A 72,089-nucleotide genomic window follows, 5' to 3' on the forward strand; every position below is an offset into this window, starting at 1 on the left:
TCTCTCTTCCTTTGTCTCCGAGCTAACATGAGCCGATATCATCAGCTCCTGCCGTGTTCCCTCTGCAAAGAAGCCAGCTAGCTAGCTCAGCCAGCAGCACCCTTCCTGATGCCGAAGTCGCTTCAGCAACGCACAGAAGTAACGCAGTTGGACTCTCTCTGACCAGGGGCTCGCCAGAGCTCGTGCCTCGAGCACTAGCACTGCGTTACACATTGGCACTCTCTTGTTTATTCAATTTTAACAAGAAAAACCCCTCTTCTCCCCTCTGTGTAGTTCATTCGTGTGCCCCTTAGGCAAGTCTGACCATGAAGCACCATTCTTGCAGCATGGCCCCTGAAAGGCAGTGGGTTTCTCTGCTCCTTTTTCAGGACAAAGCACCAGGATATGACAGCATTTTCATGAATCAGATTACAGCCCCAGCAAAGGATATGCAGAATAAGACCTCCATCTGAAGAGAACAATTGGAAACACTTTATTTTGTTTAAAATATGTTAAAGAAAAGTCAGCATTAGAAAAATGTGGGATCTTATAAAAGTAACTTTACGAAGAAAAAAGTTCCCTTTAGCAGTATACTTTCTCTAAGCAAATTAGCATACAAATTAAAACAGCAGCAACAAAATATTACTGAAATTATTGAAACTTCTCCAGTGGCAGTGCCTCTGGGACAACATATTTAAGAAGGGAAGAAAAATTGTGAGACAATAGCAGCTGGGAGAGCAGGGTGAGAATATGTGAGAGGAACAACTCTGCAGACACCCAGGTCAGTGCAGAAGGAGGGGCAGGAGGTGCTCCAGGTGCCAGAGCTGAGATTCCCCTGCAGCCTGTGGTGCAGCCCACGGTGAGGCAGCTGTGTACCTGCAGCCCCTGGAGGAGCCCATTCCGAAGCAGGCTGCGCCTGAAGGACTGACTTTGTGGAAAGGGACCCATGTTGGAGCAGGGGAAGAGTCCTCCCCTGAGGAAGAAGGAGTAGTAGAGACATGTGGATACTAAAAAGCTAGGAGCAGAGGAATTTTCCAGCTGCTGCAGCATCCTGTGAAGTTTTTCTTTCTCATGCAAGCTAGCTGAGAAACAGTTTGAGGCTTTTGTAAACCAAGATTTTATCTCACAGCTGCAAACTTGTTTTCCAAGTATTGTTATGGTGTGGATACAATATTGCTGCTAGCAAGAATTTTCTTGCTTCTTTCTAAGCCATGAGATACTTTTCTCTCTCACGAAGAGATTAGCAGAAGTTCTGTAAACTATGAACACCTGCGACCTTGTAGAACTATGTTTATGGTACAGTAGAAAAATATTTTGACAATGGATGTTTAGGATTTCTAGCCAATCCACCCAGGGGGTGGCTGATCCTTTGTCCAATTAGACTATGAAGAAAAAAGTCTATAAAAGAGTTTGTAAAATAATTAAATAAATCAATCTTGCTGCACAATTCCTGCCTGTTGGATCTCTCCTCTCCTCCCTACGGCTGCGGGATACAGTAATATTATGCTACACTGGAAAAAATATTTTGAATGGGTGTTATAGCGTTCCACCAATCACTCTGAGAGGTGGATGGTCAAGCGGCCAATGGTGTCATGCCACCATTGCAAACAAAGCTATATAAACTGATTTATATAATTAAATATGGGCCATTTTAGCCACTTATCCTGAAACTGGACTCGTGTCATTCTTTGCCATTCTTGGTACAACAGCGACAGAGACAATGTGTGAACTGACTGCAGCCCTATTCCCTGTCCCCTTGCACTGCTGAGGGGGAGGAGGTAAAGAATTTGGGTGTAAAGTTAGGCCCAGAAAGAAAGGAGGGGTTGGGGGAAGGTGTTTTAAGATTTAGTTTTTATTTTCTTGCTATCCTACTTTGATTTGATTGATAGTAAATTAAGCTAGTTTCCCCAAGTTGAGCTGTTTTGCCTGTGATGGTATTCGGTGAGTGATCTCCCTGTGCCCTTATCTCCACCCATGAGCCTTTCATTATATTTTCTCTCCCTTGTCCAGTTGAGGAGTGGAGTGATAGTGTCTTGGTGGGTACCTGTTCAGCCAGAGTCAACCCATAACACCTTTAAGACCCAGCTGTGCTGGAAGAGCACCAGAATTATAAAACTTAGCACATATGGGTGTGGAGAGTCCATGCATGTTCACAGCAAGCTGGCAACGTGTGGTGGCTCAGCCTCCATTTCCCACAACAATCCATTGGCAGAATCTGACAAGGACCAGCCTGGGATGCTAGGCTGAGGCAGAGCCACCTCCAGGGGCCAGATCTTCACCCGAGCAGGGGACATAGCCAGCCACCACTGGTGCCATGGTTCCACCGCTGTACCTGAAAACTGTCTCCCTCCAGCCTCAGCTCTGCAGTGCCTCACTGCCTCTTTCACCCTTCCAGCAGGCTAACTCTGGGCAGAGGAGGCCTGCCTGGGATCATGGGCCTCAGCACCACTGCAGCCCCTGCCAACCACCCACCATCACTCATCTCCTCATGAGATGGAGCTGGGCCTCTCTGCCTCACCATGTCCCCTGCTTGCCCAACTCCCAACACCCTGGCTGAGAGGGCTGGCAGTCCAGGCTAGGCAGCCACTGCAGCAATCTGTTATGAAACCTTGGACAGCTCTGGTGGCAATGGGCTGCAATCCCATGACCGGCTAGCACCTGCCAGGCACAGCCCCCTGCACACCACTTACACCCTCCGGCTCATTGTACCCCCATGTTAGAGACCCTCACCCTAGGATCTACATGCTGCACCCCCCTTTCTACTTTCAGATTATTAATGGCACAAATTATTTCCTTAACAGGCCACCAAGCTCTCAAAGGAATTGGAAAGACAAGTCCCAGAAGAGACATTTATAGATGTCAAGGTTCCAGTTAGGGAAAAAAGTCTGAGTGAGCTGTGAGAGCATTACTCACACTGCATGCAAAGCTGTGGCCAGGATGCAAACACAGGCATGATCCCATAGTTAGGTCCAGCCAATGGCTGAAGCTTTATGAGATCTGAGCTAGTGAGCTCCAGCTTCTGTTGTACCTGCCTGAGCTGCCAAGTGTTTAACAAGCTACAAATTATTTGTATTTTCATTGTAAACAGGTTGCTTTAATTTTAAAATTATTTTCTAGAAGCAAACACTACAGTTTAAGAAGGAAGTTGTTAGAAATAACACAAAAAAATTTTAGCTGCATGTTACATTTTCAAAATAGTCCCTTATAGAACAGATACCTCAGTCCTTAAAAGTAAGCAACCAAATTAAATATCTATTTAAATGTTTCCTCTTTCAAAATAATACTGAGTTACAGAATGTAAGAGACAACCATATGCTGCACCACTAGCTAATTAAAAATTTCACTGCAGGCATGAAACAGCAGAAGCTGCAAGATCCTCCTCTAGTGACCATCTCACACAGGACTGACATTCAATTCCATCGTCATAAGCCTGCAGCTGAAATAGGCTTTTGCAGCTGTTTTCAAAAAACGCAGCTAATCCTTTCTTATATTGTGTGAATAACTCATCAGATCTCAAACTAGTGATCGGCTCCCTTTCCTCTCCCTGCCCTTCTTTCAGAAGTAGCTTGTGGCCTCTCATAAATATTGCATATTGTTCCGGTTTGGCCAAATTTAGAAATATATACTCTGAGAGAAGGCACAACCACCCCTCCCCCACCAGGTCCGGGAAAAATAAATTTTCCTCAAAGAAAAATGAAGGAGATAAAACTATTTATTTACCAAACACAAGGGAAAAGGAAAATAATGCTAAATAATAAAATCTCTCGCTGTGGAGAAAAAACCTGGGAAAAGTGTTAGAGTCCTCCCTTTGGTCTCCTCGGAGCTGGGGCTTGGCCCAGGGCCAGGCCCTCTGTGCCCAGTAGAAAGTCCTCCTGATGTGCTTGGAGGTTGAAGCAGTCCAGTAGAAAAGGGAGAAAAATCTGAAATTCCAGGGAAGGAAAAAACAAAGTTCAACTCTCAGTCTCTCTCCAGAGAAAAAGAAACTGAACAACTGGCCAAAAGCTGACTGGAAAGCAGCAAGCTGGGTGCTTTCTCCCTCCCCTGCCACAGCTGGGGAAAAAAATCAAAAAAAGTTGCTGTCTCTGTGTGACCTTGACCAAGCTGCAAACTGCTTTGAAAAAGTTTTGCTCAGTTTTTCCTTCCCCCTCTCAGGCTCAGTTTAGAGGCATAAAAAGGCACAAAGTTAATTTCTGGGCATAGGGCAAGGACATGGGATACACATCATAAAGTCACCCCAAGACATATATAAATCCACAAGTCTCAATTTAATGTTCCCTTTTTAATTTGTATCCAGATATTACCGCAGTCCTGGTTCCTACGGTATATCGCCGTGTCCCGCAGCCATAGGGAGGTGGAGGAGAGAAGATCCAGCAGGCAGGAATTGTGCAGCAAGATTGATTTATTTAATTATTTTACAAACTCTTTTATAGACTTTTTTCTTCATAGTCTAATTGGACAAAGGACCACCCACCCCTTGGGGGTGATTGGCCAAAATCCTAAAACATCCATTGTCAAAATATTTTTCTACTATACCATAAACAAGACTTTTCAAGGTTGCAGGTGGCTTGGTTGTTCACATTCCCTGCTACCTCTTCTGTGAGAGAGAAAAATCTCTCACGGACGTAGAAAATAGCAAGAAAATCCTCGCTAGCAGCATTTTTGTACCTACAATTCCCCCTTTTTGTTTTATAAGATAACAACTCTACTATTAATCCTAAATAGAAATCTACATCAGTTATTAATTCTAAATATGTCCTTAAGGCTTTAACTATCTGACTCCATAACAAGAAATTTAAAGTTCAGTCTCTGCTTGTGGAAGGACCATCCCAGTCTCTGCTTGTAGAAGGACCATCTGCCTGATGGTCGACATCTTGGTCATCATCAGAAGAGTCATTAGGCTGATGATCTACATTGTGGTCACCATTCGGATGGTTGGCGTTCTGGTCATCATTTGGAGGTTGCCTGTTCTGCCTCTGGTGCCGTAGGTCAGGGCGAACGCATTTTGAAGGTAGCCACCGTACCCCAGTATCTGTGGAAACACAAGCATACCCACAACCCCAAATGATAAGCTCATGCGGGGCTTCCCACTGGTTAGTGAGTAAATTCCGTACCCAGACTTTTGCCTGGGGCAGTTGTGTCTCGCCTGCAGACTGCTGTTGCAATTATTAAAGGATTCGGGGCATGGATCATTGATAGAATTATGGGATCTATAGAAAAACTGTACAAGCAATAGGCCTGTACAAGCAAAAGGCCTGCAAGCAAAGGTTTGGGTGAGAAACTGCCTGCATGAGAAAGCACTGGTGTGAGAAACAAGCCTGGGAATAAAGAGGGAGTTTTGAAACGATGCAGCTGTCCTGATAAGATGTGCTAACCAGGGAACAGGAGGGGTGAACACCGAATTCTTTTAATCATAACATGACTATGGAAGCTTGCCAATGTAAGTCCAATTATGTAGAAATAGAAATGTGCTGTGATAAGCTTTAAGCCACTTAGGAGTTAACAAGCTGGTATACTATATAAGTGCCTTTGGATTGCTAATAAAGCGGAGTTTTGCGCTTATCAACCACATTGGTTTTGGACTGCCTCTCTCCCCCCTCCGGGATCCCCGGGCTCTCGTCCTTTTACAATTCCAACAGACTGCAATGAGAGAAAATGATTCAGAATAACAGGATTATTTGAATTTTGTGGTACTGTAAGGTGATTAATTGTATACAAAGCTTTTGCGAGTCAGCCTCAGCAAACAAATTCAAAGGTTTCTGTGAGAATCATTGAAAAGCCATAATAACAGCTCTTAATTCAACTAACTGAGCAGAGTCTGACTCGGATGGGTGTGTTAATCAACCACTGAAAAGGCAGTGTAGGACACTGTGCACCCTTACGCGCAGTGACCCCTGCTAAAAATGTGTCCTAATCCGTATGCCCCAAGCTGCCAACACATCCCGTCCCCAAAGGTTGAGTGGCAGCAACATAAGGCCTAATTGTAGCTGTGTGCCCCTCTGAGTCCTTCACCACCACAGGCCGTTCGCTTAAATAGCTCTGTGTGGTTCCTCCTAATCCTGCGATGGCCGATCCCACTGGGGCTAAAGGCCATGAGGGAGGCCACGCAGAGAAGGAGATGATAGTTACATCAGCACCCGTATCAATCAAACCTCGAAGCTGAATCCGGGGCGGATGGGCGTTCGGCAGGATCAGGGTACATGTCATCTGTGGCCTTTGGTCAGAAATGTCTGCAGTCCAGAAGGCCTGCTGAAGTCCCGTAGATCCACTGCCGTTATCTTCATGAGTTTGTTGTTCTATCCTGGGGACACAAGACTTAAAAGGCACTAATTTAGCAAGGCAGGTCTTTTCAGGAATAGCGACAGGGGGTTTTTGCGTGGAGACCATAGCGCAAATCTGACCTTTAAAGTCAGCATCAATAACTCCTGAGTGCACTAAGATTCCTTGATGGGCAACATCAGGTTTTCCCATCAGCATCGCACTGGATCCCTGGGCTAAGGGTCCATATGCATCCAAGGGAACCTTATAAATACCGCTAGAGTCTAAGACAACTGGGGCTGCAGTGTGGACGTCAAAACTGTCTGATCCGTGGGTGCCGTCTGATACCTGGGTGCCGTCTGATCCCTGGGTGCCGTCTCTAGGGTGGCTGAGTAGGCCTGTGCCTGTACCTGTACCACTCTCTGGGGGAGTGACTGCATCGGAGAGCAATTCCCCCTCCTTGCACCCCGGCGGAAGTTTCCCGACAAAGGCCGATCGTCGGCATGAGTCCGGGATCTACAGTAGCCCGTGCAATGCCCTGGCCTGCCACACCTCTTGCACTGGGGGATCGGTGTGTTTTCTTTTTGGCTCAGCTTAGGCCGCTTCCGTTTTTTCGCCTGCTTTGGTTGCTTTGGTTCACGACCAGAAGATGCGTGAACAGGCCGCAGGAACGCAGCCAAAGCAGACCTTTTCTGGTTCCCAGATCCCACCTTAGCGCAGGCTTCAACCATGTCTGTTACCTCAGGATCCCCTGGTAAAGCATCTATGATTTTTCGGCACTCCTCGTTTGCGTTATCTCTCACTAACTGCCTTAACAACAACTGCCTTAACCCATCATCCTCAATCGGCTTCTCGAGAGAAGCAGCGACTTTCTCTGCAAAGGAGAGGAATGACTCTGATTTCCCTTGAACTATTTCAGTATATCGCTTCCTGGGCGCAGGCAACTCTATGGTTTTCAACAGGGCAGCCATGCCGACCTGTTGAGCTTGCTGCAGGACGCTAGAGGACAAGTTACCCTGTAGACTGGGATCAGAGAACGGACCAGTCCCCATCAAAGCATCCATTCCCGCTGTCCGTCTAGGATCCGCAGCAGGGAGCTGCATATTCCCTAATGCAGTCTTGCCGGCCAGCTTTCTCCAGGTTTTCTCAAAAACTGTAAATTGTACAGGTTGAAATAGAATTTGACCTGTCTGATATCAAATGGAGCAAGTAAATCTGTATTTATCAACCTTATTATCTGCATAACCTCAGCAGAACCTAGCCCATATTGTGCCACCTTGGATTGGAGGTCCTGGGCAACTTTCCAAGCAATTACCTCATGCTTGTCATGCTCCCCTGAATCTGGGAGAGCCTTATACACTGGGAAAGCTTGGATCTCCCCTTTTGGGGAAGCACTACCATCCTGAACTTCTGGCACAGCCTGTGGGTGAAATGTAACAGCTCCCCGGTTACCCCCAGAATCCTCAGATCTATTTGGCATTCCAAGGGTTTCTAATAACCTCCAGTCACCCTCCTCCAATGCTCGCATCTTACCTGACTCTAAGAAGCAACTGTAGTTGGTCGGACGCACTGTTACCGTGCAGTCCTAAAAGGTCCAGGGGCGAGACCAGCGCAGCCTTTTTCTTCGCCGCGTGGCTACATCCGCCTGACGACCTGGGGCCAGAACCTCATCTGCGTCACTTCCTGACGAGGAATCATCCGGCAAAGGCAACTTTGAGGCGCTGGGTGTGAACAGAAATGGACGGAGAGGGGCACTTTGGCTAAGTTCGCTAGAGGCAGAACAGACAGTACAGACTGCAGTTGGCTGCGCTGCAGTTCGGACAGCAGCCTCTTTACGGGATGCTGTCTCAGCCGGTCCTGATCGAACCGGTACTGAAGCTGCTGCCGCCATCTCTGGGGCTACAGCCGTGCCCGGCACCGCACTTGTCTCTTGCACAGCAGCCGCGTTCAGCGTGGTCGCCTCTTCCACTGCTGTTTCTCTCTCCCCGGCCGTGCTCGACGCCATCGCTGGCCCGCGCTCTGCGGCCGCGTTCGGCGCCGCCGCCCCCGCCTGCCGCTCTGCAGCCGCCGCCGCTTCCGGGTTTTCCCGCGGCAGCGCTGCTTCCGGGTTCGCTGCCGGCCGCACCGTTTCCTGGTTCGGAGCCGTGGGCGGCGCGGGCGGCGCGGCCGGCGTGGGCGGCACAGGCTCAGCGCACCCTGCACGGCTCGGGTATCCACTGCTCTAGCAAGCTGAGCAGGTCCTCCATCCTTTGGGATAGGTTCGGTAACTCTGTCAGCAAAGGCAGATGCTGTATTAAAAGGTCGATGGCTCGGTTCTGCAACTGCACAGAACAGTCCAGCGCCAAGGAGGGCAGCGGACCACAGCCAGGCAGTCTAGGAGCAGGCACGCCCAGCGCTACGCCCGCTAAGGAGTTAGATACAGGTGCATACGCAACCGAGCTAGGAGCCGCTCTGGGCGCCCAAGTTGCTAAGCCGCTGATTTGCGGCCCTGGATAAGCCGTGGCCGCCGTCAAGCCAAGCGGCAAGGCAGGCTGTGCGCCCTCCCGCTGCCCCGACCCCCCCGCGCGGGGTCCCTGGGGGCTGCGAAGTCCTGCAATTGTGCAGGGTGAGCCAGCGCAGGCTCTGCCTGTGGAGCCAGGGGGGGTTTTCTGAATCCACCATCATTTGCCCCGGAAGCCCAGTCAGCGGGGCCCCCCTCGGACATTCCTCCATCACTCATCACCGAAATAGGCAAGCCAGCCCTGCTATCACAGTCAAGGGCTGTCAGCAGAATAAATAACGAACGCCAGGTTTTATATAATTCTAACGCTGCTGGGTCCCCAGTCGGGAGCTCCTGTCGGACAGCACAGCCGAGTTCCTGCCAGAAGGCAACGTCCATGGCAGTATCTCTATCCATGGAAATCCCTTTTAAAGTAGCCCAGTCTAATAATTCCCGAACTGAGTTTTCAGGAATGGAGGTGTGCAATATGCTAAACACACCTTTCCAGACCAGTACCACAGCGTCGGTTTGTGAGCCGCTGTTTGCCATTTCTCAGTCCTGTCGGACTTCCCGGTCCCGGGGGGAAAGGGAAGAGCGTACCTCTAGAGGAATTCAGCTTGGCTTGCAGCGTGCAGGACATGTCAGAGAGTGCAGATCACGTCGGGCAGAACCAAATATTACCGCAGGCCTGGGCCCTAAGTATATCACCGTGTCCCGCAGCCATAGGGAGGTGGTGGAGAGAAGATCCAGCAGGCAGGAATTGTGCAGCAAAATTGATTTAATTAATTATTTCACACACTCTTTTATAGACTTTTTTCTTCATAGTCTAATTGGACAAAGGACCAGCCACCCCTTGGGGGTGATTGGCCAAAATCCTAAAACATCCATTGTCAAAATATTTTTCTACTATACCATAAACAAGACTTTTCAAGGTTGCAGGTGGCTTGGTTGTTTACATTCCCTGCTACCTCTTCTGTGAGAGAGAAAAATCTCTCACGGACTTAGAAAATAGCAAGAAAATCCTCGCTAGCAGCATTTTTGTACCTACATCCAGACACACCTCACAGATTTTTGTTCATTCCAGCTTTTCCATTTCTCACTGCCTAGACCCCACTGCTTTAGCCAATTAGTTTCATTCAGCATAAATTCAAGCATTCACCTCATGTCACAAGGCCCACTGCAGGCCCCAGGCAACAAGTTGTGGGGATCTGTTAATCCATTGCTTTTCCTATTCCACATGTTCCCCCTGTTCCCTGTCCTAACCCTGGCCACTCCCTCGGTTTCTCCCTATTTGCTCCTGTACCCCAACCCTGCCCAGGGACCACACTTGGGCCCCTGACAAAACCACCCTGCACCCAGACCACGGCGTATCTGCCACTGAGGGCACTGGGACAAGATGTGATTAAAGCCATCTTAAACCCTCATGAGAGACCCTTCTCGCCTCCTTTGCCATCCACTGCGTTGTAACGCTGCTAGCTGCCGTAGGCAGATCGCGGGGCTGTCCGAAATGGAATCTGGGATGCGACTAGTCGCATGGCCTTAGGAAACCCTCAGTGAGCTCTCAGGGAGCAGCAGCCTGCTAGGCAGAGTCTAGCGGTTACAACAAATGGCACCCAATGTGAGGCAATATGTGCCCTGGAGAGCCTAGTCGCCTTTGGGAAGTCATTTCCCTGACTAAAGGGACAGCCGGTAGCTTCTGGAGAAGAGTAGCGCTTTTGATAGAGGTCGGCTGGCAGTGATGGACTAAACCGAATGCTTTTTGTTTATTCTCTGTTCTGGAAAGCCCTGAAGAGGAGACTGGTAGGCCTGGTAAAAAGAGTGGGAGACTCTTTGTTGCTGGTAAGCCTCAGAAGGGAGCCGGGAATGTCCTGGTTCAGGGGGTCATTTTTCTTTTTAGTTTAATCCTTTTGCCTTGGTATGGGTGGAGGGTTGGGGGTGGGTTCTTGTCTAGGTGAAGGAGGTCATGCCTCATGGAAGCTTCAGCAAGAAAAAAAACCACCATCCCTAACAAGAGAAGATACAAGTTAGTGCCCCTAGTTTTGGGAGTTAATTTTAGCAGTGCGTGAGGGGTCTTTGCGCGCGAGAGGACTAACCTTTCTTTTGTTTCACTCAGTCATCTGTGTTATAAACATATATTGTAATATTGGCTTCTCGCAAGTATTAAGGTAGATATTATATAATGTTAGAAATGCTTTTGCTGTGTGGATGTAGTTTTCTTTCTTTTTAGCAAGAATTTAGCAAGTGTGAGCGAGTAAGATAACTTCCAAGCAAACAGAGGATGAGGCCCAAGAGCAGCTAATCAACACTGCCCGGAGAAGAAAGGGGCCCAAAGCGGCTAATCACCACTCTGCCCGGGGGGCAAAGAGGCCCAAAACTGCTATCAACCCTTACTATCTGGGGAATTAAGAGGCCCACTCAACTATCAACTCTCACCTAGTGAGCCCAGGCCCAAGAATTAAAAGAAATAAAACCGCAAGGCAGAAGAATACGCATGCTCTAAATGGTGGAACCAAGGGGAGGCCATGCAGAACAGCTCCTGTAAAAGTTTGAATATGCATAAAGAACAGACAGTAAAAATGGTATAAAAAGGACTATCCTTGAGCACCAGGTCTGCTCTTGGCGGAATGCCAAGGCACCTGGCCATTACCTCTTTATTTTATGTGTCTCTTATTGTCTTTATATTAAACTTTTTAAATTCTCACAGGAGAGTGAACCTCATTTTTCATAATTGGGGACTCATCCAGGATCTACACCTCGCCTCTGAAAAGCGTGAGGGGATTCAGAGCAAGGGTAAGGCACCTACCGCCCAGTTTTCAGTGGATCCCTGCTCCGTATCCTCTGGCGTGGATCGGTGGCAGCAGGGCGACACCCGAAGGACAAGAAAGACACAAAAATAAAGCAAATGAAAGAGAGAGTTCTCAATAAAAACCCGACGGACACTGGAAAAGAAACCGGACTGGTAAGTATTGTCCAAACAAAAAGGGGGTGGTTACAGGAGATGAATGCATGTGAATGAGATGCGGACTGGTTCCCCCAAGATCTGCGAAGCAAGTGCGGTAGTCTCTGAGAGCTGCAGTTCCAACTTGTTCGTGAGAACAGCAGCCAGCGAGGAGACGAAGCGAGAGATAAAAAGAGTGAAAGAATCTCCCCGGGTGACTGGGACGGGGTCCCAGGGAAGGGGTTAGAAAGTGGGAGCCACCCCCCCATATGCTGGGTTGAGGAAAAATCCAAGAGCACCCAGGGTCTAAAGAGAATTTGGGGTTAGATGCTAGCAATGCTGGGTTGAGGGAAATCCAAGAACACCCAGAATCCTAAGGATTATTTCATACCCATGGGTGGATACTAACAAGTGACTTGAAAAAGGTACCTTATTATTCTGTTGTGAGTAAGAATAAGTGAACAAAAATAAAAAAAAAAAAAAAAATAATAAGAGTGAATGTGTGAATGAAAAACTGTAATTAGAAGTAACTTTGTTTTTGGGGGAGGTGGGCTATAATAAATCTTTTTTTTTTTTTGTACTATGAAAGGGTGAGTGTTGCAGCGGGGATTACTGTAACAAGCATATATCAAACCAGGAGTCCCGTGGAAAAGAAGTATATATGGACAGATTTGTGGTAGATGTTTAGAGATGTTTATTTCTCCAGCCGCATGGCCGGGGCTGTCCTCAGGAACTCTGCAGTCACGGGACCCCAGGGTCCTTGGCCACACCGGGGAACACAAAACAACCAATGGGAAATGAGGCTGACCAGGGGCAGGGAAACCTCGTGCCTCCCGCCCAGGGCCCATCTCCCAGGGCTACATGGCAGGGAGGGAGACCCCAACAGGTGAGTAGTATTTTATAGCAGTGAAGTTGGTGTTTTAAAGGAGTGAGTTGGTATTTCAAAGGGGGGGATAAATTGATATTTTGAAAAGAGTAAGTTGGAATAGAGAACCCCTGGAAAAATGGGACAACAATTTAGTAAATTAAGTTCAAAGGATAAAAGGGTACCAGAGGATATACCCCAAGAGAGCCCCCCGGGAGTCAAACTAGAAAATTGGGAAACTGATCCTTGTACAAAAGGAAAAGATAAAGTAAAAATGATTCAATTCTGCATGAAAGAGTAAGTAAAAAAGGAAATCAGCCCTGATCATGTGTACTGGCCAAAATATGGGTCTGACGAGGCATGGATTTGCCAGGCTTTAAATGTGTTTGTGAATTCAAAAGAGCCATCTAACTCTGAGGAGGGAGAATATGCTTCTTGCTGGACAGGAGTTACAAAACCTCTGGGAACCAAAGTCTTTAAAATATCAGAAACCCCAGAAGAGAAGCAAACAGAAGAGAAAAAAGGGTGGGACCCCTTAGAAATATTACCACCGCCACTGGTGCCGGGGGCGGCCCTCCCCCCGGCTCCGGGGTTTCCTCCGCCAGCCATCCCTTCCCCCGCACTGGGGGCCTTTCCCCCGACAGCCCTCCCGCCCCAATGGAGCTGGGGGGGGGCTGCCTGCCCCCACCCATGCCAGGGATCCCACCCTTCCCATATATCTCGGGAATCCCCGCACCCGCAATTGAATCAAGAGAAACGTCACATGTCCCGACTTCAGCCCCCACCCCTCCTGCCTTAAGAAACCTGGCTTCAGTGCCAGACCCTGCCTCCACCCCTTGCACTCCGGAATACTCGGCTTCAGTGCCAGACCCCATCCCCACCCTCTGCACTTCAGAATATTCGGCTTCAGCGCCAGACTCTGAATCTGCCTCTCCTCCCCAGGAGAGTTCGGTGCTTTCTTCCCAAATAAACCCTCTTCTTAACGAAGGAGCACCATACCAGAATACAAGAGGTGCCATTAAGGCTCAGAGGCAGCCCAACAATCCCTCCATTGCTAAACAAACAGAGGGAAGCCGAGAAATTCATTTATTACCATTAAGAGAAGTGCCTATGGGAGGAGGGGGAACTGGTTTTGTGAATGCCCCTCTAACCTCTACAGAGGTTAGGAATTTCAAAAAGGAAATTAAAGGATTATTAGAAGACCCCATAGGTACAGATGAACAGTTGGACCAGTTCTTAGGTCCCAACATTTTCACTTGGGAAGAAATGAAATCAATAATGAAAATAATATTCTCCCAAGAGGAAAGAGAGATGATTAGAATTGCTGGAATAAAAATTTGGGAAAGGGAAAACCAACAAGGTCCACCTGGGGATCAGAAAATGCCCATTACACCTCCTGACTGGAACCAAAATGATGAAGCTGGGAGGGGACATATGAATGATTATCGTAATTTGATAATCAAGGGAATAAAAGAGGGGGCACCCCGAGGACAAAATGACAGAAAAGCCTTTGAGGGACAGAAAGGGAAGGAGGAAACCCCGACTGAGTGGCTGGAGAGGCTCCGAAAGAATACGAAACAATACTCTGGGATAGACCCGGAGTCCCTAGCAGGGCAAGCCCTGCTAAGAGTTAACTTTGTCACTCATGCCTGGCCGGATATTTGGAAAAAACTGGAAAAAATAGAAGACTGGTACGAAAAACCATTACAAGATCTAGTAAGGGAAGCTCAGAAGATATATGTTCGGAGGGATGAAGAAAAAGCCAAAGTGGAAGCAAGGATCATGATAGCCACTATGTGGGAGACTACCTTCCAAAAAAATCTAAATCAAAAGCCCTCAGGTACTACTCCTAAACACTCAGGGTCCAGAAATGGGGGAAGGGAGAAAAAAAAAACTTCAGCACGGTCAAAATTCCAGGAACAACCCAGGGATGCCTGTTTCTATTGCAAGGAAGAAGGGCATTATAAAAGAGAATGCCCCCACCTGAGGAGGTGTTGGGGTTTTAGTTTAGTCCTAGTTTTTTTCCTGTTAAAGGAATTTTTTTCCATATGCATATTGCTAGGGGACAAATGGCTGTACTTAAGAGAAGACAAAAGACCTGGCTACTCTTTTGTTTTCACCTGGGTGTGGGGTCAGTTCGCTCTCAGCATTCTCGGGGAGAGGAGCCTGGTTCTTTTCGGCTGTTTTTCTTTCTGCAGAGAAAGATCCCAGGACCCGCGGCCCACCTTCCCTGTCCCGCTGGAGGCCGGGCTGTGGCTGCCCTGCCCCGCCGCTGATTGGAGCCTTCGCTGCCTTGTAGCCGTGCTCGACCTGCCTGGACCTCCGGGGGGTTCCCCACTTGGATACATCGCGTCTGCCACCCGGGATCTGTGCTCATCCCTGCCGCTTCAGCTTGCTGCTCCAGCCTGCCATTCCAGCCTGCCGCTCCAGCCTGCTGTTCCCGAGGGTCCGGCCGGACACCGGGGCCAGCCGTCTGGGGTTTGTGAAGCCTTTGTTCCATCCTTCCCCGGGACGCCAGGCCACCGCTGCCACGTGCTCCCTGAGCTCGCTCCGGTGCGCCCCCTGCAGCCGCGGGGGAACCAGCGCACCTGCCCTGCTCACCGGGAGCCGCCAGCGCCCCTGCCGGCTGCAAGTGGAACTGCACCCAAGGGGAAAGGGCCTGACAGCTGAGAAGGCTGGGACTGGGTTTGTGATTGTTTGCTGTTACTGCCATAGTTATTGTTGTTTGTTTGACTGGTTATATATAGAATAGCAAAGAACTGTTATTCCTATTTTCCCACATCCTTGCCTAAAAGCCCTTGATTTCAAAATTATAATAACTCGGAGGGAAAGGGGTTACATCTGCCATTCCAAGGGAGGCTTCTGCCTTCCTTAGCAGACACCTGTCTTTCAAACCAAGACAGGAGGGATCTGAAAATATTTCAAGAGACACATACAGAAGAAAAATAGGGAAGTCATGGGCTCTATTTTTGGGGGGATAAATACCATCTGGAGCCTTTGATAACTTTAAAAGTAGGCCCCCAAGAGGAGGTATTAGAATTTATAGTTGACACTGGGGCAGAAAGGACTTGTGTGATAAATATTCCAAAAGGGTGTGATGTAAGTAATGATATGGTAAAAGTAACGGGAGCAAAGGGGGAAGGATCTAAGGTCCCTGTCATTAAAGATGTGGTCATTGAAGGAGAAACAAAAATAGGGATAGGGGATGCTTTACTAGTTCCTGGGGCTGGCAGCAATTTATTGGGAAGGGATTTACAAATCCACCTGGGGATTGGAGTCGTACCAGAGGAAGGGAAAATGATGGCCAAAGTGTTAAAACTTAGCCAAGAAAATGAGGAAAAGACTAACAGAAAGGTTTGGGCTGGGGAAGGGAATAGGGGTGGACTAGATATTGACCCCATAAGGGTCACAATTGAAAGAGAAGAATGTCCCGTTCGTGTACGTCAGTACCCTATATCTTTAGAAGAGAGAAAAGGCTTAAAACCAGTAATAGAAGAATTAATAAAGGATGGGACACTGGAACCTTGTAAATCCCCTCATAATACCCCTATTCTCCCAGAAAAGAAATCTGATGGAAATTATAGATTAGTGCAAGATTTAAGAGAAGTAAACAAAAGAACATGGGCCTGCTACCCTATGGTTCCTAATCCTTACACTCTTTTAAGCAAAATTCCACCTCAACATCAGTGGTTTAGTGTGGTGGATCTTAAAGATGCCTTTTGGGCCTGCCCACTGGCAGAGGAAAGCCAGAATATTTTCGCCTTTGAATGGGAAGATCCAAACACGGGGAAAAAGAACCAATTAAGATGGACTAAACTAACTGCCACAGGGGTATTCTGAGGCCCCAAATTTATTTGAGCAAGCCTTGGGAGAAATACTACAAACCTTCCCCACTCCCCCAGTGTCCTGGGTTGCAGTGTATTCTATTACCATCCTCAGGAGCTGTTGAAATCAGGTGGGGCAGTGTTTCCTTGCCTCCTCCCCCCAGACTATCTTTCTGTTAATTGCCCATCATTGTCCTGCCGCCTGACTCAGAGATAACTCCCTCCGGACTATCTTCTGTTAATGAGCCTAATCAACACTTTGCCTCATGACTCATTACCCCATTGTGAGATGCTCCACCCAGAGGGAGGAACCAAGCATCCCATCGTGGATATAATCTGGGACTCTGACCACCAGAGACAACCCTTCCCACTGTATTTCCAGAGGACAGGAGCTACACAGCCACCATTGGACTTTCTGAGGAAGAGCAGACTCTTTTACTACAGGATCACTGCTTCAGAGGATTGCAGCCACCATTCTACCAGACTGCTACCACCACCCTGCCTAACAGGGTGTCAGGTTGTACCTTGACTCTGTCAGTTTGACAGTGTTTTCTTTAACTTTTTTTTTCCTTTTCTTTAATTTCCATTAGATTGTTATTCTGACTTGGTGCCTCCCACTGGTTTGTTTTCAAACTAGTACACCCAGGAATACAAATTATCCAATATGTGGATGACCTTCTAATATCAGAAGAAGTTGAAATTAAAGTTAAAGAAGCTACTATAAAACTTCTAAATTTTCTTGGGGAAAAGGGACTAAAGGCATCAAAAGGGAAATTACAGTTTGTGGAATCAGAAGTAAAATATCTCGGCCACCTGATAAGCAAAGTTAGCCGAAAACTAAGTCCTGAAAGAATTCCAGGGATTTTATCCCTCCCTCCTCCCTCTTCAAAGAAGGAGGTTAGGAGACTGCTAGGGCTACTGGGATATTGCAGACTATGGATTGAAGGATATACACAAGCAGTAAAATTTTTATATGAAAAATTAACAGGAGGAGACAATATACAATGGACCACAAATGATGATGATAAATTAGAAAAACTGAAGTTGAAACTAGCCTCGGTACCAGCCCTGAGCTTACCCTCACTAGAAAAGCCCTTTTATTTGTATGTGAATGCAGAAAATGGAGTAGCTCATGGTGTATTAGTCCAGGAATGGGGAGGGGTGAGAAGACCAATAGCTTATTTATCTAAACTATTGGACCCAGTAAGCCCTGGCTGGCCAGTATGCATTCAAGCCATAGCAGCTACTGCTATTTTGGTGGAGGAGAGCCGTAAGGTCACCTTTGGAAGTAAACTGATTGCATACACACCCCATGCGGTCCGAAATGTGCTAAATCAAAAAGCTGAAAAATGGTTAACAGACTCCAGGATATTAAAATATGAAGCAATCCTAATTGACAGTGACAATTTAACTATAGAAATGAGCAAAAGCCTCAATCCGGCCCAATTCCTGTATGGGGAACCAAAAGATGACCTGGCACATGATTGCTTGGAAATTATTCAATACCAAACAAAGGTTTGGGAGGATCTAGCAGAACAAGCCCTCTTGGAAGGGGAAAGAATATATGTGGATGGTTCATCCAGATGCTTGCAAGGAAAAAGAATGTCAGGATATGCCTTAGTCAATGAGATAAATATGCAGACCATTGAAAAATGAAAACTACCATCAAATATGTCGGCGCAATCTTGTGAATTATACGCCCTAAAAAGAGCACTGGAGCATTTAGCACACAAAAAGGGGACCATCTATACTGATTCAAAGTATGCCTTTGGGGTAATACATACCTTTGGAAAGATCTGGGAAAAAAGAGGTTTACTAAATTCAAAGGGGAAGGAACTGGTACATGAAGGCCTGATTTCAGAAGTTTTAGAGGCATTAAAACTGCCTGAAGAAATAGCCGTAGTGCATATCAAAGGACACCAAAAGGGGATGACCCCAGAAATAAGAGGGAATAATCTGGCAGATCAAGAAGCCAAAGATGCAGCAGAAAATGGGACTAAACGAATTCTGTTAATCTTGACCCCAGACAGGGAAGAATTGGAAATCCCTAAATTTAGTGAAGAAGAAGAAAAGGAATTATCTAAGATAGGGGGAGAACAAGATCAATCTGGAAAATGGAAACTCCCTGATGGGAGACAGTTACTTAATAAGTCACTCACTAGAAGAATATTAGAAGATATGCATCAAAAAACTCATTGGGGTACTCAGGCTTTGTGTGATCATTTTTTAAGAAATTATGGGTGTATTGGAATCTTTGGGGTAGCAAAACAAATAACTGGGAACTGTATAACTTGCCAAAAAGTGAATAGGAAAATAATGAGAAAAACAACATTAGGAGGCTGTGAGTTAGCTCTGCGACCATTCCAAAGTATCCAAGAAGATTTTACTGAACTTCCCCAAGTACAGAGATGGAAGTTCCTATTGGCAATAGTGGACCATTTAACTCATTGGGTGGAAGCAGTTCCTGCCACTAGAGCTACAGCTAATGTAGTATGCAAAACCCTTCTAGAACAAATTATTCCCAGGTATGGAATGGTTAATAAAATAGACTCAGATAGAGGAACACATTTTACATCCAAAGTCTTACAACAAATAACTCAACCCTTGGGAATAAAATGGAAATTACATACCCCCTGGCACCCACAAAGTTCAGGCCGAGTAGAAAGAATGAACCAGACTTTGAAAAGAACTTTGACAAAATTAATGATTGAAACTCAAATGTCATGGATAAAATGCTTACCTTTGGCTCTGTTGAGAGTCCGAACACAGGTCAGACCTGGGAGTATCACCTTATGAGATGATGTTCGGATTACCCTTCCTTACCACTCAACATGAAACAGCCACTTATGAAGTAGGGGAAGTAAGTGTCAGAAAATATGTCACCACAATTGCCAGAACACTTGAAAATTTGCGGCTGAAAGGAATGATCCCTCAAACCACAACTTTGGAGTTCAAAATTCATAATATCCACCCAGGGGAATGGGTACTAGTAAAAACATGGAAAGAACAATCTTTGACTCCACAATGGGAGGGTCCTTTTCAGGTACTGCTGACAACCAAGGCCGCAATCCGGACCAGGGAACGAGGGTGGATCCATGCCAGCAGAATCAAAGGACCTGTAAAAGAACCTGAAGAGTGGACTGTAATATCCAAACCAGGTGATACCAAAGTGACTCTTCAATGGAGACCAGGTGGCAATGAACTGGAACAATCTAAATAATCCAAGGGATGTGCAAAGAATCACACCTAACTGAGAAGTAAAAGCCAAATTTATATCAGTGGTTTCAAGTGCCCCCTGGACAAATTCTGGGACATCTTGGGGAGGAATACTCCCACTTCAAACGGGAGGGTTGGCACTGTATCAGACAGGGGATTCTCATGTTCTGATTCTAGCCTGTGACTTGTATTAAGAAGGGGGAGAATCACAACTTCCATCAGTGCCACATCATATACCCTGTTTGAATCATTCTAATACGGGGCATGCCAGCTAGGTCAAATATAAGTGTTTAATCTGTGGGAAAATTGGCATTTCACACCATCGATGTCCTAGTTGTAAAGAGTGTCAAGCACAAAATCGACCCTCTATCCAGGCAGTATTACAAGCAACAGAAATAATAACTTTGCTCTGCAGATGGGAATTACTAGTGCCTGTTGAATGGGAAATACCTAAGATACAATAAGATACTACAGTTAAAAAAAGTGCCAGAAGAGATTTGCCTAAAAGCTACAAAAAGGGAAGTGACAAGGAAATAGAGGGCAAGACCGGGTTGGCCACTGTACTCGCCACCAAGAAGATCCAATACACCTGCTATGGGTTGCAACCTCATAGGCAAGGGAGGTGGGAGTATAAGCCATGACAGACCTCTCTTATTCCTTCTTTTGTCACTTATCCTGGTCCCTTTCGGGACACCGGCAAGACCATGTTACAAATGCTATCGAAAGCTTTACATGGAAAGACACCGGGGTTTCTTTCTTATTACTCATACCCATATCAACAGTCACTGTTATGACTCATCCAAATTAGGTATTTGCATGCATAAAGGGGAAAAATATTGGATTACAGAAAATTTAGGAACAAGTGAAAACAGATTGGGAAGTAATATTCCAAAAGGAGAAAAATGGATTTGCTTCACAGCTGCCACCAGGGGAACAGTCCAAGATTTGGTAAAAGAACAAGTCGTAAGTAAAAATACAAAGCCAGCACAGCAACCTCGCCCTATATTCACCTCACGTCAGGACCTGTATGCAAAGCTTAAACAACAGTTAAAAGAGGAAAAAACCCCAAAGTTGGGAAAAAACCTGTTTGTGGAATTGGGGGAGAGGATAGGTAAGGAACTTAACATAACCAACTGTTGGGTCTGTGGAGGAGCTTTAATGACAGAAGAATGGCCATGGAAAGGTAGCAGCATAGGCCCGGTAGAACTCCTTAAATGGAACCGGACAAATATAAGAAGGGGGAACCGACCTGAAGGGTAGATTTTAAGTTCAACAGTGATAGGGGAAGAATGCCTCTGGCAAACTGGGAAAAACTTTCTTAATGAAGTAGGAAACGCTCCCTGTAAAAGGTATGAAGTAAGTAATAAAACTTCGACGTGGTAGGTCCCAGAAAAACCAACTTGGTATTGGCCTCAGAAAAAAAGAAAGGACTGTGTATATGATAATGAAATCGGACTCTTTCAGTGTAATGACACAGGGAAAAATCCTTATTTTGGAATCCCAAAAATATCCAAATTTTGGGAGAATATAAATCAACAAAAAGACGATTATTGGAAAGCACCAGATGGCTTATTTTGGATATGTGGGAAAAGGGCATACCCAAGACTCCCTTCACATTGGAAAGGGAGTTGTACACTAGGAATCATTCAACCAGGGTTTTTCCTTCTACCAGAGCCAGAAAGAGATCAATTACGAGTACCCGTCTATGAGGACTTCAAAAGAAATAAAAGAGATTTGATTAGAGGATTTCAAAAATGGAAAGATGAAGAATGGCCCCCTGAACAAATATTGGAAACATATGGGCCAGCTACCTGGGCACAAGATGGAAGTTGGGGATATCGAACCCCGATTTACATGCTGAATCGTATCATCAGACTCCAAGCTCTTGTAGAAATCATAACCAATGAAACAGCCGGGGCTATGGAACTAATAGTCAGTCAGCAACGCCAAACCAGAGCTGCAATATATCAAAATAGGCTGGCTTTAGACTATTTATTGGCTGAAGAAGGGGGTGTATGTGGGAAGTTTAATACATCGGATTGTTGTTTAAAAATCGATGACAATGGGGATGCCGTTCTAGATATTGCCAACAATATCAGAAAAATAGCCCATGTACCGGTCCAAAAATGGGAATCAATGATGACTGCTAACTGGTGGGATGGCGTATTGGGGAAAGAATGGTGGAAGAAGCTAGGTTTCTTCCTCTTATGTGCTACAACTGGTCTAATATTTCTCCCTTGCTTGATCCCCTGTTTTATTCGGCTAATCACCAGCGTAGTTCAAGGCATGCAAGTTGTGGCAATGCCTACTGACCCAAAGTTGGCTATGTCTGGAACGGCACAAAAAATTATGGTATTAAAAAGACAAAGGGATATAAAAGACCCTCTCGAAGAAGCCAAATTGATCTGTGAAAAGAACGAACGGACATTAGAAGCCAAGAAGAAAAGAATTATTGCTCAAGCCAAATGATTTATAAAATAGAAAAAGGGGGGATTGTTATAAACATATATTGTAATATTGGTTTCTTGCAAGTATCAAGGTAGATATTATATAATGTTAGAAATGCTTTTGCTGTGTGGATGTAGTTTTCTTTCTTTTTAGCAAGAATTTAGCAAGTGTGAGCGAGTAAGATAACTTCCAAGCAAACAGAGGATGAGGCCCAAAGCAGCTAATCACCACTCTGCCCGGGGGGCAAAGAGGCCCAAAACTGCTATCAACCCTTACTGTCTGGGGAATTAAAAGGCTCACTCAACTATCAACTCTCACCTAGCGAGCCCAAGCCCAAGAATTAAAAGAAATAAAACCGCAAGGCAGAAGAATACGCATGCTCTAAAAAGGCGGGACCAAGGAGTGGCCATGCAGAACAGCTCCTGGAAAAATTTGAATATGCATAAAGAACAGACAGTAAAAATGGTATAAAAAGGACTATCTTCGAGCACCAAGTGTGCTCTTGGCAGAGCGCCAAGGCACCCGGCCATTACCTCTTTGCTTTATTTTATGTGTCTTTTATTGTCTTTATATTAAACTTTTTAAATTCTCACAGGAAAGTGAACCTCGTTTTTCACAATTGGAAACAGAAACCTCGGATCCTCTCCCTCTGACCCTCAGGAGAGATCGGAAAATGTTCCGACCCTCCCGTGCCTCCCCTGTCCCCTTACCGTGCTAAGGCTGATCACCCTGGTCCGGGAGCTCCCCTAAACCTCTATCTTGACCCTCCAAACCCCCTCTGTGCCGGCTCTAAGTAGCAGCCAAGATGGCCGCCGCCGCGTGGTTCGGCCCGGCCACTTTGCCTTCTTCTTCTTCTTGTATCTTCCCGCGCGTGCGAAAACCTTTGGCTCCTCCCTCACCCCACCCCCTACGTCGGTCGCTATGCTGCGTCGGCTCCCTTCCCCCCCCCCCCCCCCCCCCCCCCCGAAGCGCGGAGTGCCTTTCTGCCGAGTCCCTGTCCCTGCAGGGCCGCGTGCGCCCCCGGCAGCCCCTCTCCCCCGTCATCGCGTGGTCCATTCCAGCCGCACGCCCCCCTACCCCCCCCTCGTGCCTGCGTGGGCTGCCGCGGCGGCTTCTCCCTTCCCGGCACGCCCCCATTCACCGGTGAGCCCGTCCCGTGCCGCCCCTGCCCCGAGCCATCCCCCCCGCCCCTCCCTGGAAGCCGGCTCCGGCCACGCCGTGATCGCAGCACCGCGCTGCGCCGCAAAAAAAAAAAAACAAAACAAAACAAAAAAAACAAAACAAAACAAAACAAAAAAACCAAAAAGCGGCGAGGCGCCCCGGTCCCGGGACTGCACAGGGCTGCCCCAGCCCCGGGACTGCGTGGGGCCGCCCCGGCCCCGGGCAGTGTCGGCAGCAGGAGCGGTGCCTGCGCCTGGGGGAGCCCCAGCCCCGGATCGGACCCGCGGAGCGGACCCGGCCCGGGGATCATGCGACCCGGTCTGACCCGATCAGCAGCTGCGGACGACGCAGAAAGAGCAGCGCAGCAGCCCCCTTCCCCGTTCGCCACGCCACCTTGACGAGAAGTGAAGAAAGCAGTAACCAAAAGATGCTATCCTAGCAGCATCAGCAGAACAAGCCACGAAAGCAACTGCTGTGTGAGAACCCAGCCTGCACCGATCCCCAAAGACAACAACCAGCTGCATCATCATTTATAATTCAATTATTTTGCATTATTTTACCATTTTTATACTGTATAAAAATGAAGCCCTTCCCTTTTCATTTTAAATTGAAAAGGGTGAGATGTGGGGATCTGTTAATCCATTGCTTTTCCTATTCCACATGTTCCCCCTGTTCCCTGCCTTAGCCCTGGCCACTCCCTCGGTTTCTCCCTATTTGCTCCTGTACCCCAACCCTGCCCAGGGACCGCCCTTGGGACCCTGAAAAAACCACCCCGCACCCAGACCACGGGGGTCTCTCTCTGCCACCAAGGGCGTCAGGACAAGATGTGATTAAAGCCATCTTAAACCCTCATGAGAGACCCTTCTCGCCTCCTTTGCCATCCACTGCACTGTAACACTGCCAGCTGCCGGAGCCAGATCGCGGGGCTGTCCGAAATGGACTCCGGGATGCGATTAATCGCATGGCCCTAGGAAACCCTCGCTGAGCTTTCAGGGAGCAGCAGCCTGCTAGGCAGAGTCTAGCAGTTACAACAAGTGCAGCTGCATGCTGCCTCATTGCAAGCTACAGACCAGTACCTGCATAACATGGGGCACTCTGGGGACCAGCAGTATATATTTATTTAAAGGGAAGAACTCCTCCAATGGTGCATAGGTATATAGTTTGGAGAGGTCTGTGTGTCTATACAAACATTTGTGGCAGAAAGAGGATGGCAAGGTGGCTGTTACAGAGGGCAACCAGAACTTCTGACTCTCCAAGTCCGTCATCCCTCCCACAGTTGCAGTTGCTGTTGCAGTAAGGAGGCATAGGGGACTCCACTGGTAGAAGCAATTTGGGAAGTAAATTCTAGGGAAGAGGGGGTTGCAAAGGGAAACACTTTCCCGTGGAGTTATTACTTGAGAAGAGCCTTTCACCCTGTCCCTTGGGGTGAGGAGGGGATTGGTCATGCCCCCACTGCATTCCCACCCAGGCTCAACAGAAGTCTGGATAGAGGCAGCACTGGGCACAACAACAACAAAGCATCATTTCTCTCCTACCAAATTTGCAAGCTGTTGTTAAAAAGGGGAGATCGAACAGAACAAAAAAATAGCCCAACTGCGCTTACCAAATTACAGCTCTGCTATCAATATCACCTAACTGCTCAATTTACATTGGACTTAAATTGCCTAAGTTAGTTTCATTAATTAGACACAACCAGATTGTTCCTTTAATTCCACTGATACAGATCTGGTGTCTATATGCATAAATGCCTAAAAATTTAGAGTTATGCAGCTAAGCAAGTTGCATCCCCTCCATGTTATCAAAAGACAGGCTTCTTATCAGAAGCCAGGTATAAATCCAATAGCTAACTTTTACTTTCATGATTAACATCAGGCCACATTCTTTCCTCTGCACATTATCTCATCCCATATTACTTGCATCTCAGAAAATACAAAACATCATAAAAAAAGAATGCAAGTTACGTTAATTAAATTGTTCAAAATTTTAATTGAGATTCATGTTTGTTTTGCAACAGTTTCTCCAAGGCTAGCTACAAGGAAACACAAGAATCATTTTGAATGATACTAAATAAAAGCACAAATCGCAAGAAATAATTTTGTATTTGGAGAAGACTGAATAGAAAAGCCTGATTTTAAGCAAGATCTACAGGAATACCAAGAGCATTAGGGAACATCCTTGCAAAAATTCCTCCCTTTACTTAGGGCTTTGAAAACAAAGTTTTTCAGAAGTAGGGAGGCACCTCTAATCTGAAGGCAATAATTGAGAATTGGAAGTTCTTAGCATCCTTAAACATAGAGCCAGAAAAGAGTTTTCTAAACAAGATTAATAGGTCATTACTGTACAGTTATTAAAATTATGTTGATTCTTGCCACTGGGATCTGGCACTGTAATTGACAGTCACTCAGTTGTTCCTAATTTATTGGATTAAGCAAATAATGCAATATTTCATGGATGCTATTGTTTTGTTGTCTAATACTAATTAAAATATTTACACTCCTACTTTGCAATTCACATTTTAGCATTCATACCTATGGCTTTTACTTTTAGTACAATGTCTGTGTCAAGTGTCAGAATTTCATTTTAAAAAGTCAGGAACCTGATACCATCTAGACAAGCCTTCTCTATGTTTAAAAATATTCCTTTTCAAAAATGACAATTTATAAAAGAGTCTGCTGGTAGCATTCTTCCAGCTCATGTTTACCACAGATTCTACTGAGCTTTTCCTAATTTAAAGTGTCCCTTTTAGAGTGTCCTGCTGCCTCCACATGGAATCTGTTTCCTTCCTCATCCCCTCCTAAATTTATTGGAAAAAAAATCCTAAATCAGTAGCTGACAGTTTTAAGCAAAAATATGAAGTGCTATAACATTACCCACATTGCCTTTTATTGAACTAGGTTGAACACTCTCTCTAGGAGTGTCATGGGTTAGCAAGCATAGTCCCAGAAGTGATGTTCTTGCAAAGGGGTGCTTACAGCTTCCTCTATGACCTGATAGAACCTATCAGCTGGCCTGTTTGAATATGGACAATTCTTTAAGCCACTTAAAGTTGTGACCACCTCTGTGATGCATACTTAAGAATAGAAACCCTGAGGCAGAGGCTCTCTGTCTCGTTTCCGGTGCTGGGACAGGTGGCTGCGGGGCCTGTAGGGGGGGCCAGCGGGCCCGGCCCAGGCCCTGCTCCGGCCGGGCCACGGCCATCCTGGAGCCAATGGGCCCTGTTCCACCCGTGGAACCCCCCCACAGCCCTGCTGTGGGCAGACGGAGCAGCTCGGCTCCCCCCCCTCTCCACTGCGATAAGCCACATTCCAGCTGCAAGGCCTAGGTGAGATTAACCCTTTTAGTGCTGTGAAGAGCTGAAAACCTGAGGGAAGAGAAAGAGGAGATGATTAAAGCTGAAATTCTGTTGTGAAGCTATGATATATCAGAGTACCCGTTGTAATTTCATGAAGGCATGGGGGGTGGAGTGTTCAATTTAACTTGTAAGCAAAAGCACCTGCGCTGAGATAAGCAGATGCTGACACAGCTGTAATTTCATGAGAAGTTGAACAGGGAGAGGTGGAAGCAATGAGGACTTTTGCTCCAAATGGGAAAGGAGAAAACCTGTTCCTAGAGATGCTCCCAAAGATTTCTTAGAGATGAAATGCTCCCAGAGATGGGTGAAGAAAACTTTTGTTTCTGAACGGCTCAACCTTAAAATTGTACCCCAAAAAACTTCAAGAGTGGACCCTCGAAAGCAGTTGTGGGAAAAGCTGCAAGTTGGGGGAAGGGACTCACATGCGAGCAGAGAGACTCCTCTTCCTAAATGGACTGAACAAAGTTATTTGGAAGTGGGCGGCTGTCTCGTTGTGATAATGTTTTCATAGCATGAGCAAGAGAGACTCCTCTTCCTAAATGGACTGAACAAGGTTGTTATGGAAGTGATAAACAGACTGAACATCTCAAGGGCTGTCTTTTCACATTGTCAGTGGGAGAAGGGAGGAAGGTGGGGGGAGGAGAAGAGTTCTGAAGGTGTGGTATAATTTTTTCTTCTTCTTTTAGGTCTGTTAATAAACTTCTTTATATTCTTTCAAGTTTGGTGCCTGCTTTGTGTTTCTCCTAATTCTTATCTCACAGAAGGTAAACAGTAATGAGTATCTTGGACCAAACCGCTACAAGAAGCTTTGTGGAAATTTCACCCTTGTCTAAAAGGCACAGTATTTTTGTGCTCTGAGACCTCCAGCAACAATGTTTTTTCCTCAGCCTGAAATTTAGGGACTGCTGTTAGGAAACAGCAAACAAATAGTCTGCCCAGAAAATTCACAGGTACCTGATTATCCACTTACATTAGAACCCACCAGATTTTACTGATTCTTCTGCCACAGACACTCTGCAAATCTATAACAAGTTTGCTTCTATACCAAGAGGAAAAGAGGTAAAGTTACTGTTACATATACCCAGGGATGATGTAAATGATACAAGCTATTCATTATTAAAATCCTCACAAAGCTGTGGTGGTTTCTGTTCCATGGCATTACATGAATGATAAAGTTATTTTTCACATATGAGAGGTTTAGTTGTACATGAAGAAAACTAACTTTGGTCCACTTGTCCAGCTTCCTAAGGACAGAATATTGGAAAGGTGACCACTGACCATTGGTTCAAAAACCAATGTAAAAGCTAGCAAAAATAATTGGGTACTTCATTCCTAAAGCTGCACAGTGTGGTTATTTGTCCTAGTTATCCACCTTTTCATTCTGTGTGTCCACTAATTGTTGAGTTTTTAAGTCTTCAGCTTGTTCATGATCTTCCATATCTGTATCATCTACTTGACTAGTTTCATTTTCTTCTGCTTCTCTTTGATCAACACTTTTGTATTCTACTTGTTCAATGTTTGTTCCATCTATAAGTTCTGCCTGTACTTCTTCCATCTGTATTCGATTTACATGCCCAACATGTAATTGCTCCACATGAACTTCAGCACCTTGTTCAGTCTGAATGTGTTCAACTTCTAAATAACTAATTTGCACCTGTTCTTGCAGTTCCTCCATCTGTGTGCCTTTCACTTGATTGTCTTGTACGAGATCCTGGTGCATCTGTTCCACAGTTACCTGTGCAGGATCCACTTGTACCTGAATTACTGGTAGGACATGGACTTGCTCCACTTGTTCTATTATTGTCATTGACGTTACTGGTTCCGCTTCCATAGCTTCCACTGGAAGAATCTCTTCTGTCACTATTCGTTCTGAAATATTGTGCATGTCTTTGAGATGCCTTCTCAGCTCACTGCCTTGCATAAACCACAAATCACATAAGGTACAGTGGTTGGGTTTGTCACCAGTGTGTATTACCAAATGATTTTTAAATTGATCCCAGCTGTTAAACATGCTGTTACAAACCTAAAATAAAAGATAGAGTGTGTTAAACAGTGCCAACAGAAATATAACAAAGTATAGTGCCTATTTCAGATCATGGCTTCACATAGTGTAGCTTCTTGCTACTTGGATTAAAAAACCCCACCATGTATGTTAGAAGTAAAAGCTGAAAAGTCAGCTTCAAATGAACAGAAGACCTGGTATTTATTTATTTTTAAGATACAGTGTGCCATTTTGAGTTGTGCATACAGAGGATACCTACAAAATTAATGAGTCAATACAGCATGTAAAAGCTTTCTTATTTTAACTTTATGTGAAATTCACATATAGATTCACACTGCAATAAATGTCTGGTGCTAGAATTTTGAGTGGAAATCTATTTATGTAATAATATCATATGATCAAAGTGCAATTCAAACTGTCCTTTTACTGAAGTTCTAGATGCAATAATGTCCTGGTTATCCTTCCTTCCGTGGGCATACATTTTAGAGGTAGGGAATACAGTATCATACAGTCACCCCAGGACAAATACTAATAGCCTACTTTTACTTATCAGTTTTCATTTGTTCATGGCATTGTATGATTTACCTGGATAGACTAAACTCTCATATTTTGCCATTTCAAAAAAAAATATTTAAGCAATTTTAGCAGATAAAAATCTCTTAAAACTCCATCTTTTCAAGTCTCTTCCAGCTAAAAGTACTGCTTTGACTGCAGACATACTATTTTCATAAAGCACATGAGCACACTTCCTTCCCTTCAGCTGGCAGTGAGGTAAGTAGCTTGAAAACAATACACAAAGACTGCAGGAATGAATGAGGTGCCAGGGTAGAAGAGAGAGAAGAGTGGGGTAGAGTCAGGTTTGGAGTAAAGAAACAGGGTCAGGGGTCTTTGTCCATGCAAGTGCTCTTGGCTTCAAAAAGAAGTAAAGAACATGCATTTCACTGTTCGAACTTGTCTTAGGCTACAATGGTAAGATGTAACCAAAAGTATGTATTCTATCACCATCTGTTGAAACCAGGTGGGGCAATGTTCTTTATCTCTTCCAGGACACATCCCTGATAACTCTCTCCAGAGGGATATCTTCTGTTAATGGGCCATCTAGCCTCACTGCATGACTCATAAAATTACATCATCCCATTGTGAGATGCTCCACCTGGGGGGGGGGTGGGGGGGGGGGGGGAGGAACCAAGCATTCCTACCTGGATATAATCTGAGGTTTGGAACACCACACTCAGCCCTCACCTACTGGATTCCCAGAGGACAAGAGCTACATAACCACCACTGGACCTTCAGAGGAAGACCAGACCCTTCTACAGGATCACTGCTTCAACAGAACCACATCTATCACTTCAGGAGGACTGCAGCCACCATTTAATTGGACTGCTACCACCACCCTGCCCAGCAGGGTGTCAGGTTGTATTCTGACTCTGTCAATGTTTCTGTACTACTGTATTTATTTTTAATTTTCCTATTAAATTGTAGTTCTGATTTCGAGTCTCTCACTGGTTTGCTTTCAAACTAGTACAGAACCTCTTCACTGTTGGCAAATAATTTTGAAACAGAATGTTCCATCTCCTCAATTTACAGTAAAAGCACAAAATGATGATGGAGTATCTGACAGGGATTAACTCAAGGAACAGGTCTGTGTAATGGAGCTGAATATCCCCATTTTGCTGTTGAAATCTTAAAACCACATTTGTGATGCTAGTAACATGCTTTTTGTATATGTGTGTCCCCTAGGCTCATGCTTTAGAAAGAAGTTGTACACACAGACCTCTTAAAATATTAACCTTATAGATAAGCACTCAAAATTAATTAGTCATACATATAGATAATGACTATCAGTAATGCCTAAGCACATTATTACTGTTCTTGCCATGTGGAGCCTAATTCAGTACTCAAGGCATTTACTGAAGAGCAGCAAAAGTGCTCATCAAGCAAGTGCAATTTTGTTTTTTCCTTGTTCAATGAGCCAAGATTTTATTTACAGAACACTATTCAGTTCTAAAGAGAAAAAAAAAAATCAAGAAGAATTTATCCAAGAATTCTTGCAGTTGCTGCAGGCTGAAATAACACTAACCCACATTCACAGTTATCTCTTACAGAGAAAGCTACAAACAGTATCTTCAATGAAGCTACCAGGTACAGCTTTGCATTATATAGTAGTTCTCATGTTCAAAACAAACTTATCTTTAAGACAAAGGCATGCTCCCAAGAATTAACTTGTCTAGCATAACAACTAAGCAATGCCACAGCATTGGTGAAACTTCTGATTAAATTATTAAATTAATTTATTCACCTCCTGCAGTATTTGCTGCTTTCTGTGAATAAGATCACTCTTTTTTTTTCGAACAAATAAAGCCAATATCCAACAGTTTTCTTTACTACATGACCCAATTTAACCTCAAACCACAGCAATTCTGTGAACTGAATAAGGTGAGAGCCTTATTTGAGACTGTCACAGCTCTGGGGCAGCAAAATGGCAAATAAAAATGCTACAACCAACCTCAGCTCTCATATTTTCTAGCTTTTCAGAATCAACTTTTAAAAGCTAAGTAATATTCTTCTGAACAGCTTTTCACATGCCACTTGTGTAGTGACCAAGTACCCTAGCTATCCATCTAACAGCATTTATATTTGCTTAAAAGACATTACAGATTGTCATCATAAGTTGAAATGACTTTCCAGCCAGTCAATATATTGGTATTAAGCAGAAAAATAATAAATTAGGAAATAAAATAGTACTTTGTATTTTGGACTTTAGTGAAGCATGCTCACAAGCAGGAAAGGCCTAGGTCTGTGCATCAAGAACCTTGAAAAGGAAGCAGAAAGATCAGTAAGATGCAGATGAACACTTACCTACTCACAAGAATCTCTCTGATTAACTATTATGAAGCTACATATCAGTAATTTCATATTTTAAATGGAACTACTTAAATATAAGAATTTACCCTCATGTCATGGTTGAATGCAACCTTTATAATTTATTTTACTAAAAATAGTTCTTGGAGACAAAAGTCCACCCTTTATGCCTTTCCTTCTCAGTACTCTCACACTCCTTCCCGCAGCACAGGAAGGAGGTGACTAGCCTCAGACTCTGCTACTTCTATTACCCACCTGACATTCATACAGCTTTTTTCTTCCCTTTTTAGCTCCAGCTCCAGACTGACAGGCCGTCAGGTGACATTTGAGTGTACTATTCCTAGCAAAATGCTCATGGCAGTTTGGACATTCAAATGGCTTTTCACCTGTTAAGACAGACACAGGGATTTGTAAGTGTATAAAAACAGCCAGTTTTTTGTCAGCTCTTCCTTTTGTGTAGGTTGATAAATATGCTGTAAAGATGTGGCCAACTGGACTATTCTACAGAAGAAAAAGACATTCTATGTAAATTTTATGTAAATAAAATGGCAAAAACCTAATGTGGAGTCACAACTCTCATTTATAAAAACAAAACAAAATAAACTGAACAAAACAAAATCCACAGACATGATAATGTAACATAATTCCCAGTGTCATTTAAGGTATACTCAGGTTTTTATGAAAGTTAGGCTATTATTCTGATGAAATATCTTAAAGAAATAGGAGCTATTTCTCTCTTTTCACCTGATACAGTTAAAGACTCAACATTAGTATATACAAAGTGACACATTAAAGAAGGAGGTATTTAAATAATACAAAGTTTTATTTTCAAGAACAATGACAGCTTATGCTTGAGAGCCGAAACTAAGCTCCAGAAAAAGAAGTTGTCACAGAATGACCATGAAGTAACAATGCATTGGTATTAAAACAAACCAAGTCCAGAAACTTTAATTCGAAGTAGTATACTGTTACCATCATCAAATAGTAAAGAACAACTGTTGTATCTGTTTATTAATTTCATCATTCACAAATACGATGAAGTTCTAGGGAATTAAAGTACAAAAAATTAGTAACAGTATGTTTCTTCTAAGTCTGATAATTTGTGGAGGTACTGATACCGACATCACTATTGAAACAAACTATTTAATGGACTCCAAAAGAGGCTGAGACATTTCACTGAATAACATAAGAATCTATTCTAGCTTGATTCAGTTTAAAAGCCTACATTTTCAGGGATGTAGTAATTATTGACAACTGAGATGGAAAACAAATAAACCTGTATTTTCAGAAATAAAGACATTCAGCAGCACCTAACTAACTTTTCAAAAGAAATCCACAAGTAGCCTATAATTCTCACTTATACACCTAAAGGCCACAGAAAAACATTAAATGGAGGGAACATTCCCCATAATGGTTATAAAAGGCTACATTTTTGGAAACTTTTGTACAGGTAATGCAGAGTATGCTGAACTCCCATCTGTCTCGCAGATCAAAAATCACAGACATTGCACGAGCAACCAAATACATTGGTGAGCCTAAAGAATACCCCAGGAGGTGATCCCCAGGAGTAAAAAACTGGACAAGGAAGGCAAGAGACTGGCATGGCTGACTGGGGAGCTGCTGGACAAACTAAAGGGAAAGAAGGAAATGCACAGGCAGTGGGAACAAGGACAGCTATCCTGGGAAGAGTATAGAGATGGAGTTTGGTTGTGTAGTGATGGGGTGAGGAAGGCCAAGGTGAAGCTGGAACTGAACCTGGCAAGGGACACAAAGAATAACAGGAAGGGCTTCTACTGGTCTGTCAGCCAGAAAAGGAAGGTCAAAGAAGGTGTTACCCTCTGATAAACAGTGCTGAAAAACTGGTAACAATGGACAAGGAGAAGACTGAGGTACTCTACTTTTTTCCCTCAGTCTTCAATGCCAACCTCTCTTCCCACACCTGTTGAATGGATGGACAGCAGGACGGGGACTGGGGGAGCAAAGTCCCTCCCACTCTAAGTGAAGATCAGGCTCATGACCACCTGAGGAACCTGAACATACATAAGTCCATGGGACCTGATAAAATGCATCCCAGAGTCCTGAGGGAATTGGCTGATGTAGTTGCCAAGTCACTCTCTATGATATTTGAAAAGCCATGGCAGTCAGGTGAAGTCCCAGGTGACTGGAAAAAGAGAAACATTGTCCCCATCTTTAAAAAGTGTAGACAGGAGGACCCTGGGAACCACCGCCCTGTCAGCCTCATCCCTGTGCCTGGGAAGATCATGGAACAGATCCTCCTGGAAGCTCTGCAAAGGCATATGGAGGACAGGGAGGTGATTTGGGACAGCCAGCATGGCTTCATCAAGGGCAAGTCTTGCCTGACCAACCCAGTGGCCTCCTCTGATGGAGTGACTCCATCAGTGGACAAGGGAAGGGCTACAGATGTCCTTTCTGTGGACTTCTATAAAGCCTTTGACATGGAGCCCCACAACATCATTCTCTCTAAATTGGAGAGAGATAGATTAGATGGGTGGACTCTTAGATGGGTAAGAAAGTGGTTGGACGGTCTCATCCAGAGGGTTGTGGTCAATAGCTCCAAGTCCCAATGGACATCAGTGACAAGTGGTGTCCCTCAGGGGTCTGTATTGGGACCAGTGTTATTTAATATCTTCATTAATGACACAGACAAAGGAGTCAAGGGCACCCTCAGCAGGTTTGCAGATGACACAAAGCTGAGTGGTGCAGGTGACACACCTGAAGGACGGGGCCATCCAGAGGGACCTGGATGTTGGGGAAGATGAAACAGGAAAGCCTTATAAATATGATTGCCTGACAAAAGATTTTGGGAATATGAAAACTACAGGCGACATCGAAATGAAAGCCACTTTTGAAATACCAAGTCTTAGTTACTGAACAACTGGAAAACAATGGTATGGCCGACTGAAGGTAATCCCCTCTTGATTGAACAATACCCTCTGCTTGCAGGCAGGTCCAAGGGTCAGAGCAGACCCTACTAGCTCAGCAGAAGGGGTCCAAAGAGTAGTTTTTAGAAGTTAAGATGTAACACTCTATGGTAATATAAGAACTCTTATAGGCTGTATGTAAATGCTATAGGATTTGTATCTTGTATTAGATTGGTTAGTGACAATTAGAATATTCAGTACAGAAGATGATTTATTGTATTGTAACCAGGACTTCATCACTTCTTCTACTTCTTCACTCTCATTCCTCTCTCTCTCTCTCTCTTTCTTTACTTACCCGCTTACTCTCTTGCTCTCCTGGGCCTGCTCCGAGCTGAGTCTGGCAGCTCTAAGCAGTGCCCCTATACCCACGCCCTTTGCAATAAACCGCATGTTCCAAGATCTGACTTCAGAGATCTCTCGTCTACGCCCGGTCCAGACTGAACCCCAAAGCTCCCGCACCTGGACAAGCTTAAGAAGTGGCCCATGGGAATCTCATGAGGTTTAAAAAGACCAAGTGCTGGTGCTGTACCTGGGTCGGGACAACTCCCAGGATCAATGCAGGCTGAGGGATGAACAGATCGAGAGCAGCCCTGGGGAGAAGGACCTGGGGGTACTGGTGGGTGAGAGGCTGGACATGCCCTGGCCATGTGCACTGGCACCCAGAAACCCCCTGCGTGCTGGGCTGATCCCACAGTGTGGGCAGCAGAGGAGGAGGGGATTCTGCCCCTCTGCTCTGGTGAGACCCCACCTGCAGTGCTGCCCCCAGCTCTGGGACCCCCAGCAACGAAGGGACACAGACCTGTTGGAGCAAGTCCAGAGGAGGCACCAAGATGATCAAAGGGATGGAGCATCTTTCTGTCCTGGAGTGAGTTATTATGATAGCATATTTCCTGATCCTCTGCTTTGTGCCCAAAAAATAGTTGCTGTATCTTTAAGGCAAAGGACTGGATGTGTGTGGGGCTGGGGAGAGCCCCTGTTTCTGCGAGGGCATTTTTAAAAGCCTTGCTGTCCAGGTTTTCCACAGCTATGGGGATATCATGAGAGGTGTAAGCTCAGCCCAGGACCTGGAGGGGGGGGGTTGAGGCCGGGGGCTCTCGCTCTTGTGCTCTTCTGGTTCAGGATCGAGGTAGCGGCCGCGTGGGGGCACAGTGAGTGCATCTGGCTTGAAATACTGTTGCCCTGTGGTTTTTTCCCAGCACTGCAACCAGGGCCTGCCTGCTTGCTTCCCTGCTTCCCTGTCATTCAGGAGCCTAGAGCCAGTGCGTGTGGTGCCACCTGGGACCGGGACCATGTTCCATTGGGACCATGTTCCACCGGACCCTGGCCTGCAGTGTGGTGGCCGTGGCTACTCCTGTGTGTTAGGCTCCAGGACTTCGATCTGCTGAGGTTTCTACACTGCAAGCCTGCTCATTTTTTCCCTGTTTCCCAGCTGTTTGGGGGTCTAGAGCAAACTTGTGGGGTGCTGCCAGGACTGGGGCTGCCCCCACCGGGCCACTTCTCTGCACAGTAGCCTGACATTGCGACCAAGCCCTGCCCACCTACCCTACATCCACCTCCCCAGAATGTGCCGGCTGCCGGTGGGGGTACCGGGACCAACTGCTGTCCGTGAGCTTTGCAAAAGGAGCAATCTCCCATCCTCTTCACCCTAGCACCCACCACCACCTGAAGAGGTTGCCAAGCTCGTGTCAGAGCACCCCTGAAGCCTCGGGGGAGTCACTGCAGCCTCTCTGCCCTGCCAGGAGCCAAAAGTGCCCCCTTCCGGTTGTGGTTGTAACTACACCCAAGGCAAAAATTTACAGGTGGGGAAACTTCTGTTATTGTTTGTTTTTGTTGTTGTTGTTTGTTCTGTTTTTTATGTATATATATATTTGCCAGTAAAGAACTGTTATTCCTTTTCCCATATTTTTGCCTGGAAACCCCATAATTTTGAAGCTATAATAATTTGGAGGGAGAGGGTAATCTTTTCCATTCTGGGAAGATTCCCACCTTCTTTGCCCGACATCCGTCTTTTAAACCGAGACACTTTCCTATGAAAGGCAGAGAGAATTGGGATTGTTCAGCCTGGAGAAGAGAGGCTCCAGGGTGACCTAATTGTGACCTTCCAGGTTCTACAGGGAGCTGACAAGAAAGATGGAGAGAGACTATTTACAAGGGCCTTGAGTGAGAGGACAAGGGGGACTGGTTTCAAACTGAAAAGGAGTAGGTTTAGATTAGATATTAGGAAAAAACTATTGTAAGGAGGGTGAGGCCCTGGCACAGGCTGCCCAGAGAAGCTCTGGCTGTCCCATCCCTGGAGGTGTTCAAGGCCAGGTTGGACAGTGCTTGGAACAACCTAGTCTAGTGGAAGGCGCTTATGGCAGGAGGGGCTGGAATGAGATGAGCTTTAAGGTCCCTTCAAATCCAGGCCATTCTATGATTCTATGAATATTACAGAACAAAACTCCCACCACAAACCTTCACCTGCTCTGCGATCTGGTCACATTTAAAGAGTTACTTGAAGCGATGCACTGCCCAGTTAAGGACAGATTTATTCTATTTTTTCCCAAATTCTTCAACAATCTTCATATTCTGCCCAAAGTATCTGAAACTGACAATTCAAAGACAACAGTGGCAATATCCAAAGGTCAAAAAGACATTGTGTGACTTCTTGCACTGTTGGGGTGACTCAGCCCACTGCGGCGCTGGGGCTCTGTGATGCCAATCAATCCCAGCCCCTCCCCTGAATCGAGTTCCCTGAAGAGTCAGACTCAGGGGGCGGCTCAGAAGCCTAAGCCGCACGCCCCCGGGCGGTGCCCAGGTACAAGCCGCCTCCCCCAGTTCGGGAAAATTCTCGGTTACTCGGTCGTTCATTGGTTCTGTTATAACTCCCGCCTCTCAGTTTACGCCAGTGGTTCTTGTTAAATTGTATCCTCCCCCTGGCTTGTAACTCATTGGTTGGTTTCCCCTTTCACCGGGGTTTTCAAATTGCCTATAAAACTGAGGACAAGGCTCCGAGGAGCCATCCCATCCCATCGATTCCCATCCCATCCATCCGACCTCATCATGATCCCATCGCATTAAACTTGTTGGAAGCCAGACCTGAACAGCCTCTCTCTTCCTTTGTCTCCGAGCTAACGTGAGCTGATCCCGTCGGCTCCTGCCGTGTTTCCTCTGCCGAGAAGCCAGCTAGCTAGCCCAGCAAGCAGCTCTTTTCCTGATCCCGAAGTCGCTTCTGCGACGGGCAGAAGTAACGCAGCTGGACTGTCTCTGACCTGGGGCACGCCAGAGCTCGTGCCTCGAGCACCAAACGCTGCGTTAGGTTGGCGCCCAAGCGTGGGGCTCACGCGAGTGGATCCCTGCGACGTCGTCGCTGTCGGTGGACAGCAAGAAAAAGCGACTTTGGACTGCCGACGCCTCTCGGTGCAGTCTGCTCTGTTTTAGGAGCAGTGCCCTGAGAGAAGGCTGCTAACTCCCACTGATTCTGCACTGAGCTGACTTTGGAGAGCAGCCGTGCCAAGGAGAACCCCACCTGTGCCTTTTACTTTGTGACCGGACGAATTTGTGCTGATTTGAAACTTGTGTGAGTATCCCTGGTCCCGTATACTTTGTTTCTTTTTTCGTTTTGCGGGTGGTGGGTAGAAGAAGTGCTGAGAGAGATATGGGATCAAAACTCTCTCAGCCCCAAAGAGAGGTTTTTCTCCAAGTTGTGAGATCCCTTCAAGTTAGTGGCTTTAAATTTTCTAAGGGTCTACTAAAATAGTTTGTTCGCTGGCTTTTCTTTTACTTTCCTCAAGTATCTCCCACAAATTTAAAATCTCCTGCCTTCTGGCAGGCTGTGGGGGATAAGATTGCTGATTTAAAGTGGAAGGGAGACTCCTCGGGAGAAAAATTTTTTCCCCTCGTTCTAGTCCTTCAGGGCTTGCATAAAATGGATCAGAAAGTAAAAGAAAAGCACAAATCCCCTCGCAGTTCTTCCCATATTCCTCCTTCCTCCCCTCCTGCTCCTCATCCCACATCCCTTTCGTTGGAAAAACCGAATGGAGTAATATGCCAAGAGGCTCAGAGTTGCTGTCTTCTCTCTGACTCTTCCCGGTCTTTTCAGCCACCCTGTCGCAGTAGCCCTGACCAGGCCACCTTGACCTCTTCCCAAACCCCGTATCCCTTGCCCTCTTCCCCAGTTGTAAGCCCAGAAAACTGTTCTAAATGCTGTTTGCCATTGTTCCCCCCCCACTCCACGTGTCTGAACAATGGCACCGACCGCATGGCACAGTCCACCCCTCCCCCCTCTTCTTCTTCCCACAATCCCTTTCGCCCTCCTACCCCCAACCCTTTCCTATCCCCGCCCCTGGGCGTGATGTCATCGGGCTCCTCCCACACATCGGGTACCACCCCCTGCATCGGGAATCCCTGCCCACCCTGTGACCACGCCTCCTGGTCCTCCAACCCCGCCCCCTGTGGAGGACTTCCTGGTTCCCACACCTCCTCTTCCTGTTCCCATGGGGCAAAAACCAGAAGCGACGCCATCTTGAAATCGGGTCCGGGAGTCCCCTCAGCCCCTTCCTATCCCTTTGCTGCTCCTGTAACATATGATCGAACTGGCAATAATCCCACATAGAGACCTTTTGATTCTGCAGGGCTGAAAGAGCTTTGCAAAGCCCAGAAAGAATTTGGGAGGGAGAGTCAGTATTTTAAGAACCTTCTTAAGATAACTCTCTCCAGTACAGTTCTTGTGCCACATGACCTCAAAAGCATTTTCTCCTGCTTGCTTTCCCCATCCGAGTTTCAAATGTGGGAAGAACGTTGGAGAAAGCAACTGGGAGAGGTCCTCCCGATTTTACTGCAGGATTCAAACAATGTGGGGGTTTCTATGGATCACCTTACCGGTGTGGGGTTATTAGCCAAGCCCCAAAACCAGGCTCAAAATACACCAGAGCCGGTCCTGAATGCTGTAAAGCAAGCAGCTGAGCAAGCGTTCTTAATGATGCCTCCTAAATTAGCACCTCAATTGAATTATACTGAGATTTGGCAACTGCAAAATGAGCCATTTATTGATTTTGTGGATAAACTGAGGCTCGTGGTGGAAAGACAAGTGGAAGATCTGAAAACAAGGGAGCATATTATAATGCAAATGGCAAAAGCTAATGCCAATGATGCTTGTAAAAGAGTGATTTTGGGTCTTCCATTCGAACCTCCACCGACCTTAAGTCAAATGATTTGTGCTTGCACGACATTGGTGCCGATTCATCAGCCAAATTTAAAAACGGGGAAAACTTACTAGGAACAGCAGCCGCTGCTGATGCAACAGCATCTCAGGACAAAAGAAATGCTAATTGGGTCTGTCACAGGTGTGGCAGACCAGGGCACTTGGCCCAAAACTGCAGCGTTCCGGCTCCAATTAATCAAGGTTCCCGAGCTGTCTCTCCAGGGCAAATGTCATCGCCTGCTGCCGATGGGATGCAGCCAAAAAACTGACCGGACCGCGTGGAGTGGCAGGGCCACGCGGGCAAACAAATCAAGAAACTGCCACCAGGAGAATGGTCACCACGACCTCTGCAACTCAAATGGTGACACCCCAGAGAATCGTCGTGAGTTGTGAGAATCTGAGAGACTGTATATTGTTTGTGTTAAAAGATGTTGTACATTCACCAGTTGACATTTGTGTTACACCAGAAATTATTCAAGTGGGGCCACAAGGGTTCTTTACTGTCAATATCCAGTGTGTTAACCCTCCCTATTTTCTTGCTGCTAACCAGGTTGTGGCCCAAGCTATTCTCATGCCCACTAGTCCGCCACAGGACTGCAACCCCTCTGTCTTCTGGGCTGAGGTAGTTGGGAACGACAAACCCATGCTTAATTGCAAACTGTCTTGCCAAGGCTCGGACATCAGCCTGGCAGGAACGATGCACACGGGAGCAGACGTGACAGTCATTTCTTCCCACAATTGGCTGTCACACTGGGAGCTGCAGCTGGAAGAAGGTATTGTGATGGGTGTGGGTGGATCTATATCTGCCCAGAGAAGCAAGGCAGTTGTCCAAATTGAGGGTCCAGAGGGACAGGTAGCATCAGTCCGTCCTTTTGTAATTGACTCTGGATTTACATTGTGGGGCAGGGATCTCATGTCCCAGTGGGGGGCTCGAGTCGAAATTCCATCTCAACCCCAGAATTTTTAGTAAAGGCCACTGCGGAGCGCCCCTTCCAGAAATTAAATTGGATCTCTGACGAATACATCTGGACGGATCAGTGGCCTTTGAAAAATGACAAATTAAAGGCGCTCACCGCACTCATGGAGGAGCAATTGAGAAAGGGTAACATTGAACCCTCTAATAGCCCTTGGAATTCCCCGGTATTTGTAATCAAAAAGCCGGGGAAAGACATGTGGCGCCTCCTACAGGACTTGTGGAAAATAAACGCAGTCATTGAGGACATGGGACCCCTGCAGCCCGGAATGCCTTCACCCTCTATGCTCCCCAGGCAGTGGAAGGTAGCAGTCATTGATATTAAAGACTGTTTCTTCCAGATCCCTCTGCACCCAGATGATGCTCCCAGGTTTGCCTTCTCGGTCCCTTCCATCAACCGAATGGCTCCCATGCAGCGCTACCAGTGGCGAGTTTTGCCGCAAGGCATGAAAAACTCACCCACCATCTGCCAGTGGAATGTGGCTCGCATTCTGTCCCCCATCCGAAAGTTAGCAGCAAAGGCAATAGTGCTCCACTATATGGACGATGTTTTGGTGTGTGCTCCTAACCAGCAGTATTTAGACTGGACATTGGGGAAGGTAATCGAGGCCTTAGAGGCAAATGGATTTGAGATCCAGGCCGAAAAGGTCCAGAAAACCTCTCCATTTAAATACCTTGGACTGAAAATCCATGAACAGACTGGGGTTCCCCAACAAGTCAAAATTAATGATAACCCTAAGACCTTGCAGGAACTCCATCAGCTCTGCAGGTCCATAAATTGGGTGAGGCCACTCCTAGGGCTGACGACAGAAGATCTCGCTCCTCTGTTCAACCTCCTGCAAGGGAAAGATGACCTCACATCACCTAGGCACCTAACAGAGGAGGCGAGACAGTCCATCTGTAAGGTACAGGAAGCGCTGTCGTCCCGGCAGGCACACCGCTGCACCCCAGGTCTGCCTTTTCAATTTATTGTATTAGGGGGAATGCCATACCTTCACGGGCTGATATTTCAATGGGACGAGGTGCAGAGTGATCCCCTGTTAATCATCGAGTGGGTTTTCCTCTCGCACCAGCCGTCCAAAAGTATCACAACGCCACAGGAGCTCATGGCCCAGTTGGTGATGAAAGCTAGATCCTGCCTCAGCACCCTTGCAGGGTGTGACTTTACATGCATCTACCTACCATTGGCAACCGATTCACTTGATAACCTCCTTCAAAACAATGAGCACCTCCAATATGCCCTAGACAGCTACACAGGCCAAATTTCTATACACCATCCACAACACAAACTGTTTATTTCAGTCTTCAAACTAATTCCAAAAGAAATTCAAAGCAGAAAACCATTAAATGCCTTGACAATCTTTTCAGATGCCTCCGGTCGTTCTCGCAAATCGGTCATCACATGGAAGGACCCCCCCCCCCCCCTCAGAAGTGGGAGTCTGATGTGCAGGTAGTTGAAGGATCCCCACAAGTAGCAGAACTTGCAGCCGTGATCAGGGCATTTGAGCAGTTCAGTGAACCATTTGATTTGATAACTGATTCAGCCTATGTAGCAGGTGTAGTTTCCAGGGCAGAGAGAGCCTTACTAAAGGAGGTTGCAAACCCAAAAACTCATAACTTGCTTTTGAAATTGATTCAACTGATCTCCCACCGGAAGCACCGTTCTATGTCATGCATGTGAGATCACACACTGACCTGCCAGGATTTATTGCAGAAGGGAACAGGAGAGCAGATGCCCTAGCTATGCCCATCGAGTTAGCGAATCTGCCTAACAGATTCCAGCAAGCCCAGCTGAGCCAGCAAGCCCAGCTGAGCCATGCAATGTTCCATCAAAATGCCCCAGCTCTCATTCGAATGTTCCACCTCACTAGAGACCAGGCGAAAGCCATTGTGGCGACATGCCCCAACTGCCAAAAACATCAGCTTCCATCATTAGGTCAGGGGGTTAACCCCCGAGGCCTAGGCAGTTGTGCGGTATGGCAAACAGATGTCACCCACTTCCCCCAAGTTGGCCGCCAGAAATATATTCATGTTTCTGTGGATACCTTTTCTGGTGCAACCTTTGCCTCAGCTCACCGTGGGGAGAGGGCCAAAGATGTCATCAACCACCTAGTCCAGGCCTTCGCTGTGTTGGGGACACCAAATAAATTAAAAACTGACAATGGCCCTGCGTACACCTCTGCAGAGTTAAACAGATTCATGAGTGAATGGGGTGTGGATCACATCACTGGCATCCCTCACTCGCCCACAGGCCAAGCCATCGTCGAGAGGAATCATCAAACACTAAAAAGACTGCTTGAACAACAAAAGGGTGGCAGTGAGATCGCTGCCCCCATCATAAGACTGTCCAAAGCGTTGTTCACTTGTAACTTTTTAAACTGTTCCTATGAGGAACCTGATCCTCCCATCCTGAGACACTTCACAAACTCTGCCAAACATAAACTGACTGAGAGACCTGAGGTCCTAATAAAAGACCCTGATACTTTACAGATACGTGGCCCGTACCCCCTAGTGACCCACGGTAGAGGCTATGGGTGTGTTTCCACCCCAGAAGGTCCAAGATGGATCCCTGGGAAGTGGATCAAACCCTTTTTGAGACTACCTGCGGATGCCAAGCAAAGGAAAGAAGCTGCCACAGCCTGGAAAAGAAGAAAAACCAAGCCACCTGGAAAAAAGACTCCTCCTCCAGGCCTGAAAAACAAACCTTCCACCTCCCAGTCTCCTTAAAATGTGTCTCCCTTCCCAAAATGACCCCTCAGTTTTGTTTTGAAAGAGGGGGAGTCCAAGGGAGCCATTGTTATTTAAGTTAATTGTATTTGTATTAATTTTATTTATGTTACACTGTCCCTAAAGTTACCTCCCTTGACAGCGTGATTACATCCTACCTGCTGCTGTCCCACCTGCTGCTGCAGCTCCTCCTCTGCACCGGGAGCTCCAGCAGCTGGATTCCTTCCATTATCAAGGACATTGTATGGGGTTTCTTTATGGAGTTGTTAATTTTATTAGCCATTCCCATTGTTAACTGTTTGGTTTTGAAATCCCTTAAGCCTTTCCCCTCATTTCAAAGTAATAAAGAAGGGGGAGATGTTGGGGTGACTCAGCCCACTGCGGCGCTGGGGCTCTGTGATGCCAATCAATCCCAGCTCCTCCCCTGGATCGAGTTCCCCGAAGAGTCAGACTCAGGGGGCGGCTCAGAAGCCTAAGCCGCACGCCCCCGGGCGGTGCCCGGGTACAAGCCGCTTCCCCCGGTTCGGGAAAATTCTCGGTTACTCGGTCGTTCATTGGTTCTGTTATAACTCCCGCCTCTCAGTTTACGCCAGTGGTTCTTGTTAAATTGTATCCTCCCCCTGGCTTGTAACTCATTGGTTGGTTTCCCCTTTCACCGGGGTTTTCAAATTGCCTATAAAACTGAGGACAAGGCTCCGAGGAGCCATCCCATCCCATCCCATCCATCCGACCTCATCATGATCCCATCGCATTAAACTTGTTGGAAGCCAGACCTGAACAGCCTCTCTCTTCCTTTGTCTCCGAGCTAACGTGAGCTGATCCCGTCGGCTCCTGCCGTGTTTCCTCTGCCGAGAAGCCAGCTAGCTAGCCCAGCAAGCAGCTCTTTTCCTGATCCCGAAGTCGCTTCTGCGACGGGCAGAAGTAACGCAGCTGGACTGTCTCTGACCTGGGGCACGCCAGAGCTCATGCCTCGAGCACCAAACGCTGCGTTATTGCACAGTGCAAATCAATGCTGTGACTTCAGCAGCAGCAATGGAAAACAACGAGTGTATCAGCCTGCCTCTAGCTCGAGAAGTACACTGTTGAGCTGGGAACTGAACTCCTCTGCTAAAGGTGACAACTTGCTTCTCTTCCCCCGGGTGTCATTAAACTATGAGTTTATAAAATCTCACTTAGATAAGACTAAAGAGGGAGGGTTCTTAGCCTGATCTAACAATTTTTTTCCATTTATGAGAACAGGCGAGATTTCACTTGCCAATCATAAGTAACTCACAGGACAGAAATTCTGATCTAAGATAGTCCAATATTTTGCTGGACCTTTACAATCCTGCAGCCACAGGAAGGGAACCACCCAAAATAAATATTTTTTAACCCAAAGATTCATAATAACACAGTGACTTCTATTTGCCCAATATGTAAGAAATACCAGGGAATTCACCCATAACCATAAAGCTGCCATATCATTATTTAGATTGGGTTTAGAGAGAAATAGTAAGGTTTGTTGGGGTTTTTTGTTTGGCTTGCTTTCTTTTTTTCTCCCCCAGAAACACAAAGGCAGGCATTTATCAAATGAACTTCTTGGGATCATTTATTCATGGTATGTAAATAGAGTCCATTTATTCACTCCTATGGAAGATGTTATTTGCAGTTCAAAGTACACTTCCTGTGAAACATATTTTGGATTAATGAAGAATGGCAAAGACCTTGAGGAATTTTTCCCAAGAAGTTTGTATAATCTGCATACAAATTACTTCAATTACAGAGTTTTCAGACATGGGCTGATTAATTTGGCTGCTTCAAGCATATCACTGGAACTGGAAGTAATTAGATTCCATGTGTGATACTTGCATCAATAAATATTTAGAAAGTACTCTGCACCTCCTGTGATATGCTAAGTTGCTTCATCCCCAAAATCCTTCTGTCACAACAGCAACGAATATATTGTTATATTTGGTTTATTCTGTTAATCCTCCACAAATTTTCTCTGAAAAGACTTTTGTTAGGTAGCTTGCATTTGGCTTGGTCATAATGGAAAAACACTGCCTGCTTCATAGGGAATAAGGATTTGCCAAAGAGTTTTCATAAATGCAACTTTTAAGGGGCTATTTGGAGTAGATTTGATGCAGTGTCATATACAGATGCAAAGAAGTTCCAATTAAAAGGCTTTTGCAACAGCAAGTTGCAAAAGAAATAAGACTGCTACCCTCTATTAAATTCTTACTGATGACTCATGACTGACATATTAAAAAAAACATCTGAAAGATCAGGACAACATATATTTTATATTCAGAGAGCTATCTATATAATGCTCAGTACCTATTCAGATAGTACAGACTTTTCAGTGACATGAAGAAATAGTATCTTAACCTCCCATATTATATAGAAGAAGCACAAGTAATTTTATACTCAAAAGATACTGTTCAGATTTCAAAGAGGCAGATTTTACAGTAACAAAAGTCTACTATAGTCACTAGAAATGTTTTGCTGCGTTAATTAACAAAGAAAATTAAATCAGATGAGAAGTCAAGAGCAAGGGGGTATTTTATGCCTAATGCATTAATAGGCATTTGCTCATACGTTCTGTTAGTTAAAGAAACTCTTTAAAATGTATATTCCACTGAGAAGCTCATGGTTTAGATCATATTTCAACAGAAACATTTACTAGTAGAATTGTGAAAATAAAAGCGGCTCCTCAGTTTGGTACTTTTCAAGAAAAAAAAAAAACATGCTTTAAGAAATTATTTTAAAAGAAATATTTTAAGATTTAATAGACTGAAGAGAGAAGCTTCATTAGTGCTTTCTGGTTTTAGGCATCTATTTTTAGCCACCTCAATCCCTCAAAGTTTATACCAATGTAAAACAAAAAAATAAAATTAAATTAAATTAAAAAACCAAACCAGCATTTTAGTTGCAACTACAAGCCAAGTATTTCTAGCACTCAGGACTCATGCATTTTCTTCAGCATATTTTCTATTTCCCCAAAACATGCAAAACCCCAAAATGCTAGAGCCAAAGCCACAAGTACAGTTCTTACCTGTGTGCTTTCGGAGGTGCTCTTTAAAATGTCCAAAGTGATCAAACTGCTTATCACAGTATTGGCATATATGTATTTTCTTGCCAGGTCTTTGCTTCTTGCTAGCACCACCTTCATCAAGGTGGTGACAGGTGAGGTGTTGTTTCAAAGCACTCTCTCGTAGGTACCTTTTACTGCATATGTCACACTTGTAACTCTCAGCAGAGTGTGTTTTCATGTGTTCCTTAAAATGGTAAAACAATTTAAATGAACGGTTACATTTTTCACAGTGGAATAAATTCTTCACATGTGACAGCTGAAGTTCCACAATTTCAATATCTTCTACCTGTTTGCACGAGGGATCAGTTGCACTACCATCTTCTTGAATCTGGCATTTTGTCTCTCCTTGACGATACTTACTGGTGATATCTGCCAAAAGAGCCAAAGCAGATTCATCTGATGTACCTGTTGTATGTATGTACTTTATAGATTGCTCTGCAGAAGCTACTTCAAGTGTTTCAATGCTGTCATCTTCCACTTCAATCGTTCCTTCAGCAATCTCAACCTCAATTTCAACAGGCTCTGATTCTGCAGATGGCAGTGTTTCTGTGATAACATTAGATGTTTCAGCAATCTTCCTCTTTTTTGCCTTATTTTTACCTTGCCTTTGATTTGATTCTAAGGGTGATGAATTCTCTTTGTTCCTGCAAAACATTTACATAAACATAGTTAAGATCCATAAGCACTTACATAACAATCCCTGCCTGATGCTGAGCTTCTGCATTAAACACTAGCTAGATGTTTCTCAAAGAAGCTGAATGATGAGTGACCACATAACCTGCACCCATTTCAGATGTTAATTTGTCCTTAATCTATACTCCTTAGAGCTGTAGAATAGCACAGTTAAAGCTGTGGAGCCTTTAACATACGGTTATTCAAGTGGTTTAAATAGCTCCACTTGAATGATACAAAGCACCTATCAAGAAGAAAGGCCAATTAGTCTAATGACATAGGTTTATATAAGAAATGCAAAATTCTGTACTTTGGCCTGCCTACTCAGAAATAAGATTCAAGCTCTTCCTACATTATTCAACTCCCAAGCTCTAGAGTGCATGCAATTGCCTGCAGCACTTACAGCTTCTTATAAAACACTACAGCTGTGACTTCACACAATGATTACTATATCATCTAGTACTTCAGGAAAACACATAGCTAACAGTTGTAGTAAAAAAAAAAAGCCACTGGGATGTGAAAAGAGTATTTTAATTTAATTTATCTGGGCTTAAGCATGGCCCCCAGCTCTGTTCTTCTTTTCCTTGCACCATAAATACACAACCCCCTTCCTCCAAAATGTCAGAGATAGCATCCCATCTCAAACATGGACAGAGCTGACTGGGCCAATGCTTTCAAATCACACACTCATGATTATCCACAGCACTTACATGCTGGAGGTTTTACTACTGATTATCAGTTTTGAAAATGAGTGGCTATCTTCTCCTCAAATCAGACTGTAATCAGAGTAATTTGTACTTTTACCTTCCTTTGCAGCCTGATAAATCCTTTTATGTAACCTACTCCCTATCACTTTCAGGTTTTCTAGTAATAGGGGTGATAAGGTTTTTCTCCAGTATTGGGATGTCATACAGCAGAGATGTGTGGCTAATAACCTAATGCAGGATACAGCTTATTAAACTGCACCTTACTATATTCAGACAGAGGAAGACACAGCAGCTAAACTTAAAGAGTTTCATCTAGGCCATATTTCTGATGCCTAGAAGGTGACAGTTACTTTGCACATTACTGCAAGGAGCTCCAGGACCACGTACAAAAATAATAATCTGCTCAGCAAAGAGGAGACTACTGTCCTTGAGTACATTGTGTGGCTCAGGTGTGAAACTGAATGGGGATACACACATACAATACACTGTACTTGAAGGAATAACAGCTAGTTGTTTTCTTTCAAGTCTAGATTATGTGCTGTGCAACTCTTTGATGCATTACACAAATGGTTAGTTCTATAATAACCTCTACTTTAGCTGAAGTTTCTGATGTTTGCCGCTTTTAGTCAAAGCTCAGATACAGGCACTGTATTGCAATTCATCCCCTTCCTACTGTGAAGGAGAAAACTGAGACTGACAGTGGTACTCAAGTTTGTTTTCCTAACCAAAAACACCCAACCAAAAATCTATGAACAATGGAAATAATTCTAAGAATAAACTGGCTTGCACATGTGTGTGTTAAGCCAAACATTTATTTCCTTGTAACATGAGAATTACAGCATTTACTAGTGATGCATAACCAACAAACATTATACAATAGTGGGAATTAATTGCAGACTAGACAGTTTAGCTTGACGGACTGATCTGAATCCTGGTTAAACAGCTCTACCAGTGTACACAGACTCAAAATGATACCAATTAGAACATAGTTTTTCAATTTCAAGTGTCTTAATTTTTTTAAACAGACAGCAAAGGTCTGCTTTTCCCTAAATATAAAAAAAAAAGTTATTTTGGTGATACCATGTTTAATTTCAATAATGTCAAAAAAGGGTATTGTTGGGTTGGAGAGTAGAACTAGAAAGGCACAATCCTATCTTTTCTATTAAAAAACCCCCAACATAGTTATTCAGCTCTGCTACCAATCAACAGAATAACTTGATTCCAAAAAACAAAAAAAACACTGATGTTGAAAACCAAGTTTCCAGGGTACCACGTCATGGAGGTTTTATAATTTGTTTGGCTACTAGAGGAACTCAGTGTCAATGCCACTCAGCTTAGTGTGTCTATGTGAAGATAAAGAAAAAATAAGTCTTTCCTTAGCTTGAACACAAAGACCTTTCAGCATGTCTAGAAGAGAAAGCAAGGATAACGGTAATGCTCAGAGGTATTTATTGGCCCTCCCCCTGCTTCATGACAGAAGAACAGTATAGCATACAGAAGAAATGAGAACATGACAGCACTTTGTGAAAGAGAAAGAAGGGGAAGAAAAATAGCATGATGGGAATGGCACCTGCTTTTCTCAGGTTGGAGTTTGGTAATGGATTACAGTTCTTTGTACTGGATAAAAGGTGCTACAGCAACATTTGATTAAGTACTGATCCCATATAAAACCAATTATAACAACTATGTTTGTTCAAGAAGTTTGAGAGACTAAATTTGCAACAAGAAGCTTTAAAATCACTGCCTATTCTCTTGAAAGCAGAAAGCTGCATGAAATCAAAAGAGCAGTGCAAACTTGTTAATGTGGTCTAATTACCTGAGAGATATCATCACTGTACAGCCAGCTGTCAATCAGGTGCAGGCAGTCAGTACAGAGGCCTGATATTAGTTATCACAAAGTCACAGCCCTACAATGTCTGCAACATTTACCAGCCATGTCACTTGTCATCGAGTTCTAGCCCAAAGAATGTGACATTCATTTTTTTAGCCTGTATAATTCTGACCCATATCTTATAGTAGAAGAGTATATGATACCACATGAGTTTAGAAGGTTTCAGGATAAAGAAGAGCACTGCAAAATACTGGCAGCTCTCATACAAGGATTCTTAAGACTATATTTCAGTGTTGGGAAGAAAAAGAGACTTATGTGTTTACCTGATTTCAAGTGCTTTGATCGCTTCTAACATCTGTAGATACTCAGCTGCTTTCCAAACATCATTTGCTTCTTCCTCACCTTGGACCATTAGTTTTGCTGTATAGGTGAACTCAATTAGGTGACGAAATGCCATGTTACTTACACCTGTTTACAAGCAAGAAAAACAGCTTCTTTTAACAATTCCTCAGTCTTTCACACTTGCCTGCTCACAGTACTCCAATAGCCAGTTTCGAGAAGATGCCACCCTTGAAAGGCTCACATTGGAGTAAAAAGTCTATAGAAACAGGTGAATATGGGACAACTACAGTCATTCCATGACAAAGATAAAAAGAAGGATAAGATGGACAAAAAGCTACTTGTATAAAATTAAAAAGTTCAAATTTAAACATAAAAATATGATCTCTCTCTTTCAAGAGATCTCTGAGCAGCAAGTTACCAGAAGCTGAATTGCTCCAGGAAATTTCTTCTTACCCACCAGGCAGGTATTGCTCCACATCTATCCTGTTCTTGCACCCCAGACAAGGCATCTTTTTATTTTTAATTTTTCTTCAGGGGAAGTTCTTTTCCAGTGGCAATAGCTACCTGTACTGGTTTTGGTTGGGACAGAGTTAAATTTCTTCATAGTAGCTAGCATGGGGCTATGTTTTGGATCTGTGCTCAATCATAGAATGGCTTGGGTTGGAAGGGACTTTAAAGATCATCTAGTTTGAACCCTCTGCCATGGGCAGGGACACCTTCCACTAGACCAGGTTGCTCAAAGCCCCATCCAACCTGGCCTTGAACACTTCCAGGGATGAAGAGTCCACAACTTCTCTGGGCAACCTGTGCCAGGGCCTCATTACCCTCACAGTAAAGAATTTTTTCCTAATATCTAATCTAAACCTACTGTCTGTCAGTGTGAAGCCATTCCCCCTTGTCTTGTCACTCCAGACCTTTGTAAATAGTCTCTCTCCATCTTTCCCATAGACTCCCTTCAGGTACTGGAAGGCCCCAATTAGGTCACCCTGAAGCTTCTCTTCTCCAGGCTGAACAATCCCAATTCTCCCAGCCTTTCCTCATAGCAGAGGTGCTCCAGCCCTCTGATCATCCTGGTGGCCTCCTCTGGACTCGCTCCAACAGGTCGATGTCCTTCCTGTGCTGAAACAGTGTTGATAACACACTGATGTTTCAGTTACTGCTGAGCAGCGCCTATACAGAGCCAAGGCCTTTTCTGCTTCTCACACTGCTCTGACAGCAAGCGGGCTGAGGGTGTGTGGGCAGTTGGTAGGAGACACAGCCAGGACAGGTGACTCCAACTGACCAAAGGGATATTCCAGACCATATGACATCATGCTCAGTACATAGTGTGTGTGGGAGGCAGGTGGAGGGGCCACTGTTAGGGGATTGGTTGGGCATTGGTCAGTTGGTGGCAAGCAACTGTTTTAATTTGCATCACTTGTCTTCCTTGGTTTTTTCCTCTTTCTTTTCTCTTTTACTTATAATTTTTACAAAATTACAATTTCTTTTTAATTATTAAACTGGTTTTATCTCAGTCCATGAGGTCCTTTCTCACTTTTACCCTTCTGATTCTCCCCCCCCCCCATCCCACTGGTGGAAAATGAGCCAGCCTGGCTCTGTGGTGCTTGGTTGCCAATCAGGGTTAAACCACAACATTACCTCACAACTCAAGAGCTGATATCTAGAAAGCTAATCAATATGATCAAGCATGCATTTAAGCCCATACCAGGGATACTACATTCATTTTGAGCATGGGCACACAACTCTGAAGGTTTTAATTTGCATGAATCAGACTACCTTCAATCTCCACCAAGGGCTCCTGAGTGAAATCTTGGAAGAATTTGTAGAAGAACTGGCTACAGGCAGCAAGAACGGCCTTATGAGCTTTGAAATGGTGACCTACAAAGAGAGACAAAAAGTTTGATTTAGGATAACACCTTCTTTACTCATGGTGCAGAATAAGTGCAGATGCAGAGAAGAGAACAGCTGCAGAATCACCCAGTCTACAAATCTATTCCAGCAGCACATAGTCACTTAGCATGTCTCCTTGTAACATGGGATATCACTGCAGCTAGCCTGTCCCATCTTATGCAGATCCTTGCTGACATCATTGACCTTGTTGAAGCTCTGCAATTCAGTCAGCTGAATGACTCACTCAAGAGTGTTTCTCTTTTCAAACATTTAAGTTGTGGGAAATTCCTGTTCAAACTTTTTCCTGTGTGTCTTGGGCTCAGATCTCAGATTTTATCCAAGCTCTCCTTGGTTTTTGCTGCTCTTACATATGGATGTATTCAATCATCACTTCTGCCAGCATAAAGATCCCTGCAGAACAAAAGTGGTTTAGCTCTGTTCTTCCTGTTTTCCAGACTGTGTATTCTCCATCACTGTGTTGCCTTCTCCCTGGTGCAGGCACGAACACCCAGAAGGCTCCGTGGAACACAGGTAAGAGAACCAACATGTATTAGAACTACACAGCTGCACAAGAAAAGTTTTGAGCTCAACACGTGGTTGTGGTAATACTAGAGCAGGAACAAACATTCAGGATAAGTTTTGTACAAGCATCAGTAAAACTACGGTGATTCCAAAGAATAATTTTTTTCTTCATTTGCTTACTTTTTTCTAATCCAGGCTCTGTAGGTACATTTTCTTTCAAGTGAATTCTTGCTATCTTTTTAAGGATCCTTTAGCTAGGTCTGTCCTAGTGGACACTGCCTATCTTCATTGAAGTGCTCATCCATTCTAAGACATGTTTGGGATAAGAAGCAATCTTAGGTGACCTATCAGACACCACCTTTTCTAATGAGATAATAAGCATTTGCATTTCCATCTTCCTTTTAAACTAATACTTATGTCTTTAGAACACGTAGAAAAAGATAAGTGAGTTGTTCTACACTATTTTAATTATAGATTAAAATAGTAGGCAGATACCCAAGAAGCAAGAAGGCGACCTTATTTCAAGCTGGTTTTTCTTTTTTTTTTTTTTTAATAATAAACCAATATTTTTTACAAGTTCAGCTCCTTGTTTGGAAGGAGCTCCCTACTCTCCCCCTCTACTCTGCTCTCATGAAACCCCACCTGGAGCACTGCATCCAGGTCTGGAGTCCTCAGCACAAGAATAATGTGGACTTGTTATAGCAGGTCCAGAGGAGGTCACAAAGATGTTCACGGGGCTGAAACACCTCTCCTATGAAGACAGGCAGAGAGAGTTGGAGCTGTTCAGCCTGGAGAAGAAAAGGCTCCGAGGAGACCTTAGAGCACCTTCCAGTGCCTAAAGGGGGCTTATAAAAAAAGAGACTGACTTTTTACATGAACAGATAGTGATAGGACAAGTGGGAATGGTTTTAAACTAAAAGAGGGGAGATTTAGATTAGATGTTAGGAATAAATTCTTCCCTGTAAGGGCGGTGAGGCCCTGGCACAGGTTGCCCAGAGAACCTGTGGCTGCCCCATCCCTGGAAGTGTTCAAGGCCAGGTTGGATGGGGCTTTGAGCAACCTGGTCTAATGGAAGGTGTCCCTGCCCATGGCAGGGGGTTAGAACTAGATGATCTTTAAAGTCCCTTTCAACCCAGGACATTCTGGGATTCTATAAAAAGCAGAAGCAAAATTATTAATCTCTGCTGGAGACTCTGTTCAGCCCAAGATTAATAACTGAAACTCCGCAAGCAACTCACACACCAATACAGAGCCAAGAATGTTCGCAGCCCAGTTTGACAGTTGACCTGTGACAAACCCAACAGCTTCCCAGCATAGCTTTCAGAATTCTCTGGATACCAACTGGTTCTCAGGTGTATACATACCATCAACAATCAGCGTGATATCTGTAAACTGGTCCTGTTCACGTTGTTCATTCAGTCTATCCAAAATAACTTTATAGTGTTCAGGGAATTCCTGGATACATTCCATAATTTCTTCGTCTTCCATGGCAAAAGGATTAGTCTGCAAAAGATGTGGTAGGACAGTAAGAATACTGTGCCACTTAGAAAGTACTAAGCACAGTCAGCTTATTATACAAACATGAACTAACTAGCACTTTTTAGAGACTACAAAACCAATGGAAACACCAAACTGTCTTGGTAACAGGTTTATCTGATTTTAGTTGTCAGGTAGGAAACATGAGGGTTAATGAAGTATGGCCTTATTTATACACATGAAGAAACAGTCAAAGTTGGTAAATGCATTTCTTTATTCTACAAATTCAGCAGGGACCCACCTCCCTTGAAGCAAATACTGCAGGGGTGTAACATCTCCACAGCTAACTATTCTCCATCTCGGCAACATAAAGTCAGAATCTTTATAGTTACTTCTTGCAATTCTACCAATCCTCTTTGTGAAAGAATGGTTCTAAAACTTTTCATACTTAAGTCACATTTTGTATCTAGTAAACACAAGATGTTTACTTCCTTTAAATAAGGGTGTAATAAAAGCACTTTTCAGCTTCTGGGTACACAGGAGTTGCCAGGGATTTAATGTTTTGTCACACCCAGGAGCAAAGAGCTTCTTATTCACCCAGGCTTCTTACACTTCTCCCCCTACAAGGTGAAATATTCTTTGCCAACTTTTAAAAGAGACATGTAGGCTTGTAATCTCATGGCTCTTCCTCCCTTACTTATACAACAAACATAGCTGGAGGTAGGAGTTGCAGAGATCCTCAAACTTGAAAAAGTTTAGCAGAAGTCTGAGCCTGTGGATGAGACATGGATGGTGTACTGCTGATGCAAAAGAATCTCTGGAGAGAGTTCAAATTCTTCAATGAAAGCATTTCACAAATTAACTCTGGGCAAAATTACTTCAGATCTGTGCAGCAGCACTCATCTTCAACTTCTACATTCACATGGCTCACACTGAGAATGCCACAGAAAAAGCAAAGACAATTCAAAGTCACATTAATGCAGAAACTTTGTTTCTTGTCATAGTCTAACTCACTTTGAAGAACATATGGTTTCTGAGAGATGGTCATTAGGCTTGAATGAGTTTTATAGTGAAGGGTATGTCTCAAATTCCTTTATTTTTGTACTTAGTATGGACAAAAGGAAGAAAGTTAGGAGAGCGTCTAGTAATAAGCCAAACATTGAATATAGAGATGGAAAATTAAGGTGTGGCAAAGAAGTTTTCTTTAGAGTGCTAGAAGAAACTAGATAGCAAGTGTTCCCTAACTTGTGCAGATTTTTTGTATGTGATTGGAATTGAAAAGTCCTGAGCTGATGCCACCATGGTTGCTAACACCCCTGTGCAGCTGTGTAAATTCTACCTTGCTTCCAACAAACACATACCGAAGAAGAATTACCTGGTTATGATAAAAGCAAAGTTATTCTCTTATGACTAACAGACATCAAGTAAAGAAAATTGTGGAATTCCTATTATTACCACAAAACACACTCTTGCATCTCAGAAAAACTGTCCCACAGAGAAATCATTTTGCCAAGAGATGGAAAAGAGCAGAAGCAACTGCTTATGGAAGTCTAGTTCTATCTGCTATCACTGCTTTGCCAAGCAGATGCTGAAATACATATCAGGATCTTGTGAGGGCAAGAGAGAAAGTGAGGTTGAAGGAAATGCTGCTGCCTTCACCTCATCTATAATGATGGGTCTAAGACAGATGATCAGCATCTTTCTTCCATCCATCATTCTATGAAGTTTTATGTAGAAAGTTGTCAGCCATTTACTTCACTGTTTAATTTTTCTTGCCCATTTTTGACACATTGTACATTGATAGATGACTTGCAGTTAAAAGTGTAATTCCCTAAAAGTTAAACCAAACAAAATTTCAACCTCAAATCTCATTATTTCCACCTATCCAGAATTTACTTCCAAATTGCGTGTTTATAGGGAGATCTTACACCCCCCAAAATAACAGAGCAAGCCCCCCAATCGAAGAAATTTTAAAAAGTTTCAGTCTCTCAGAACACTAAAAATCACAAATAAAAAAACAACTTATGATAAATAATTTATTGTCCTGAATTAACACAAGACTAGTAAAAAAAAAAGTGAATTTATCACCCATCTAAATACAGTTGCACCATTCATTGAACCTTCTAATTTTAAACTCAGTGATATTGCAGAAGAAAGCCCAACAGAACAGCATATGTTCAATGAGAGCATGACTACTTTGGAGCAAGAAGTGAAATGCAGTCCTCAGAGAAAAACCAAGATGCCAAGGAAGGCAGACAGAAGTGATCCGAGTTGACACTTACATGCAGACTCATTCACGAGTGATGAAAACTGGATTAATTCAGATATTTACCTGGATTTTTCAGTAGACCCAGTTGACTACTGACTTAACCTTATTAACTTCTGACACTAGACACATCTCACACAATATGCACACAATTAACAAATTTGTTCTTATAAATCTACCTCAGTGAAGCCATCTTATTACTTCCACACTCCTGGACTTCAACAGGAACTCCTCTTATTTCAGGCACAAGATATTTTTTTTCTTTGTCTATATGTATTGTACACAAATGCAGGCAGGCAAAGCAGACAACACAGAAACAGCAGACTGAGCACTGGCCAAACCACTGCCATCTCATTGTAGCCACATCAGGAAAGGAGAATGAGGGGTGTTTGGTGGGTAACAGCAGTAGTTGCTTCAAAATAACACAGACACGAGAACTTCTTGTGCACTTTTCTATTTATTTTTCTTCAAAGATAGCAACCACAGAGAAAGGACACGAGCCAGCCCCTCCGTTCCCTCTCAATCACATACAAGGCCTCGCTATCGCTAAGACAGAGGCGACCAAGGCACCCACGCCCTGACAAGCAGGGCAGGGCACACATTGGGTGTCGCACTTCCAAGGGGCAGGAGAGGCCTCACGTTGTCCATAGCGGCTGAGAGGCGGAACTGCGACCCGCCACCAAAACCCCTTGTAGTTCCCGCCGGCTCGAGTCTGCGCGGAGCTCTCGAAAGCGAGGCCAAGGCCCAGCCCTGTCAAAGCCCCTCACAGCCCCGCGGACAGTCGCAGTCCCACTGGCGGGCGCTGACAGTAGTCTGCGCGAACCCCGCCAATCGTAAGGCGGCAGCAGAGCCCGCCTCAGGTGGAGAAGCAAATGTGCGCCCGCCGAGTCTCAGAAGTGGCAGAAGGCCTAGTCAGCGCTAAGTGCCTGCCGGACACGGGCACGGGCATTCCGAGAGAGGTGTGCGCAACCGCCGGCAGGCGCGAGTATCCCATGAGGACACCCCTGAGGAGGGAACCCGACCAGTGCCGGCCCAAACCATGTGTTTAGCAACACCGCCACCTCATTAGTCGTTATTGCGTCATCAAAGGGCGCATTAAATCGATTCCTTTTCAATTCCCGGGCGGGTCACACTGGAGGCAGTTCTACTGGGTAACTCACCGTAAGGAGCCACTCACCCTGCCGCGCTCGCTCTGCCGTTACCGCTTCCTGCTCCCCTGCACGTTGAAAAGCAGGGCAGGCGCCGGCCAATCGCTACTCACATTCCCGGCCTGCACAGCGTGCGGAAGTGACGGTAGGGTTACCTTTCACACGACAGGGTGCGCAGGTAGTGAGGGGCGGGGTTCGACTGCTCGGAGCATTCTGAGAGTCTGTTTGGGATGCGTGCGTGTGTCAGCACCATACGGCTGCGGGTGGAGAGCGGCCGTTGGGGGTGGGTGACGCCGCCGTGAGGCGCCGCAGCCGGGTTGGGCTTGGGAACGGTGGGGGGAGGGGGCAGGGGGGCTACTTCCCCTAGGATTGGCCCGCCTCCGCGTCGCTAGCTCTCTCCGCAGGGGAGCAGGTAGTGCCCACGCGGGGTGGGGCAGCTGTGGGAACCTGCGGCTCCGACGGTTATTTCGTGCAGTCCCAGTCCTGAGCTGTGGCGGGAGTCCTAGCGCCGGCGGGTGGCCATTGCGCCTGGCAGGACGGTTGGCTGTGGGAGTGGCTTCGACTCTTCCACCCCTAGGAGGAACACGGGTGCTTTCTGAACATGAAAGAAAAATGCAATTTAATTCATCATTAGGATAAGATTAAACACCGTCGTTTTCTTCCCAGACTTAAAAGTCTCTACGTTTGCCAGTTTCATAAATGAACCAACAAGTACGTGCAAATTACTTGTAACCAAGTGTTGGCAATAATTGACTGCCTTTACTGTGTTATGGAAATTATATATGCTAACCGCCATAATAGGGTTCAATTCTAGGTTTCTGCTGAATCAATAAGTTGAAAGGAGCTTCTTCTATGTAGTCCTTTTTATTAATAGCACTATAGCTTAAGCTGGATGTGTCTGAAGAGGGACCTCGAACAAAAAAAATCACTGGGCAATTATACCCTTGTAATCTCAATTCCCCACCCCTCATGCAACAGTTCAGACCAGTAGTAATATTAGGGTCTTGTGTCTTCTGGTTCTTCATCGAGACATTTCATTGTCTCTAGGTGGGCCATTTCTTCTCTCTAAGGTTGCAGCTTCTGTTAATGAATGTAGCTTCCTTATCATCTGGCTTGAACTGGCTCTGGGGCCTTCTTTTACTTATCTAGGTAAAAGTTCAACATACCTAGGTGAAAGTTTATGGCCTCTGACCTGAGGCTTCAGCAAATTTAGCTACTAATGCTAAGCAAGTTATGCTAAACTGATGAGCGGAAAAGACTCCACTACTAAATAAGTAGTAAAGTAGGTATGTTTATTCCAGCGCTGGGACACATGGGGGATAGCTCCTCCAAAACCATGCTTGCCAACAGCTGCATTCAGCTTGGTATTGTTCGGGTTACAAGTAACATATTCATTAAGTTTCCCAATACGCCTATACATATTCATCACCTAGCCCCGCCCAGCCTCGCTTCGTATTATAATGAACCCAAAAGTCATTTACATCTGCATTGTGCGTGCACAGTGTTGTCTGTTGGCTTTGGTAGGGGTCTCCGAGGGTCTTCCTCCGATGAAGTCAGGAGTCTTCCTCATCCTGAACTTTTCATCTTTCCTCCCTGCACATGCTCTTTATACCCCTGGCCCGAGTTCAAGCTTCGAGACTGGTTTGAACTAGTTTTGGGTTGAGCACAGGATGTCTGTCCGAGACTCCCCCTGCCTTTATCAGTGGTCTCTTATCTTTTCTTCCTGCTTTGGTATGCTAACCAAGCTCAATGCATTGTTCTTAAACTAATTCTTCTGCTTCCCATCCCCCTGATTCAAAGGAAGGCAGGAGCCTCCCTTGGAATTGCAGATGCAACCCCCCTTCCCTCCAAATTATTATAATTTTGAAATCAGGGGGCTTTCAGGCAAAGATATGGTTCCGGTTTGGCCAAATTTAGAAATATATATATACTCTGAGAGAAGGCACAACCACCCCTCCCCCCACCAGGTTCGGGAAAAAAAATAAATTTTCCTCGAAGGAAAGTGAAGAAGATAAAACTATTTATTTAACAAGCACACGGGAAAGGAAAATAATGTTAAATGGTAAAATCTTTCACTGTAGAGGAAAAACCTGGGAAAGTGTTCGAGTCCTCCCTTTGGTCTCCTCGGAGCTGGGGCTTGGCCCAGGGCCAGGCCCTCTGTGCCCGGTGGAAAGTCCTCCCGATGTGCTCTGATGTTACAGCAATCAGGCAGTCCAGTAGAAAAGGGAGAAAATCCGAAATTCCAGAGAAGGAAAAGTTCAGCTCTCAGCCTCTCTCCAGAGAACAAGGAACTGGAAAAAAACTGGCCAAAAGCTGACTGGAAAAGCTGCCAGCCGGGTGCTTCCTCGCTCCCCCCTGCCCCAGCTGGGAAAAAAACCTGCTATCTTTATGTGACCTTGAACAAGTTTCAAACTGCTTTGAGAAAGTTTTGCTCAGTTTTTTCTTCCCCCTCTCAGGCTCAGTTCAGAGGCATAGAAAGGCCAATAATTAATTTCTGGACATAGGCAGCGATATGGGATACACATCATAAGGTCACCCCAAGACATTCCACCCCTTATCCCATATTGTTGGCTCAATGTCCAAACTAAGATATTCTAATTCTCCACACACATTAATACATATGTAAATATATATATACAGCTATGTACAAACAGTGACAGTGACAATCAGCAAGCAGGGGTATACTGGCATTTCACACTACAGGTGGTTTTCACACAACAATCAGATCTCCCTGCGGTACACAACGTGTTGTGCCATCTTTCTGCATTACCCACCATGTGCAACCAGGTCCCTGAGCAAAGACAACCCCACGGATGGGTTTGTCTGTACTCGAGGCAGAATTTATCCACACAGTCTTTCCTAACAGACCTCTGACATGCACTACTGGGACCTTATCTCCATCTGTTGCATGCAGGGATTCAGATTGGGCTGGACCAGCTCTATTGGTGGAACCTCGGGTGTTAACTAACCAGGTGGCCTTTGCTAGATTCTGTTCCCAATTTTTGAAAGTTCCCCCACCCAGTGCCTTCAAAGTGGTTTTCAACAATCCATTGCACCGTTCCACTTTGCCTGCAGCTGGTGCATGGTAAGGGATGTGGTACACCCACTCTATGCCATGTTCTCTAGCCCAGGTATTAATAAGGCTATTCTTAAAATGAGTCCCATTGTCAGACTCGATTCTCTCAGGGGTGCCATGCCTCCAAAGGACTTGCTTTTCCAGGCCCAGGATGGTGTTCCGGGCAGTAGCGTGAGGCACAGGGTAGGTCTCCAGCCATCCAGTGGTGGCTTCTACCATTGTGAGCACATAGCGCTTGCCTTGGCGGGTTTGAGGCAGTGTGATGTAATCAATCTGCCAGGCCTCTCCATACTTGTATTTGGACCATCGCCCACCGTACCACAGGGGCTTCACCTGCTTGGCCTGCTTGATCGCAGCGCATGTCTCACAGTCATGGATAACCTGGGAGATACTGTCCATGGTTAGATCCACCCCTCGGTCTCGTGCCCACTTATAGGTGGCATCTCTGCCCTGATGGCCTGAGGCATCATGGGCCCATCGAGCTAGGAACAACTCTCCCTTGTGTTTCCAGTCCAAGTCTACCTGTGACACTTCTATCTTTGCAGCCTGATCTACCTGCTTGTTGTTTTGGTGTTCCTCATTAGCCCTACTCTTGGGGACGTGAGCATCTACATGGCGGACTTTCACAACCAGCTTTCTTACTCGGGCAGCGATGTTTTTCCACTCTTCAGCAGCCCAGATTGGTTTTCCCCTACGCTGCCAATTAGCTTTTTCCCACTTTTCTAACCATCCCCACAGAGCATTGGCTACCATCCATGAATCAGTGTAGAGGTAGAGCTTTGGCCACTTCTCCCTTTCAGCAATGTCCAGGGCTAGTTGAACAGCTTTGAGTTCAGCGAGTTGGCTTGATCCACCTTCTCCTTCAGTAGCTTCTGCAACCCGTCGTGTGGGGCTCCATACGGCTGCTTTTCACTTTCGTTTCATCCCTACGATGCGACAAGAACCATCGGTGAAAAGAGTGTAGCGTGTGTCTTCTGATGGCAGTTGGTTGTACGGTGGAGCTTCTTCAGCGCGTGTCACTTGTTCTTCATCAGCAAGACCAAAGTTTTCACCTTCAGGCCAGTTGGTAATTATTTCCAAAATCCCAGGGCGATTCAGTTTTCCGATTCGGGCGCGCTGTGTGATGAGAGCAATCCATTTGCTCCATGTGGCATTGGTGGCATGGTGGGTAGAGGGAACCTCTGCTTTGAACATCCACCCTAGCACCGGTAGTCGGGGTGCCAGGAGGAGTTGTGCCTCAGTGCCAATTACCTCTGAGACGGCTTGGATTCCTTCATAGGCTGCCAAGATCTCCTTTTCTGTTGGGGTGTAGTTGGCCTCAGACCCTCTCTAGCTTCAGCTCCAGAATCCCAGTGGTCGACCTCGAGTCTCACCAGGCACCTTCTGCCAGAGGCTCCAGGACAGGCCATGGCTTCCGGCTGCAGAATAGAGCACGTTCTTCACTTCGGGTCCTGTCCTAACTGGGCCAAGGGCTACCGCATGAGCGATTTCCTGCTTGATTTGGGCAAAAGCTTGTTGCTGTTCAGGGCCCCAATGGAAATCGTTCTTCTTGCGGGTAACCAGGTAAAGAGGACTCACAATCTGGCTGTACTCGGGAATGTGCATCCTCCAGAAACCTATAGCGCCTAGGAAAGCTTGTGTTTCCTTCTTGTTGGTTGGTGGAGACATTACTGTGATCTTATTGATGACCTCAGTGGGAATCTGACGCCGTCCATCTTGCCATTTCACTCCCAGGAACTGGATCTCTCGGGCAGGTCCCTTGACTTTGCTCTTCTTAATGGCGAAACCAGCTTCCAGGAGAATCCGGATAACTTTCTCTCCTTTCTCAAACACTTCTGTTGCAGTGTTCCCCCACACAATGATGTCATCAATGTACTGCAAATGTTCTGGAGCCTCACCCTTTTCTAGTGCAGTCTGGATCAGTCCATGGCAGATGGTAGGGCTGTGCTTCCACCCCTGGGGCAGTCGGTTCCAGGTGTACTGCACGCCCCTCCAGGTGAAGGCAAACTGAGGCCTGCACTCTGCTGCCAGAGGAATGGAGAAAAATGCATTGGCAATGTCAATAGTGGCGTACCACTTCACTGCTTTGGACTCCAGCTCATACTGGAGCTCCAACATGTCCGGCACAGCAGCGCTCAGCGGTGGAGTCACTTCATTCAAGGCACGATAGTCCACAGTCAATCTCCATTCTCCTTCAGATTTGCGCACAGGCCAGATGGGGCTGTTGAAGGGTGAGTGGGTCTTGCTGACCACCCCTTGGGTCTCCAGCTCATGGATCATCTTGTGGATGGGAATCACAGCATCTCGAGTTGTCCGGTACTGTCGGCGATGCACTGTTGAGGTAGCAATTGGTACTCTTTGTTCTTCCACCTTCAGAAGGCCGACTGCAGACGGGTTCTCTGATAGCCCAGGCAAAGTGTTCAATTGCTTAATGCCCTCTGTCTCCACAGCAGCTATTCCAAAAGCCCACCTGAGTCCCTTTGGGTCTCTAAAATACCCGTTCCGGAGGAAGTCTATGCCCAAAATGCACGGGGCCTCTGGGCCAGTCACAATGAGATGTCTCTTCCACTCATTTCCAGTCAGGCTCACCTCGGCTTCCACCAAGGTCAAATCTTGTGATCCACCTGTTACACCAGAAATAGAAACAGATTCTACCCCTACATGCTGCGATGGAATTATTGTACACTGCGCACCAGTGTCAACCAAGGCATCATATTTTTGTGGTTCTGATGTACCAGGCCAACGAATCCACACAGTCCAAAAAACACGGTTTTCCCTGACCTCTACCTGGCTAGAGGCAGGGCCCCTCTATGCCTGGTTATCCTTCTTTCCCTGGGCCTGTATCTTAGAGGTTCCTTCATGGGAATTGGACATGCCGTCGTCTTTTCCATCATTTCCGGCAATTTGGCTACAGGCAACTGGAGCTACTTCCTTTTTGGTAGATCCTCCTTTCTGAGACTTGCGCTCCTTCAATTCACTCACTCGTGCTGCCAGAGCAGAAGTGGGTTGTCCACCCCACTTCCTCATGTTTTCCCCACTGTCACACAGGAAATTCCACAGCTCACTTCGTGGGATGTACCTTCTCTCTGGGGAACGTCCGCGGAGAAGGCACTCTTTAATCTCCTGGAGATTCTTTTCTATCTTATCTTCCATTTTCTGCATACGTGTTTCCACAGCTGCAATTCTTGCATGTGTTGGGCCATGCACAGAGTCTGCATATACTCGGAGCTTCACTGCCATATCTTTCACAGTCTCATTTGCACCGTAGTCTGGTTTCATTATTGCTAAAGCAGAAGCGTATTCTGGTGGCCCAAGCTGTATGAGTTTTCGCCACATATATGGAATAACTCTGGACCGGTCTGGACTCCTCAATCCTGGGTCATCTGTGAAGACAACCTCTACCACCCCTAGTTCTCTCAGGCGTTGGATCCCTTGTTCTATGGTCTTCCACGGAGTTTGCTGCATGTAGAGATCATCTCCACACATATATCTTTCCATCACGCCTGTCAAAACTCGTCTCCAGAGACTGGTAGAGTTAGCCTCCCTTTTCATCTCTTGGTCGATCACTGGATCTTGTGACAGGGATCCCAAATGCCTCGCTTCAGCACCGTCCAGCATCACATCATCACCTGCCGCATCCCAAATACGGACCATCCAACTTATTATGGATTCATCGGACCGTCGGGTGTAATCCTTTCTTAGGCTGTGAAGGTCCTTTATGGACATGGACTCAGTAATGGTTTCTGTGCCTGAGTCCGCTGGTGGTTTTGAGGTTCCTTCCCCTGCATCTTTTGAGGTTCCTTCCCCTGCATCATCATCATCTTTCACTGGGCGATCAGTTTTGGTTGTGTGCTTTTTCCTCGTGACAGGAGCCACTGTCAGTGGCTCAGACTCTCCATCTGTTTTGGGCTGGCTGTCTGGTTTATCTGCAGCCTGAGTGACTGGGGTGTCTGCAGGCTTTGCTGATTGATCTTCTTGCCTCTCTACCTTTACTTGCTGCTGCAGTGTGCGATAGGCATATGCCAAAGCCCAACATATTGCAAGGAGCTTGTTCTCATTAGAATTGTCATTGTATCTCTCTTTCAGATATTTTCCCACCTCAGCTGGTTTCTGAATTTGTTCAGATGGGAAATCCCAAACTATCGGGTCAGAGAATTTCTTTAGGGTTTGGCCGATGTCCTCCCATTCCCCACACCACTCAGGATTTTCCACCTCTGGGTCAGGTGTCTCAGCAGTCACCCTGGAAATCTGAGCTCTTATTCTAGAGAAGCTGTGAATCATATAGAGGAAGATTACCAGATTAAATACCAGGAGGGTGGTCTCTTTAACATCCAGGGGATACTGAACATTCTCAAAAGATAACCTATCAAATTTAAAGGCAAGGGAAACCCCATCTCCTCCTCCTCTAACAATCTGGGTGCAATTACTAATAAATTCCCAAAACAGGCTACTGAAGCTAGGACTGGGGTTAGGACGGAGAAACCACTTATCATACACACCTCGAACAGCTGCCTGTACCTCTATCAATTTCTTATAAATCATTATCACTGAGCACAGCAAAATAGAAATCCTGATTCGTCTCCCTTCTCTGTAAAATTTACATATCAAGGACAAGGTTGGAGCAAGTTGTGGATAGGCAAACAACCCTAGGGACCAAAAAAGCACTAGTACCTCAATGAAGCCTAAGGACCAGAAAGACATGAGTACATCGAGCCAGAGAGACATTATGAACTCAACCAGCATGGTGACTACTTTACTCCAACACAGAATAAGTAAATTCAACCCAAAATGTAATTAGCACAAGTTTTTTCACTTTCCTTCGAGCCTCACATTGGGCGCCACTAAATTTGTTCCGGTTTGGCCAAATTTAGAAATATATATATACTCTGAGAGAAGGCACAACCACCCCTCCCCCCACCAGGTTCGGGAAAAAAAATAAATTTTCCTCGAAGGAAAGTGAAGAAGATAAAACTGTTTATTTAACAAGCACACGGGAAAGGAAAATAATGTTAAATGGTAAAATCTTTCGCTGTAGAGGAAAAACCTGGGAAAGTGTTCGAGTCCTCCCTTTGGTCTCCTCGGAGCTGGGGCTTGGCCCAGGGCCAGGCCCTCTGTGCCCGGTGGAAAGTCCTCCCGATGTGCTCTGATGTTACAGCAATCAGGCAGTCCAGTAGAAAAGGGAGAAAATCCGAAATTCCAGAGAAGGAAAAATTCAACTTTCCGACTCTCTCCAGAGAACAAGGAACTGGAAAAAAACTGGCCAAAAGCTGACTGGAAAAGCTGCCAGCCGGGTGCTTCCTCGCTCCCCCCTGCCCCAGCTGGGAAAAAAACCTGCTATCTTTATGTGACCTTGAACAAGTTTCAAACTGCTTTGAGAAAGTTTTGCTCAGTTTTTTCTTCCCCCTCTCAGGCTCAGTTCAGAGGCATAGAAAGGCCAATAATTAATTTCTGGGCATAGGCAGCGATATGGGATACACATCATAAGGTCACCCCAAGACAAATAGGAATAACAGTTCTTTACTAATATATATATATATATATATATATATATAAAACAAGGCAGGAAAAAAACCAGAACAAAACTGATTTAAACTGACAGAGTCAGATATGACCTGACCCTGTTAGTCAGGGTAGCAGGAGCAGTCCAATAAGGTGGTGGCTGCAGTCCTCCTGAAGTGAATGGATGTTGTTCTGTTGAAGCGGTGATCCTGTGTAGAAAGATCTGGTCTTCCTCAGAAGGTCCAGTGGTAGGTATGTAGCTCTTGTCCTCTGGAAAATCCAGTGGGAAAAGGCTGCTTGTGGTCTTCAAAAATCGCAATTTATATCCAGGATGGGATGCTTGGTTTCTCCCTCTGGGTGGAACATCTCACAATGGAATGATGAGTCATGAGATAAGGCACTGATGGGCCATTAACAGGACATAGTCTTGAGGGAGGAGGCAGGGAGCACTGCCCCACCTGGTTTTAACAGCTCATGAAGATGGTGATAGAATACATGCTTGTGGGCACATCTTACATTGTAACCTAGGACATTGCTGCACAGTTGTTTTTGCAGCCAGAAAAGAGTGGAATGAGAACATGTGAGAGGAACAACTATGCAGACAGCAAGGTCAGTGAAGAAAGAGGGGGAGGAGGTGCTCCAGGCACCAGAGCCGAGATTCCTCTGTAGCCCATGGTGAAGACCATGGTGAAGCAGCTGTGCCCCTGCAGCCCATGGAGATCCACGGGGATACAGAGATACACCCGAAGCCCATGGAGGAGCCTAGAGGAGGCTGTGAGCCCATTGGAGACCCATGGAGAGAGGGGTCCATGCTGGAGCAATCTGTTCTTGGAGGACTGCACCCCATGGAAGAGTGACCTACGCTGCAGCACTTTGAGGAGGACTGTTGCCCATGGAATGGATTCACATTGCAGCAGTTTGCAGAGCTGTTGCTCATGAGATGGACTCACGTTGGAGAAGTTAGTGGAGAACTGTCTCCCATGGGAGGGACCCCATAGTGCAGCAGGGGAATGACTCCTCTCCCTGAGCAACAGAAGAAACTGTGAAAAATGAGGTTCACTCTTAGTAAAATTTTAAGAAAAGTTTAATGAAAGGGACAATTAGGAGACAATAGCAAAAAGGGTATTATGGCCAGGTACTTTGGCAGAGATCCAAAGGCACACCTCTACATCCAAGAGATCGTCTTTAAAAGTACATCTCTTATTGCATATTCATCACAATCATGCATGATTCATAAATTCTTTGGAGTTTCTGTGTATCACCCCATCAGCCTTATCTTCCTCCTTGGCTCCATTCCGTCTCTGCTCCCTCCATAAATTCTTCTCTCTGGTTTTGGGTTTTCTTCTTCTCTGATAAGATACTCCAGGAATGTGAAGGCTTTCTCTGCCTATCTTTTCTAAATTGACTACATAAACAATAGACATTCTATATCATGTTGTCGCGGGTTCGGTTTGTAACCGGGCAGAAACACCAATTTAGTGTAGTGGTTTGGTCCAAAATACTCATTACTGTTTATCTGCTGTGAGATAAGAATTAGGAGAAATGCAAAACAGGCACCAAACTTGAAAGAATATAAAGAAGTTTATTAACAGACCTAAAAGAAGAAAAAAAAATTATACCACCTTCAGAACTCTCCTCCTCCCCCCACCTTCCTCCCTTCTCCCACTGACAATGTGAAAAGACAACCCTTAAGATGTTCAGTGTTTACCACTTCCATAATAACCTTGTTCAGTCCATTTAGAAAGAGAAGTCTCTTCTTGCTCATGCTATGAAAACATTATCACAACGAGACAGCCGCCCACTTCCAAATATTGTTCAGTCCATTTAGGAAGAGGAGTCTCTCTGCCTGCGTGTGAGTCCTTTCCCCCGACTTGCAGCTTTTCCCGCAACTGCTTTCGAGGGTCCACTCTTGAAGTTTTTTGGGGTACAATTTTAAGGTTGAGCCGTTCAGAAACAAAAACAGAGGCCCTTCTCCTTCCCTGGGAGCAAAGGGTCTTCATCATCTTCATCTTTAGGACTATCTCTGGGAGCATCTCTAGGAACTGAGGTTTTCTCCTTTCCCATTTGGAGCAAAAGTCCTCATCTGGTTCATCTCTCCCTGTCCAAACTTCTCATGAAATTACAGCTGTGTCAGCATCTGCCTATCCCAGCGCAGGTGCTTTTGCTTACGAGTTGAACACTCCACCCCCCATATCTTCATGAAATTACAACAGGATACTCTGATATATCATAGCTTCACAACAGAATTTCAGCTTTAAGCATCTCCTCTCTCTCTTCCCTCAGGTTTTCAGCTCTTCACAGCAATAAAAGGGTTACTCTCACCTCGGCCTTGCAGCTTTGCAGCTGGAATGTTGAATGTTTCTTATCGCAGTGGAGAGGGGGGAGAGCCGAGCCGCTCCGGCTGCCCACGGCAAGGCAGTGGGGGGGGGGGTTCCACGGCTGGAACAGGTCCATGGCTTCAGGATGGCCGTGGCCCGGCCCGGCCTGGCCCAAGCAGGGCCTGGCCGGGCCCACTGGGCCCTGCTCGGGCCCTGCAGCCACCTGTCCCAGCGCCGGAAACGAGAGAGAGCTTGGAGGGGGAGTTTGCCTATTCTTAAATGTGGATAACAGAGGTGATCACAACTTTAAGTGGCTTAGAGAATTGTCCATATTCAAACTGGCCAGCTGATAGGTTCTATCAGTTCCCAGAGGAAACTGTAAGCACCCCTTAGCAAGGACGTCCCTTCCGGGACTATGCTTGCTAACCTATGACACATGTATTACATTACAGAGCCTAGGTAAAGTTTTTCTAACATTAAGGAACATGAAAAAAAAGCCAACATCACAATACATTCATAACAAAACCATGGGTGATGAACTGACCATAACCCCCATTCCCTGCCTCCCTGCGCTGTTGATGGGATGAGGTAGAGCTGGGAAGGAGGGAGGTGTGGTATACTAGTTTGCAAGAAACCAGTGGGAGATTCCAAGTCAGAACTACAATTTAATAGGAAAATTAAAAATAGAGGCAATAGTACAGAAACACGGCCTAAAACTGACAGTCACAATACGACCTGACACCCTGTCGGTCAGGGTGGTGGTAGCAGTCCGATTACATGGTGGCTACAGTCCTTTTGGAGTGATGGATGTGGTTTTGTCGAAGCGGTGATCTTCTAGAAAGATCTGGTCCTTCTCTGGAGGTCCAGTAGTGGTTACGTAGCTCTTGTCCTCTGGGAATCCAGTGGGTAGTGCTGCCCGTGGTTTTCCAAGCCTCAGATTATATACAGGTAGGAATGTTTGGTTCCTCCCCCTCGGCAGAGCATCTCACAATGGGATGATGTAATTCTATGAGTCATGCTGGGAGACCTTGATGGCCCATTAGTGGAGATGGCCCCCTCAGGGTGGCAGCTGTTTCCCCGGAGGGTGTTATCAGGGCCGAGTCATGGAGAAGATAAAGAACTCTGCCCCTCCTATCTTAACAGCTTACATAGATGGTAATAGAACACATACTTTTGGTTACATCTTCCATTGTAACCCAAGACAGGTGGGGGGAAGGTGTTGGTTTTGCATGGTGTCCATGCATAGTCCCGGAAGTGATGTTCTTGCAAAGGGGTGCTTACAGCTTCCTCTGTGACCTGACCTGACAGAACCTATCAGCTGGCCAGTTTGAATATGGACAATTCTTTGAGCCACTTAAAGTTGTGACTGCCTCTGTGATCCACATTTAAGAATAGGAAACTCCGAGGCAGAGCCTCTCTGTCTCGTTTCCGGTGCTGGGACAGGTGGCTGCGGGCCCCATGCGGGGGCCAGCGGGCTCGGCCCAGGCCCTGCTCGAGCCAGGCCAGGCCGGGCCATGGCCATCCTGGAGCTGATGGGCCCTGTTCCACCCGCGGAACCCCCCCACAGCCCTGCTGTGGGCAGCCGGAGCGGCTCGGCTTCCCCCGCCTCTCCAGTGCTGCCAAGATTGAGCTGAAGCTGCATCGCTGTCCAGCAGAGGTCAGGTGACCAACAGTGATAAGCCACATTCCAGCTGCAAGGCCTAGGTGAGATTAACCCTTTTAGTGCTGTGAAGAGCTGAAAACCTGAGGGAAGAGAAAGAGGAGATGCTTAAAGCTGAAAGTCTGTTGTGAAGCTATGATATATATGAGTACCTGTTGTAATTTTATGAAGATATGGGGGGTGGAGTGTTCAACTCGTAAGCAAAAGCACCTGTGCTGAGATAAGCAGATGCCGACGCAGCTGTAATTTGATGAGAAGTTTGAACAGGGAGAGATGGAAGCGATGAGGACTTTTGCTCTGAATGGGAAAGGAGAAAACCTCAGTTCCTAGAGATATGCTCCCAGAGATAGTCCTTGCGGGTACTGGGTGGGTCGGACGGTCGGGACAGACAGAGACGAGAGATCTCTGAAGTCAGATCTTGGAACATGCGGTTTATTGCAAAGGGCGTGGGTATAGGGGCACTGCTTAGAGCTGCAGCTGGCAGCTCTGAGCAGGCCCAAGAGAGCAAGAGAGTAAGCGAGTAAGTAAGGAGAGAGAGAGAGAGTGTAAGAGTGTGCGAAGAGTAAGAGAGGAATGGAATGGTGAAGTCTTGGTTACAATACAATAAATCATCTTCTGTACTGAATATTCTAATTGTCACTAACCAATCTAATACAAGATACAAATCCTATAGCATTTACATACAGTCTATAAGAGTTCTTATATTACCATAGAGTGTTACATCTTAACTTCTAAAAACTACTCTTTGGACCCCTTCTGCTGAGCTAGTAGGGTCTGCTCTGACCCTTGGACCTGCCTGCAAGCAGAGGGTATTGTTCAATCAAGAGGGGATTACCTTCAGTTGGCCATACCATTGTTTTCCAGTTGTTCAGTAACTAAGACTTGGTATTTCAAAAGTGGCTTTCATTTCGATGTCGCCTGTAGTTTTCATATTCCCAAAATCTTTTGTCAGGCAACCATATTTATAAGGCTTTCCTGTTTCATCTTCCCCAACAGTCCTAAAGATGAAGATGAGGAAGACCCTTTGCTCCCAGGGAAGAAGGGCCTCTGTTCTTAGAGATGAAATGCTCCCAGAGATGGGTGAAGAGAACTCTTGTTTCCGAATGGCTCAACCTTAAAATTGTACCCCAAAAAACTTCAAGAGTGGACCCTCGAAAGCAGTTGTGGGAAAGCTGCAAGTTGGGGGAAGGGACTCACATGCGAGCAGAGAGACTCCTCTTCCTAAATGGACTGAACAAAGTTATTTGGAAGTGGGCGGCTGTCTCGTGATGTTTTCATAGCATGGGCAAGAGAGACTCTTCTTCCTAAATGGACTGAACAAGGTTATTATGGAAGTGGTAAACTGACTGAACATCTTAAGGGTTGTCTTTTTACATTGTCACTGGGAGAAGGGAAGAAGGTGAGGGGAGGAGAAGAGTTCTGAAGGTGTGGTATAATTTTTTCTTCTTCTTTTAGGTCTGTTAATAAACTTCTTTATATTCTTTCAAGTTTGGTGCCTGCTTTGCATTTCTCCTAATTCTTATCTCACAGAAGATAAACAGTAATGAGTATCTTGGACCAAACCACTACACATGGCCTAGTTTTGGTAGCAGTGGGGGCCACAGAGGTGGCTTCTGTGAGAAGCTGCTAGAAGCTTCCACCATTTCCGGCAGAGCCAATCCCTGATGGCTCTGAAGGTGGATGTCCTGCTGGCCAAGGCTGGGCCAGAGATGGTGGTAACTCCTCTTTGATAACATATTTAAGAAGAAATGAAAACAAAGGTTGTTGCACAGTTTTAATTCCAGACAGAGTAGGAGTGAGAATATGTGAGAGGAGAACAAAATGCAGGCACCAAGGTCAGTGGAGAAGGAGAGGGAGGAGGTGCTCCATGTGCCGGAGCCGAAATTCCTCTGCAGGCCGTGATAAGGACCACAGTGAAGCAGGTTGTTCCCCTGCAGCACATTGGGGACCACGGGGGATGCAGAGATCCACTCGCAGCCTGTCGGGGAGGTGCCCATGCCAGAGTTGTTAGATGCCTGGAGGTGATGCCTTGAGAGGCCACCTAGAAACAGAGACTAGACAAGAATAAGGGAATAAAGGTAGGTATTTATTTGAAAGGCCTTCAAAGGTACACCCTGGGGAGCCAGAGGCTACTGCCAAGATGGACCCCAAGATGGACAACAGGTCATGAGTTCTTCACACTTCTATAAGTTTGGTTCATTTGCATATCAGGGTTAATTCTCCAATTAAAGCTTCAGTTAATGATGTAGTTTCCCCAAGCTTGCCCCCCCCTTTAGAGGCTCTTGGTTTACACATTTTGGGCCTAGGACGGTCTGAGTGTCCTTGGAGAGCAGGCCTGGAGAGGCTTTGTTATGTCTACCTAGCATGAGAGTGCAGAAGTTAACAGGCTACAAAAAACTTCAGA

The 72,089-nt window shown here is 45.5% G+C and overlaps 1 protein-coding gene across 2 annotated transcripts; it reads right to left on the minus strand.

Annotated features, from left to right (window-relative positions):
- Nucleotides 1-27,877: 27,877 nt before the first annotated feature.
- On the minus strand, nucleotides 27,878-53,733 carry LOC116437423 (zinc finger protein 131-like). Of its 2 annotated transcripts, XM_032095077.1 has the most exons (7): nucleotides 53,607-53,730; nucleotides 51,607-51,708; nucleotides 49,812-49,956; nucleotides 46,565-46,922; nucleotides 46,240-46,462; nucleotides 31,637-31,767; nucleotides 27,878-28,540 (listed from the first exon to the last, which is right to left on the minus strand). In XM_032095077.1, the coding sequence occupies exons 1-7, from the start codon at nucleotides 53,728-53,730 to the stop codon at nucleotides 27,878-27,880; spliced, it is 1,746 nt and encodes a 581-aa protein (XP_031950968.1). The 2 variants fall into 2 exon arrangements, with proteins under 2 accessions (XP_031950968.1, XP_031950970.1); XM_032095079.1 differs by having other exon boundaries at nucleotides 46,240-46,922; nucleotides 53,607-53,733.
- Nucleotides 53,734-72,089: the final 18,356 nt, after the last annotated feature.

Source organism: Corvus moneduloides, chromosome W (genome assembly GCF_009650955.1).
Source record: "Corvus moneduloides isolate bCorMon1 chromosome W, bCorMon1.pri, whole genome shotgun sequence".
In the NCBI taxonomy this organism is placed as follows: Eukaryota; Metazoa; Chordata; class Aves; order Passeriformes; family Corvidae; genus Corvus; species Corvus moneduloides.

Coding starts and splice junctions, on each gene's coding strand:
- LOC116437423 (XM_032095079.1), bottom strand. CDS start 53,730: ATGGAAGACGAAGAAATTATGGAATGTATCCAGGAATTCCCTGAACAC. Junction 51,709..53,606: donor TATCACGCTGATTGTTGATG/GTATGTATACAC, acceptor CTCTCTTTGTAG/GTCACCATTTCAAAGCTCAT. Junction 49,957..51,606: donor GCCCTTGGTGGAGATTGAAG/GTAGTCTGATTC, acceptor GCTTGTAAACAG/GTGTAAGTAACATGGCATTT.